Genomic DNA, 72,089 nt, shown 5'->3' on the forward strand with positions numbered 1-72,089 from the left:
CCGCTGCCTCCGGGCGGTGGTACCGCCACCATGCTCTGCAAAAGCTGGGGCGGTGGTTCCGTCCATGCACCGCTCAAGTACCGCTCGCGCTTCTGTGTTGATGCGGTTCTTGGGCGGTAGTGGCCCGGTTGGTCCGGTCGTTCCACGATGACCGGTACCACCGGTGGTCCGAGCGGTTCTTCCGCTCAGGACTTAGCCGCCCAAGAGCTCAAGGCCATGCGGTTGTTCTGGCCAGGCACCGCCCAAGTACCGGTCAAGCTCCTGTTTTGATGCGGTGGTTGTGCGGTGGCCAAACGGTTAGTCCGGTTATTTTTCTTAGCCGGTACTACCGCCCCCTGGTCCAGTTGTACCGCTTGGTAGGGTTTTGCAGATACACCGTGAGTCCTGGTTGTACCAAGACGAGGACCGGTTGTACCGCTGCAGTGCAAAAATCGCAATAACGGTTTGAAATCGAGGGTGACTATATAAGGGAGCTTCTCCCACCTACCACTCTCACCTTTGACCTCTCTCACTCCACCATTAATGCTCTTCAAGCTCTCTTTCCCGATCTCTCTCTAGCCACTCAAACTTGTTGATTTGCTAGGGGTTGAAGGAGGAGACCTAGATCTACACTTCCACCAAAGGATATTTGCTTCCCCCATACTTTCTTGTGTGGATTTTGTTACTCTTGGGTGTTTGAGCACCCTAGACGGTTGAGGTCACCTCGGATCCATATTCCATTGTGGTGAAGCTTCGTGGTTTTTTTGGGAGCCTCCAATTAAGTTGTGGAGAGAGCCCCAACCTTGTTTGTAAAGGTTCGGTCGCCGCCTTCAAGGGCACCAATAGTGGAATCACGGCATCTCGCATTGTGTGAGGGCATGAGGAGAATACGGTGGCCCTAGTGGCTTCTTGGGGAGCATTGTGCCTCCACACCGCTCCAACGGAGACGTACTTCCTCTCAAAGGGAAGGAACTTCGGCAACACATCCTCGTCTCCACCGTCTCCACTCTTGGTTATCTCGTGCCTTTATTTGAGCAAGCTTATTTGTTTCATATCTCTTGCTTGCTTGTGTTCCTATCCTTGTTGCATCATATAGGTTGCTCACCTAGTTGCATATATAGACAATCTACTTTGATGCAAATTTTAAATTGTTAAAGAAAAGCAAAAATTGTTAGTTGCCTATTCACCCCCCCTCTAGTCAACCATATCCATCCTTTCACTAGGCTCGTCAAGTTTAACCTGAGTATTCTGCATGTGCAAAACTGTCTTACACCCATTGTATGCTGATACGTCTCCGTCGTATCTATAATTTTTGATTGTTTCATGTCAATATTATTCAATTTTGCATACTTTTGGAAACTTTTTATATGATTTATTTGGACTAACTTACTTATCCAGTGCCAGTGTCGGTACCTGTTTGTTGCATGTTTTTGTTTCGCAGAAATCCATATCAAGCGAGACGTGATAAAAATTTACAGAGAATTATTTTGGAATATATGTGACTTTTAGGAGGTGGAATCAATGCAAACGGGGGCCCCAGTGCCCACAACTCACCAGGGCACGCCAGGCACCCCCTGGCGTGCCCAGGTGTCTTGTGCCCTCCTCGAAGGTCGGTTGGGGCCCTTCTTCTAGCGCAAGAAAGATAATTTATGGAAAAAATCATGTAAAATTTTTAGTGCAATCAGATTACGGATCTCTAGGAATTTAAGAACCCGTGAAGGGCCAGATCTGGGGAGCGCGAAATAGAAGAGAACGGAGAGGGAGATCCAATCTCGGAGGGGCTCCCGCCCCTCCGCCGTCATGGAGACCAAGGAGTAGAGGGGGGACTCTCCTCCCATCTAGGGGGCAATGAAGAAGAAGAAGGAGGGGGATCTCTCCCCCTCGCTTCCGGTGGCGCCGGAGTGCCGCCGGGGCAACGCTCGGGACATCGATCTACATCAACAATCTTGCTACCGTCAACACCAACTCTCTCTCCCTCTATGTAGCGGTGTAACACCTCTTCTCCCTGCTGTAATCTCTACTTAAACATGGTGCTCAACTCCATATATTATTTCCCAATGATCTATGGTTATCCTATGATGTCTGAGTAGACCCGTTTTTGTCCTATGGGTTAATCATGATCTTGGTTGGTATGATTGCATATTTTATTTATGGTGCTATCCTACGGTGCCCTCCGTTCTCACGCAAATGTGAGGCCACCCGCTGTAGGTTGTTGCAATATGTTCATGGTTCGCTTATGGTGGGTTGCGAGAGTGACAGAAGCTTAAACCCGAGTAGGTGGGCTATGGCGTATAGGATAAAGAGGACTTGATACTTCATGCTATGGTTGGGTTTCATGACCTTAATGATCTTTAGTAGTTGTGGATGCTTGCTAGAGTTCCAATCATAAGTGCATATGATCCAAGTAGAGAAAGTATGTTAGCTCATGCCTCTCCCTCATATAAAATTGCAAGAATGATTACCGGTACTTGTTATCGATTGCCTAGGGACAAATAACTTTCTTGTTGACAAAAACCCTTTTACTAAACACCTAACTTTTATTATCTTGAAAAGTACTTCTCGTTTTATTCTTGCAAAGTAGTTCTAGCATCACACCTACAAAATAGTTTCATACTTGTTTCCGATAAAGCAAACATCAAGTGTGCGTAGAGTTGTATTGGCGGTCGATAGAACTTGAGGGAATATTTGTTCTACCTTTAGCTCCTCGTTGGGTTCGACACTCTTATTTATCAAAAAAGGGTACAAACGATCACCTATACTTGTGGGTTATCAAGACCTTTTTCTGGTGCCGTTGCCGGGGAGCAATTGCGTGGGGTGAATATTCTCGTGTGTGCTTGTTTGCTTTATCACTAATTAGTTTTTATTTCCTGTTCTAAGTTGTTATCTATCTTAGTTATGGATATGGAACATGAAACACCAAAAATATTAGTGGTACTTGCTACTCATGGAGATGGGGAGCCTCCTAAAACCCTCGATGCTCGTTATGTAAAAGATATTATGCACTACTTTGGTAATCCTGAGAAAACCCCATTCAACTTGATAATGGGAGTAACGTTGGATCAATGTGAATACTGTAGGGATTATCGCTTGACACAAAAAGGGAATTTTTAATGGGATCAAATTCACATGTTGCATTGGTATGCTTGGAATTTATGCCAGAGTCATGATTATACTTGTTTCTCTAGGATGAATGCTCCACACCTTCCATTTTCATGTGAATTTAATGATAATGAAACCTTGGCTTCTTATGCTAATGGTATATATATGATTACTATGATGTGGAACGAATAGAAGATTTTGTTGCTTTTAAGGGTGCTTATGAAATTGAATCTTTGTTTGAAAAGTTTGAAGATTTTGATGATTCAGTTTATAGACCTGAAAATTTTGCTATCCATAAATATTGCTATGATAATTATAAATTTGATTCCGATATTGATGAATTTATTGAGAGAGTCTCCGCTATGCAAGAAGAGAATAATATTTTGCAGGAGTCTATGGAAGAAGAAATTGTTGAAACTGCGAGCTCATTGGATGAAAAAGATGATGAGGAGAGCGAAGAACAAACGGAGGAAGAACGAATTAGCTACCCGTGCCCACCTTCTAATGAGTACCTCTTCAACTCATACATTATTTAATTTCCCTTCATGCTTACCGAAGGATGAATGCTATGATAATTGCTATGATCTCGTTGATTCGTTTGAAATATCCCTTTTTGATTAACTTGATGCTTGCTATGCTTGTGGCCAAGATGCCAATGTGAATTATGCTTATGGATATGAACTTGCTATAGTTCCTTATGTTAAGAATGTCATTGTTTCTATTGCACCCACACATGATAGTCTTATTATCTTTTTTAATTCTCCAAACTACACTATATCGGAGAAGTTTGCACTTATTAAGGGTTACATTGATGGGTTGCCTTTTACCGTTGCACATGATGATTTTTATAAATATAATATGCATGTGCTTGCTGCTCCTACTTGCAATTATTATGAGAGAGGAACTATATCTCCATCTCTCTATGTTTCCAACACGATAAAATTGCAAGAAACTGCTTATGCTATGTATTGGCCTTTACTTAATGTGCATGAATTATTCTTATATGACATGCCGATGCATAGGAAGAGAGTTAGACTTCGTCATTGCTTGATATATGTTGCTTTGTGCTCACTACTAAATGCTAAATAATTGCTGATTCTAATTGGCTTTGATATACCTTGGGATCCAGGTGGATCCATTACTTGAGCACTTTACGCCTCGCTTAATGGCTTTAAAGAAAGCGCTGCCAGGGAGACAACCCGGAAGTTTTAGAGAGTCATTTATTTCTGTTGAGTGTTTTTATATAGTTTAAAAAAAATATATAGAGGGGAACTTAAAACTTCACAAAAAGAAAAGCGGAAGTGAGAGAGACGAGCATTGTGAAAGTGGGGGACATCCTTGAACTTTGTTCATGCTCATGGAAACTTTATGAATCTTGAATTGCAGAAACTTTTCAACAAAAAATAATTATCCACTTGTACAGTTTCATTGTATTATAAAAATAATGTGCCAAGATTTTCCTTTAGGATGTTTAAATTGCTTGTTGGTTTGTGCGGTGCAAAATAGAAACTTTGGCTGTAGTGCAAGATTTTACATTTTTTACTGGAATGTCAAACAGTTCTGAAACCTTTTGTATTGTCTTTCTATACAAATTTTTATTTTTCATAAAAAAATTCAGAATTTTTGGAGTACCATAAGTATGATGAATGTTCATATTACTACAGACTGTCCTGTTTAAGACAAATTCTGTTTTAGATGCATTGTTTTGCTTGTTTTGATGAAACTATCGATTCTATCAGTGGATTAAGCCATGAAAAATTTATATTACAGTAGCTACAATGCAAAAACAAAATACGAATTGGTTTGTAACAGTACTTAGAATAGTGATTTGCTTTATTATACTAACGGATCTTACCGAGCTTTCTGTTGTGTTTTGTGTGGATGAAGTGATCAAAGATCGAGGAGGTCTCGATATGAGGAGAAGGAGGAGAGGTAAGAGCTTAAGATTGGGGATGCCCAAGGCATCCCAAGTAAATATTCAAGGAGACTCAAGCGTCTAAGCTTGGGGATGCCCCGGAAGGCATCCCATCTTTCTTCAACAAGTATCGGTATGTTTTCGGATTTGTTTCGTTCATGTGATATGTGCAAATCTTGGAGCATCTTTTGCATTTAGTTTTCATTTTTCTTTTATGCACCATGCTGGTATGAGATAGTCCATGGTTGATTTATAGAATGCTCATTGATCTTCACTTATATCTTTTGAAGTTTGGGTTGCTTGTTTCTCTTCACATGGAAAACCGTTGTTTGTAAAATGCTATTGCTATTTTGCTTCACGTATATTTATTAGAGCATGGTATTTTATAGAAATAATTAAACTCTCATGCTTCATTTATATCTATTTGGAGAGTCAACAGGAATTGGTCAATTGCATGGTTAGTCATAAAATCCTACATAAAACTTATGGATCACTAAATATGATATGTTTGATTCCTTGCAATAGTTTTGCGATATAGAGATGGAATATGTGGGAGGTACTAGTCAACGGTTGTGGTTAGTAAGAATATTGGTGTTAAGGTTTGTGATTCCCGAAGCATGCACGTATAGTCTCTCGTTATGCTATGAAGTTGGAGCATGATTGATTATTGATTGTCTTCCTTATGAGTGGCGGTCGGGGATGAGCGATGGTCTTTTCCTACCAATCTATCCCCCTAGGGGCATGCGTAGTAGTGCTTTTCTTCGAGGGCTAATAAACTTTTGCAATAAGTATATGAGTTCTCTCTGACTAATGTGAGTCCATGTATTATACGCACTCTTACCTTTCCGCAATTTGCTAGCCTCTACGGTACCGTGCATTGCCCTTTCTCATATCGAGACGTGGTGCAAACTTCGCAGGTACATCCAAACCCCATGATATGATACGCTATATCACACATAAGCCTTATTATATCTTCCTCAAAACAGCCACCATACCTACCTGTTATGGCTTTTTCATGGCCATTCCGAGCTATATTGCCATGCAACTTTCACTGCTTCCGTTTGATGACTTGAGCATTCATTGTCATATTGCTTTGCATGATCATATAGCTGACATAGTAGTTGTGGCTCAGCCACCGTTCATCATTTTTCATACATATTATGCTAGATCATTGCACATCCTGGTACATGCTAGAGGCATTCATATAGAGTCATACTTTGTCATAGGTATCGAGTTGTAATTTTTATTTCTTTTGAGTTATAAGTAAATAGAAGTGTGATGATCATTATTATTCATTTTTAGATCAGTGCCCCGGTGAGGAAAGGATGATGGAAACTATGATTCCCCTACAAGTCAGGATGAGACTCCGGACAATGAGAGAGAAAAAAAGGGAAAAGAAAAAAAGAAAAAAAAAGAAAAAAGAAAAAGAAAAAAATAAATAAACAAATAGAGAAGGAGCATTGTTAGTATCCTTTACCACACTTGTGCTTCAAAGTAGCACCATGTTTTTCATATGGAGAGTCTCCTATGTTGTCACTTTCATATACTAGTGGAAATTTTTCATTATAGGATTACATGCACACCCACTTAGTTTCCATATTGAGCTTTCATACACTTATAGCTCTTAGTGTATTCGTTGCATGGCAATCCCTATTCCTCACGTTGATATCAATTGATGGGCATCTCCATAGCTCGTTGGTTAGCCGCGTCGATGTGAGACTTTCTTACTTTTTGTCTTCTCTATCTTTACCCCTATTATTATACTCTATTCCACCCGTAGTGCTATATCAATGGCTTGCGCTCATGTATTGCGTGAGGGTTGAAAAAGCTGAAGCGCGTTAAAAAGTACGAACAAATTGCTCGGCTTGTCATCGGGGTTGTGCATGATAAATACTTTGTGTTAAGAAGACAGAGCATGACAAGACTATATGATTTTGTAGGGATAGCTTTCTTTAGCGTTGATATTTTGAAAGACATGATTGTTTGTTGGGATGCCTGAGTATTGATGTCTTTATGTCAAATTATAGACTATTGCTTTGAATCACTTATGTCTCAATATTCATGCCACGGCTAGACATATGATCAAGTTTATGTTAGGTAGCATTCCACATCAAAAATTATCTTTTTTTTATCATTTACCTACTCCAGAACGAGCAGGAATTAAGCTTGGGGATGCTGATACGCCTCTGTCGTATCTATAATTTTTGATTGTTTCGTGCCAACATTATTCAAATTTTACATACTTTTGGCAACTTTTTATATGATTTATTTGGACTAACTTACTTATCTAGTGCCCAGTGCCGGTTCTTGTTTGTTGCATGTTTTTGTTTCGCAGAAAATTCATATCAAGCGAAGTCCAAATGCGATAAAAATTTATAGAGAATTATTTTGAAATATATGTGATTTTTAGGAGGTGGAATCAATGCAAACGGGGGCCCCAGTGCCCACAACCCACCAGGGCGCGCCAGGCACCCCCTGGCGCGCCCAGGTGTCCTGTGCCCTCTTCGAAGGTCGGTTGGGGCCCTTCTTCTAGCGCAAGAAAGATAATTTATGGAATAAATCGTGTAAAAATTTCAGCGCAATCGGAGTTACTGATCTCTAGGAATTTAAGAAATCATGAAGGGCTAGATCTGGGGAGCGCGAAATAGAAGAGAACAGAGAGGGAGATCCAATCTCGGAGGGGCTCCCACCCCTCCGCCACCATGGAGACCAAGGGCCAAAGGGGGGACTAAATACCCAGTACTAACTGCAAAAATCGAAAGGGCCGTGCTACGCGTCGGCCAAAAAGATCCGCCCGTCTACGATCCGTTCGATACGCAGTCTCCCGGTCAGGCGTCGTTGTCTTTTTTGCAACAGAAGTCTTGTTGTGAGAATCCTTTTGCAACGCATGTCTTGTTGCAGAACTTTTTATAACAAAGGTTGTGTTGCAGGTCTTTTTTGCAACAAATGTCTTGTTGTAGAATATTTTTGATATTTTTCTTGAAACAAATCCCTTATTGTAAAAAAAAATTGCAACCGAGGTCTTGTTGCGGAAAGTCACCGCGTTGCATTGTTGCACCCAGATTGATCTTGTTGGGGAAGGGAGTTGCGTATGCGATGATGGTGGTGGTGGAGGCGATGCAGCACGAGGCCGGAGCGGCATAGCTGGGCGGCGGCGGCCGGAGCTGAGCTCGGTGTGCGCGCTCGAGCGGCCATGGGCACTGGTCGTGAGCGGACACAGGGAGACGGGAAGGGGTGACCTCATCGCCGTGCTTGTCGACGGCCTCGTTCGCGTGCTGTCGCCCGCGTGCTGCCGGCGGCGAGCAGCGGTAGCAGCGCATGGAGGTGTTGGCTTGATGCGGAGCTCGGGAGAGCACGAGAGGATCTAGATCCAGATCCTACAACACATCACTTGTTGCGGTGGGGCGATTGCAACGACGGCTCGGTTGCGAAAATTAGTCTACTCCCTCCTTCCATCTATATAGGGCCTAATCGTTTTTTGAGGCTAACTTTGACCAAGTGTTATAGCAATAATGTATGACATGCAAGTTACACAAAGCATACCGTCAAATTCGTACGTGAAAGGAGCTTACAATGATATAATTTTCACATTATACATCTCATGTATTATTAGTCTTACCAATAGTCAAAGTCGGTCTTGAAAAATACATTAGACCTTATATAGATGGAAGGAGGGAGTATGTAATATGTTGCTCTGAGTCATCTAATTAACACCCGATCCGACGGCCACGGAACCGGCGGACGCGGTGGTTGTTATCGGTCAGGTGATTTAAATCATTTCCCAAATCGAAACCCTATATATTAGACAATATATTTATTTAACCTTGTATGGGTAAAAAAGATAATCCACTTTGCTACACAAGTTACCTTATGGGAAAACTGAATGGCCAAAACTACATGAAAGAAATAAAAACGCCTTTCCTAAGAAAAAGGTAACAAAAACGCCTTGGCAAAGGCAAAGCAATACGTTTGTCTCCGACTTGGTAAAACCACAAAGCCTGAGCACGCAACAAAACAGAGGAAGCTTTGTCTTCATCTACTTCCACTCAAAAGCATCCAGCTTTGCAGGAGAAAAGAAAGGAGCGATTCCGTCTGTATCCTCCGACTCGCCGAGTTCGTGACCCCGCCTCGCCGCCGGACCCTGGAAAGCGGCCAGGCGTTTCCGCGCCAACCGCCAAACGAGCTGCAGAGCTCGCACCTTCTCTTTCTTCCCTTGGTTTGAGTAGCCGTGGCGGCCTGCTCCGGCCGGTGCCGCTCAGATCTACCGCGGCAGAGGGGGAAGCCCCGGGTTCATGATGGAGCACACCGCCGTCGGCGAGGATCAGGCCATGTCCGGTGAGTGGGCCGATGCCGGCCTTGGGTTGTTATCGCGTTGTTACTTTGATCTCGCTCTGTTCCTGGAGACGGCTGTGGTTCTAGGGGGTCTTTGGGCTTTCGAACCTTAGAATTTAGAATCGTGTAAGAGGCGTTCATGGTTGGTTTCTCCAGATTCGTGTGGTTGTCGAAGGCGTTATATTTGTTGTGCGATATGGGGCTGCGAATGCGTATCGTTGAGGTTTTCCTGGAAAATTGGAGCATTTTGTTTTCTTTACGTACAAGTTAGTGGTCATTTTCTATTCTTGTTTGAGGCGAGTATAATGATTCACTGATAAATGAATTAGAACACCAGTTGAGCTGCTTCTTGTATAACTTTGTACTCCTTCATCTTTGTTTCTGTTGGAGGTAGAATAACGATCATGTTCGTCTTAGTTGATCGCCATTTACGCTGGAGATTTACCTTCCAAGTGTTATTGAATTACTATTTATTCCACTTTTGGAAAGTTTACAGTTGAAGAAACTTGATATCTGAGTTGGATTTCGTTTGGTTTTAGGGCAGATGGCGGTTGCCATAAGTACGTTTTACTCCATAACTTTCCATCGATATCTACCCGCAAAGATTGGCTAGGGGTGATTGTTCTATTTTTTGCATTTTTCTTTCAGTCTTATGTCTCTTGTGATGCGCTTTTGAGATATCCAAATATAAATTCAGTTTTTCTGATACGAGTTATTTTGGATATAATAGAAATGCTACTTATTGCGGTCAATCTATGTTAGGGAAGGTAGTTGCAAATTTTTATTTTCATGCACAGCACAATGTTTGGAATCCCGATTGGTAAAATTGTTATAAAAGGCAATATTAGGGGTGTGCATCGTCCATTGGATCCTTCAGTCTATGCCACCTTCATTGTAACATCAGATAAAATTAGAGTTCTCTGAAAGCTTGGTTAACTTAAATGAGATAAAAGTAGGACTACTCTGTGCTGTGTGTCGATGATGTAATAGATTTAACATATATTTCAGACCTTCGCGATAAGCATCGGATGGACCGGGAGAGTTTAACGCTGACATCACAGCCATTCAAAACACTCGCATTATTTGTGCTAGCCATTGGACAGAGTATAAGAAGCACATGTTCATGTGTTCTGAAAGAAGGTTCTCGGTTGAAGTTCCTGGTTCCCTTGCTTGGTGCTACCTGTGTGCTTCTCTTGGTAACTGATGGCCCACATGAGAAGGTATCATCATCTTCTGTTTTAGCACATTTCTGTATTTCAAATTAGACGAATCGAGTGGCGGTATGCTGAATTGAACTGCAAATATTCAAATTAACAGAGCACTACTTTCACAGTCTCTGGATATGCATAAAATAAACTGTTGCTTTTGAATGGTGAAATCACTGAAATGTATTATCTATTTATTCTGAATGAGAAGGCGTAAGATTTATACCCTGCACTTTTTGAAATTAAGGTAGATGTGAGACTTGAACCTAGGTGGGTGGGAGCAGTGAGTCATGTACTCCGTCTGTGGTGCGTGCGCTCTTGCAGCATGGATAAACCATTATATTTTGTCTTCAATGCAGCATATGCAGGAACTGCTTTGGTATGCCAGATTTGGATTATGGTGGGTCATACTAGGGGTGGCTTCATCCATTGGATTAGGTAAAACCCAAAATTCAATTTGTATTTGTGTGAGACTGGTTAATCTGTTGAATAAAATGCTAGCATAGCAAGTATTTATCATTAAGAATACACATGCAGTTCAATTCTCATCGCATCATTTGTTTTGCAGGCTCTGGCTTGCACACGTTTGTATTGTATTTAGGGCCTCATATTGCCCTTTTCACAATGAAAGCGGTTCAGTGTGGCCGGGTGGATTTAAAGAGTGCTCCTTATGACACTATTCTTCTTAAAAGGAGGCCTTCATGGTTGGAGAAAGACTGTCTGGAGTTTGGACCTCCAATATATCAGGAAACAATCCCATTCAGCAAAATACTGCATGAAGTTCATCTTGAAGCTGTTCTTTGGGGCATTGGAACTGCACTTGGAGAGCTTCCTCCATATTTTATCTCTAGAGCAGGTTATGTTTGTACTGCTTTGCTCTTGCCAACTCGAACATAATTTACATAATTCTATGTTTGCTCATACCTTTTTAAGCATCTCACGATTCTTCATTACTCTTCAAATTATTATTCCAGGGCATCATTGTGAATCACTTAAAATTATGTATAATTGCTTCACCGCATCCAAACTTACATAAACACATCACATAGTTACTTTGATGTGTAATTGCGCGTCAGAAAGAACTGCATAGTTCTTAGCAAGAAGCTTCTTGATCAGTTACAAATTAATTGAACATATATAGCACACTTTGATCAGTGATGACTGTTGAATTTTTATTTGATTGTTGCTTATTTGTGTACCATCTTACAGTATAGCCTTCAATCAGAAATATAATTATCCTATGTGCAGAGCAGAGTAGTTATAAAGTTCAGTTTTATGGTCCTGCTCAGATGTTAGATCTTGAATGCATTTAACTTCCATCCATGCTCCCACTTTTTGTGAGTCTTCCTTTGCTACTTTTTTTATGGTTATGCTTAAATGACAATTTTTCTGTTCCCATTTTTTAATGATTATGGCTAACTATATGATAAGCTGACTTATCTGGCCTATGAGTTTGAGTATCTTGACCACAATAAGCAATCATATAAGATTAGCATAAGTTAAGGCTAAACAATCCGTGATCTTAGTGATTTCTTTGGAAGAATAACTGATGCGATCAATCCATGTTTCTAACATTTTATCACGCCAACTTTAGCTTAAGTTAGACTAAAGAAGCTCTAAATTTGTGTAATTAATTAGGAAAAAATACTTGACGCAACTGACTCAGGTAACAAATGAACCACAGCTAGCCTATCAGGCCAAAAAGTAGAAGAGTTGGCAGAGTTGGATGCTTCTATCTCAAAAGAAGGTTTTCTATCATCAACTCTACATCGGGCCAAGCGCTGGCTTATGTCTCACTCACAGTATCTTAATTTCCCGACAATACTGCTACTTGCTTCGGTTAGTCTCTTTCTTGTGGACATTTATTTGCTTGTATACATGCTTGATTAGGTCACCGTACTTAGAGTTGCCTTGTAGCTCCTTAACAGTTTAAGCTGTTAGGTGAACTCCATTTAAATTTCTTGAGAAACTCATTCTCTCCCCACTCAAACTATAGTTTCTATAGAAAAATTGCATGTGGTATGTGACCATGACTTTCCTTGTGATCACTGGAGCTATTGCAAATGTAGAGAAGTTCTCTTTGGCATATTATTGCTTCATTATTAAATATGACAGTTCGAGACTAACGTTTCCTTTCGTTAGGTGCCAAACCCTCTGTTTGATCTTGCTGGCATTTTGTGTGGACAATTTAACGTCCCCTTCTGGAAGTTCTTTCTGGCAACTTTAATTGGGAAGGCTATTATCAAGGTTTATATGCAGGTTTGCTACTTTCTAACTTGGTACAGTTCCTCCTATGTACAGCATTTAACTTTAACTGCAATATTTGCATATTCATATTTCATTTGTTTAATTCATTTATTCTGATGGACCTAGCCGATTTTACAAATTACTTATGTAGACAACGTTGGTAATTACTCTCTGCAACAACCAACTTCTTGAATTGGTGGAGGAAAGGCTTGTGTGGGTGTTTAGCAATTTCCCTGGAGTATCATCCATCCTTCCCTCTTTAGTCACCAAGTTGAAGACAGCCAAGGATAAGTTTTTAATGGCCAGTGCTGCTGCATCAGCTTCTAGTGCTGCGAAGGTACCGCTTTTTGCTAAGTTTGGAAATAGTTTCGAGCATTTAAAATTCAACTGTTTATGTTTTATTTCTTCAAATGATCTCTATCATCTTTTGATGTTCTCATTCTTTAGAAAGTTTGATTAATTTGTTAATGCAATGTTAATAACTTAAATGAGTGTCCTAATTTATCATGGAATAGTATGCTGTAAGTGATAACTGCGGGCTTGCGGCTGATGATCTGGCAGAAATGTTTTATATTCTCGTATATTTTCTAGACAAATATACTGTTTAACCAAGTCATTGGTATTGTTTGCACAATTGATTAGCTTGTAGATGAACTGATGAGAGGCCTTGGATACATGGTTATGATAGTTGACAATTGTAACATAACTTCAGCATTGTAATGGACTGGAACAATGATTATGATAAAGTTGCCTTTTTTTTGTTTCCTCTGCTGTTCTTGCTTAGTTGATGTTATCGTCTGCTTTCCCAGAAAGTTGCCATTCCCCTAAATATGAATTGTCCTTGTGCAGGGGAAGAAGTGGAATCTGTCGTTCTCTTTGATCTGGAATACCGTGGTGTGGCTCATGATCATGAATTTCATCATTCAGATAATCACTTCCACAGCACAGAGTTATCTCAAGAAACAACAAGAGCTTGAGATCAGCATGAAGTCATCAGCTACAATGAGTTCCGCTTCTGAACCTGCTGCCGGAATATTATCAAATTAATGGAGCCAGGGCATTTCATCCAGCCAGATCGTAGAGGAACGCATTCAATTTATATTCATGCCATCACTTCCTGCATGAGACTGATTTGGGAATTCTAAATCTGGTCATTTACTGGGTAGTTGGCTTTATTCTCCAAGAAATCACATTGATACAGTGTATATAACCCATCCCATCAGGCCAGCATGACTGTGAAACTAAGAACCGCTGTCTGTATTATAGTGGAGCACTAGCTTGTTGATCTACTACTTGGTAGAAAGTCAAAAAAAGAGGAGAAAAAGAAAAGGTTTGACTAGTGCGCAAGTGTAATGTTGGCCTTGTACATAGCAACCAAGAAATTGCCATCAATTGGCACAATAAGCATTAAGTTTGTGCCTACCATCTTGATGTTGTCGTTTTTGTCTCGGCACTGGTGATGATCTGTCAAGATCTGCCATTTGTTCCTGATGGCTACGCGTTGAGAAAATTGATGTCCCTGTCAAGTGTCAATGCAGATGCCAGATGGCATGTCAGGAGAAGGAAAAAAAAACTTCTGTCTTTTTATCAGCTACTCCTGTTTTACTTTCTTTACTCTTCAGTGAGGTCGCCGTTGGCTGACGAGGTAAAGAGTGGGAGGAACTGTGCAGTCTTGCTCTGCTTATTTGGACATGGGCTCTTCCAGCGTGAGAGGCAGATTGGGCTGTGCACTCATGGGCCAATCACACTCACATGGCTTGCAGCGTGTGAGGTTTATGTTTGTCTAAAATCCTCATGTTGCTTAATTATCATATATTGAGGTTGTGACTAAACACCTGCTCCTAAGTTTTTATTTGCATTGTTCAGGGAGTAAGTGCGTTTGGTGCAAAAGGTGGCCTTTTTATCATTCTCCATAATATAAGTCTTATGAAAATCCTTTGAATTCTTTATGAAAAATATAGTCCCGAAAGACTTCAATTCTGCGGAATGGGGAAAGCTCCCGGGGAGTATCTTTATAAAAGATACTACAATTCATTAATTAGATCAAACATTAGGTCATCTTCAATTACTTAAAACACAAGCCTGTCTTTTTGCATACTATTTTCTGAAACTGAACTTTTGGCATAATGTAGCATACATGCCTTTTTTTTCTTTTAAACGTTGGGCGCATTATTGCTTAGAAAAAACTGCAGGGCGCATCAAAAATTGAAATTTGAAATATTCAACTGCTAAGATACACCTTTACATTTTGCAGCTGGGAGCGCATAGCTTGCAATAAGTATTACTGTTACGAGTAGAGCCAGTAGATCGCCTCACCTGGGCCAGAGATCCGGAAAGCTACTACTGGCGCGCAGTAACTGATGAATGCACATGCACTGGCCGAACCTATCCTACGCGCATGCTATTTTCCTACACTGCCCTACCACTGGCCCCCCTATGCTTGGCTACAGCAACGTAAACCTACCGCTACGATCCTATCAGCTTTCCAGCTACAGGCGGCTAGGAGGCTACGGACTGCAAAGCCAACGGAATATGGTAGCACTGCTGCTATTCTACTGCAAGCTGGTCAGGCATCATATCAGAACAGTGGTGCTAGGAAATGTACTTTTTTTTTTGGCTTCTCTGTGGGGATCCGAGCCAGAGAAAAATATTCTGATCCATTTTTTGGGAACGGAAAAATAGCAATGTGATCCCGGCGGCTATGAGCAGGGAAAAAAAAATATGTTGCACATCTCAAGAAATGTTGGCGAGAAGTACTCGTTGTGCGTTTCTTGGATATTTTGTAGTACTGTTGATGTCACTTTGTGCTGCTTTCATCAGAGATATTCAAGCTCGGGTATGCATAGTTCTCGTATTACGAATTCGCCGCTTGTCTTATTAGCGCATAATTTGACATACTTTTCACATAAAAAAACAGGTGCGCTCAACTTTTTCTTGAACTCTGGGGCGCAAAAACTTTCACTATTATCTACTTTCTTCGTCCGGAAACACTTGTTGGCGAAATTGATAAAAATTGATGTATCTATAACTAAAATACATTTAGATACATCTATTTTTTCCGACAAGTATTTTCGGACGGAGGGAGTACTATCTTGCTCTTTATATATTTTTTCCATTGGTGCATCATTTTGGTGTGCATATTCTGTAAATTTCAATACTAAACATGAGTTACAACAAAAGACTTTTGATGGTAAATGCCGCACCCTCCGTTATTTTTCAGTCTCTGAAATGTTGGTATTCAGGGGGTAACATGCCAAATCATATTCATTACTCTACTCCACTATTTTTTTAGCTATTAGCTTCATAGACACCAACTTCTCTCTTGAGCTACACTATACTAGTTTTATTGACTTTGTTAGGCACTAATGACAAGCAATTCTAGTCTTCCCCTACTTCCTGCCACGCCACTCCTCTTAATTTTATACACCCTCTATTAGATCCCTTTCAAGCCACTATATTTATATATCCATGAGAATACGTCTAGGATCGGTAGTCATCACCAGGTACTTACTCGTAAAGTAATCGCCATGATGCCGATATAATAACAGATTGGTAACATGAGCATTTGTTTAGTGCTGAGGATAATCTTGTCATACCAAATGGTTGGATTAAAATATGTCTGCATATACTTATATGTGGAACTGGCCATCAGCCGATCATACATTGCCAATATACAATGGTTCAGATGTGTGCTCATAGCTATATCTGTACGTGCCACCAGTCAAACAAAGCATCCCGGCCCATGCACTTGCCATAGATAAATACACAATTAGCCCTACCACCAAATATTGTATCTAGTGGTGAACATGATGATATCCTGCATCGATCGTGCAATTTAAAATACCAGCAGTATTTTTTATGTGCCAGCGAGCCAGCTAGTGTGATCAAGCCTCTGGAGGGATGTGGCAGCATTGGGTTGCTTGTCCAGGTCACATTGGGGCTCAGGAAACTTTCAACCTAGAGACATGATCCCTGGCATATAATATGCCGGGTGGGGCCGATAAAGTGGAAACAAAGAACGCAAAAAAAATATCAAGAGCCATCGTACATTGTTGCCTCCCCTGCCATTAGTTTAGTCCCAAGTATGGTGTAAACAAACTGGACAAGAAAGAAGCTTTCAGGCATTTGGGCATCTCTTTTGATAGACCTCATTATCATGTCTTCAGCCTTTCTGGCTTTATACTAGTACCTTCCCCCTCACTAGCCCTACAGGATGTAGTGGTAGCACATTTCGGAATAACGCAAGTTGCCATATTATAATAGGAACAAATCGTCCAAAAGTAATGGTTTTTATTTTTGACAAGAAAAGTCATGAATGTTTGATGAGTGGCTAATGTGGGCCAGATATCAGTAGATTTGACATCTATATAAATTGTGGTGGGCCAATAAGCCCAAACAGCTAGTAGATCCTAGAAACCAACTCTCATTCACTAGCTCTTTCTATATCGACAAAGCAAGTTCCACCAACTCGAAAAGAAAGTGAAACTCGAAAAAAGAAGCAAGTTCCTTTTGCTAAGTCGGCAAGTCTAGCTGGTTAATTACTAATACAAGACAAAACATTTGTCTGCACTTTGAATTTGAGGTTCCCTGGGTATCATCATCATTACAACTATTAGCCCTTCATTTAATTTTTATAGTACTCCCTCAGGTTCTTTTTACTCCGCACATTAGCTTTGTCTAAAGTCAAAGTTTGCTAAGTTTGACCAAATTTATATTAGAAAATATTGACATCTATAACATTTAATAAATATAGTATGAAAATACATTCCGAGATGGATCTAATAATAAATGTGTTGTTATGTGAATGTTAATAATTTTTTGTATAAACTTGGTCAAAGTTGGATGAGATTGACTTCAGACAAACCTAATATGCAGAGTAAAAAGGACCGGAGGGAGTAATTAGTCTTTCTTTTGGATGCCATCCTACACGTTTTTGCGGTATGCAAGTTTATATAATTGGATGAGTAAAACTCCCCTCTTCGTATACAGTGCATCTATGTTGAGTTTATACCTCCTACTTTGAAAATTGTGTACACTAATTGCCCATTTAGCAATTTTTCATCCAGATTACTCCATTTAGCATAACTTTTGCCTGTTTTACCCCCTTTAATTTTTATATAGAGCAATTTGCTAGGTGGGCTCTCGGCTGTCAAGTACACAATTTGTCACTTCGCGGTTCTCCTCCTAGCATTTTTTCTGTGCCTGAATCGGTAGAATGACTCGATCAGAAACAATTTGATTCTCATGGTTGTCAGCTGCGCATATGCATTACTTCATTTTGGTGGGTTCCTTCTTCATGTCAAAGTTGCTCCTTGTTTATTGCTTTCACCTCATTTCGCTTCACCATATTTGCTTACGGATTTGCATCGCACTAGAAATAATTCTATCGACGCTTTGTCTGCCAACAGAACCATTGGAGGAGCTATCCACAACTTAAAAGAAAGAACAATTTGAGGGGGTAGACTAGGAGAATTCGAGATGATGGCAAGAACAATGGAGCTACGAGGAAGAAATTATATGTACAATAATGAAAGTGCTCCTTGACATTTCTCCTTCCTAGGAGTAGAAGGAGGCCATCGACAATGCCCCCCCCCCCCCCATTCAACTTATTCTTTTGCCAGATGTTTCATCCTCACCGTGTGACTATCCTCTTCCTCCTCTGCGAAGTACCAGAGCCACCACCACCTCGAACCAGCTTTCACACCCACCACTGTTTCTTACGACGCTACGTCGTCATCGTCACCCTGTCGGCACCACCTTTGCCAAAATCCAAACCCAACCACGTGCATATGAGGGGAACCAATGGCACATGAGTCAAGGGTGGTGCGAGGGCTGGCACTGTCTAGGCAGGTCCGACTCAAACATTTCACCGTCAGGTGTACCTGACTGTCAGGACCTACTTTGTGGACCACTCTCACTATTTTAAATGGTGTAAAAGCTAGCAAAACAACTGCTAAATGGGGTAATCGGGACGAAAAACTATTAAATGGGCACGTGTCATAAAATGTCAAAGTAGTGGGTATATAATGAAGAAAAACATGCCATCTAATGCATTGATTCGTTTATAGCTAACAAAATTGCACATATTTAATAAGAGGTTTAACAAAGTAACAACAATTTAGAAATCTGTGTTTATATTTGCTTTAGTTAGTTTGCAGTTAAAATCTTAAAAATCAATATTTAGTCTTTTGATATTTTACACATGTATGCTTCATATATTGACTTCAAGTATAATGCACAGTGCACGTCAGTGAATGCATGTGTAGTTTCATTCACTGTAATTAGTGCTACAATTTTAACTCGTGGAGATTAAACAGATCGGCTAAATTTAGATTTGACATTTCTTTTACTTATCTAAAAAACGAATGTAGCACTTGAAAAAAAAACAAAGTCTAAATGACAGCTATCTGAACTTCATTTGTTCATTCGCTTAGGAAAATGAAAGTTGTAGAGTTCCGAAAAGATCAAATAACTCGCGATGACTGTACAAACAAGTCGAAGGGGCAGCAAGTTGAACTAAACTATTCACCTAGCTATTGTCAAATAATATCAAATCGATACGAACCAATCTATGCACCTAGGTCAACATTATCTAATCCACAACTACTTAGACACGCAAAATACAAGATGGAAAACTAATGTTGTAGTAACCTCACAAGAAAAACTAATGTATTAGTATCTCGTTGTGGTATTCCTGAGATCAAACTAAATGTTTTGTTATTATTATTATCCTTGTTATAGCGAGGTTGTTCTTGATTAGCCTTGTGTGGATTGCAATTTGGGGATCACTTTGATTCAAATGATTTTCATACAAACTTGGAGGATTAGTCCCTGGAAAAATTTCGTCCGTCGATTGAATATATAAGAATTTTTTTCTAAGGATTGTTTTGCAATATATTTCAAAAAAATTACCCATTACAACCTCTTGAAAAGAATCTTTTGTTTTTCATGTGGCGCAATCAAACGAGTGCGGTGATACTACTTTTTCAAAATCCTAAATATCAAAAAAGGGGTACTAGTAACTAAATATATAGTCTGTTTTAATAGTTACTTATTTTAACCTATAAAATTTCAAGAATAACTGAGAAGACATTAACTAAAATCTTTGGGGTTTTTTTGCGGGTGAAAATCTCTCTGGTTTTCAATAAAGGTTTGTTTGAGACAGCAGACTTTCCCAGCAGAGTTTCGTTCAACAATCAACACTTTAAGTGGTCAGCAGATAGCTGGTCAGCGTTATAATCATTTCTTGAACAATCGCTCTCTTATATTTTAAGTTAATATAGGTAGGAATCTGCTTTTCTTCTTCTCGGGTATGCAGATAAAACGACCGAAATCAGCGGTTAGCTAGTGGAATTGGTAAACCATATTCTATGGGGAATCATTGTACCATTAGCTAGGTACGAACAGTACCAAAAAAGAAATCTAGGGTATGAACACTACTAAAAAAAAGCTACTCCGGTACGAACAAGAGACATGGCAAGCAGTAGTAGAATATGATTATGATAGAGAAGCAGCCACGTACGTGACCCTTTACTCCTTTAAGCTTATTTATACGCACTCGCCCTTACATACGTATGCATACACATCTTATTTTTACGAGCATCTCTGAGAGATTGAGCTGTCATATTATCTTGAGATTTACAAAGTCACCATAGGCGTCTCGCAGTCGACGGAAACGTCTTCTTTCACTGAACGTGCATCGTCGGAAATCCGAAAATAAATCCAAAAAAATACGAGCACAGGAACATTAACCTTGGTGGGTGGGAATACCTAAGTTCTCCTTCCATCCAATACAGGTTGGTTTGCTAGTCTTTTAGGCTTTAGCGATATTCTAATCGTGCCGTTTTTTGCGAGAATTTCTAATAGTGTAAATTACTTACAATATTTAGTATGCTTTTTTTTGTCTTTGTCGATGCAATTATTAATTAATCACCGCTATGATAAGCAATACTTTTATCTTAGTGACCACCATTTGGGTTTATAGCATCTTCCAACAAGGCCTCCAAATCGTCCTCATATGTTAGTGTGGACAGCCAGACACTTCTTAGAAAAAGAGTGAGAAAAGGAAAGCATCCACAACACTACAATGGTATTAGTAGATCCATCATGAAATAAAATTTGATACTTCCTCCCATCCGTTTTAACAATAACTATAGGAGGGAATATTATATTTATTTGGTATTGCATATTATCAATGTTAGTGTAATCTTTGGATAGGATCTTCCTCATGGTAGACTGCGCTGATTTATTATTGCTGTAATACAATGTTTTTTTAGGACTTGTTTGCTGTGTGCATCATGCTATGCAGAGACCGGGTATTCTTTGAATGCGGTTGTATCACCTTGATATATCAATTCAATGAAATGTTCTTTACCAAAAAAATCAATATTAGTAGGACATCACTGGATGGTGGCTAGTCTCGTCTAGAATGGCACCTAGCCTCCGGAGAAGGAAAAACGAAAGGGGGGAATCGCGGAGCGATCAAAGACAATCACAATGAAAAGGGCAAGCAAGCAAGCTAGTGACTGATTTAAGAAGGGACAAAGTGCAGGGCGCACAAATACAAGCCATCATCATCATCTTTGGTCATTGCTTAGGCGATGCGATGTGGTCAAATAATCAAGAGCCTGTCGATAAACCAATCCTCTGCTGTGAGAGGGTGGAAAGGTCATCAGCCTACCCAAATGATATGTTATCTATCTATCAGGGTTAGGGCGTTGGACCAGCTGATGAATGCGATTGTGAATGGACTGCAATATGTTAGACAAGTTTCCCTTTTCTGTTGCGACGTGGACTGGTATATGTCCTTGTCATGTGAGCTGGACATGTGGCGAGAGTGTGGACCAGGAAGTTTTCCAGATCCTACTCATGTGGATGAGAATACAAAATACCATTATTATTAGTAGCATTATAGAAAGAGAAGGACTTCGGTACAACCCCCAATAAACGTATAAGGGGTAGTATTGTCCATACTAAATTACACGTACACTATACCCGCCGTCCGTCGTAGGGCCGGCCGCCCGTGTACGTCGCGCCCCGTACTCCCGCGCGTCGTACGCGTGCGGTTCGGTAGTGCGATCGGGAAAGGAAAAAAAAGTACGCCCCACCCCGACACCCCAACTCCACGTACGAAACCCTAGCGGCATGAACGCCGCCGTGGTCCACCGCCGTCACGACGTCGGGCGGCGTCCGTAGTCACCCACGCGCCGTGAAACCGACACCCCATCCCCGCCTAGGAAACCCTAGCGGCATCAACGCCGCCGTGGTCCACCGCCGTCACGACGTCGACCCCGACGTGCCCGTCTAGTCGCGAGCACCGACGGCGTCCGTAGTGACCACACGCCGTGTCGCCGGTGAAACGCCCAGCGCTCGCTCGCCGTTCTGTCCTGGTACGCGCCCTCCACAACGTCGGTGGCAGCAACGCATCGGCGTCGACCCCAGGCGAGGACCCCTCGACGGCGCAGAGTAGGTTAGGATGGCTCTTTTTGTTCTTTTTTTGATGATTTTGATTTGTCCATTGCATTTTTGTGCATTTTTGTAATGCAAAATGATTCCCTACTTAGTTAAATAAGAGAGGAGAGTAGTGACTTCTTAATGACCTCATAATGATTTTGTATGTTCAAATTTGTATGCATGCCACATAGTCATGTCACTGTTGACGAATTTACTGTATTCGCGATGATTTTTTGTGGAATATGATATAGATGAACAATTTTATGCAGATAGTGTGAGCCAGGTATGTTGAAAAAATTGTAGAGAAATGATTGACATTAAAATTGTATGACCACTTATGTTACTTTACATGTGCACAGATAAATGCTAATGGTGACAATGAGCGTAATAATATAGATGATGACAATGCCGAGAGCGAGGTCCATGCATCTCGTAGTGTGAGCGGTAGTCAAGTAAGTTCTTTACATTAATTTTGGTTAGTAAGAATATAAGAAGAGATTGACATGCAAGGTTATATGTCATATTTTGCAGGGAGGTGTTGATGGTCCTAGCGGGAATGATGAGCACAGCGATGATGATCAGTTTGACCTTGACATGTGCTATGATGAATATCAGCAAGAGTCACTTGGTAGGCATTGGGCAGTGATGGTAAAGACATTCAGGTCATTAGACGAGGTTTACACGTTCTACAACAAGCACGCGAGAGAACGTGGGTTCAGTATCAGGAAGGACTCGCTAAAATTTTCGAAGGATCACGCAAGGACTCCGCGCTTGAGGAGGTATCTCTGTTCCGCCGCAGGAAAACGACAGGCCAAGTTCTGTATCATGGAAGGCCGGACCCGCAGGCTTAGACCGGAGAGTCGATTCTTATGCGAAGCCCATTTGACAGTTAAGCTTGATAAAAAGCTCAATCTTTGGTATGTCAGCAGTTTCTCCGATGATCACAGCCACACTCTTGCACGACCGGACGAAGTCCCTTTCCTTCGATCTCATAATCAGATGAAAGCATTTGAGAGAGCTGAGATCTTAGCTATGTCTGGAGCTGGGATAAGAAAACATATCATTTTTGACAACATCGTTAGCAGGTATGGGTCGTATGCAAAGTCACCATTTCAGAGGACAAAGTTGTACAACATGTGCTATAGGGAGAAGATGAAATTGCTTGCACAAGGTGATGCTGATACTGCCGTAGGAATCATGTTGACCAGAAAGGACAGAGATCCAGACTTCTTCTTTGAGCACACGGTTGACGCTGAAGGCAGGCTCCAAAACCTCTTCTGGTGTGATTCGCAGTCACGCCGGGATTATCTAGACTATGGTGATGTTGTTGTCTTCGATAGCACATACAAGATGAACAGGTATGGAATGCCGTTCATCCCTTTTGTGGGTCTGAACAACCACCGTTGCACTACTGTATTCGCCTGCGCCATTGTTTCAGACGAGACTGAGGCTACATATGTCTGGTTGCTTAACACGTTCTTGAAAGCTAACTGTCAGAAGAGGCCCAAATCAGTTATTACAGATGGAGATGCAGCGATGATAAGGGCTATTAGGAAGGTGCTTTCTGACGTGTGGCATCGTCTATGTTCATGGCATATTGAAAAGAATATGCAGAAACACCTCAACCACAAGTCATTGAAGGAGTTTAGGGCATTATTGTACTATGCCACTACACATAAGGTTTTTGAGGAGAGATGGGCCGCGTTTGTGCGCAAATGGCAGACGGAGAAAATGAAAACATGGCTCCATAGGATGTACAGGAAGAGGACGCTTTGGGCTGCATCATATTTGTCTGGTGGGTTTTTCCTTGATATGCGCAGTAATCAGAGGAGTGAGATCTGAACTCCAGCCTGCACCTTCATCTTGACTATGGTATGACGATTGTTGACATGATTGTACACTACGAGAATTGTATTGTTCGCCTCCGTGAGAATGAAGCTTATGATGACTACACGGCCTCACAGACTCTTCCAGTAACAGTGACTGAGTGTCAGGCCATTGAGTCGTATGCTGCGAAAGCATTCACGCAGGCAAACTTTTATATGTTGCAACAAGATATGAAGAAGGTACAAGAGCTTGAGGTAATTGATAGACTGACAGGGACCGATAGTCAGAGATTTGTGGTTGTGTGGAAGAATAACAGGGATTACAGATTTAATGTGGACTATACGCCAGGTAACTCGGCAGAAACTATAAAGTGCAGTTGCCGAAGTATGACTCGCAAAGGGCTTCCTTGCAAGCATATTATTCATGTTTTGAATGCACTGAACTTACCTGTGATACCCAAGTGTTGTGTCCTGCGAAGATTCTCAAAAAAAGCACGAGCTGGACTGCCAGTGAAGCGCACCAGTGATTTGTTTGCGTGGGGTTGGTCGAGTGATGAGGACAGAGCTAGATATAGTGAGTTGACCATCAAATCTTAAGAAGCCTGTCATGTCGCATGCAGTAATCCTTTCTTATTCGACAAGTTGATGGTAGCTCTGGATAATATTATAGTGAATAAGGATATTCAGGGAAATGAAGATGATATTCAGCGAAGCTTCGTGAACAGTAATCCATTTGAGCCTAACCGAGATCATATTCTGGTTCGTGATCCAGTAAAGGTTTCCACCAAGGGCGCACCTAAGCAGAACAGTAGAGGTCGCGGTAAGGGTGGCCCAGATGTGACAAAAAATGAGAGGCCTAAAGCATTTAACGAGAAATCTGGACGAAAATGTAGCATATGCAGCGGCTCAGGTCATAACAGGAGCACATGCAGCAAAAATGAAGAGTATGTCTATTATTTGTTTATGTCAGTTTTGTTGTTTCATTAACGGTGCATTGATTCTCATATTTTTTTGTATGCAGCAACTGGGCTTGAAGACTCAAGTGTAGACGATGGGAGTGTTTTACCTCTTCCATTTATATGAAGAACATTTGTAAAATTTATGTTCGTGTTGAGTATTTTATATGTGTGAAACATGATTATTGCGTATGGACCGTTGTCATTTCAGACTTGTTATTTTCTGTCAACTACAATAAAATTACTGTGGTGACAATTGTTATGTTGAGACAACATTGTTGTTGATATAAATATTCACTATTCATTGTTTATTTTATGAATTCTGCATGTATTTACTACAGTCCCGTCGGCTGTCAAATATATCAAAATAGAAGAAGTACTCTGTGAACTGTTGTTGAAAAAAAAAAGAAAAAAAATGCCCGCCCGTCTCCACAGCGTGACTTAGTAAGCCCGTCGTTATCAAGCCCAACGGGCGACTACAACAAGCGTTTCGGAGCACACCGTGGAAACCAGGCCCAACAGGGCAGCATCGACGCGGCACATCGACGGGGTAGTAATCAGAGGAGTTCAATACAACGACGGGAGCTGAGTATATAAACTAGTCGTCGTCGCCTTCGGCCGTCGAGGTGGGACTAAACTTGTGCCGGTTTCACTGGCGCGGCGTCTCAGCGGTGGTAACTGGGCCGGCCCACGGCGCGTCGAGCCGTCGAGAAGACCGCGCCGTCAATTGCCTTTTTGGGCCGGCCCACGTCGCGTCGAGCAGTCGAGAAGACCGCGCCGTCCAGTGCCTTTTTGGGCCGGCCCACGTCGCGTCTGGCTGTGTCCAGGTCGCCCCGCGGCCGACGCAAGTTTAGTCCCACCTCGCCGGCCGAAGGGGACGACGACCTGCTTATATACTCAGCTCCCGTCGTTGCATTGAACTCCTCTGATTACTACCCCGTCGATGTGTCGCGTCGATTCTGCCTTGTTGGGCCTGGTTTCCACGGCGTGCTCCGAAACGCCTGTTGTAGTCGCCCGTTGGGCTTGATAACGACGGGCTTACTAAGAAACGCCGTGGAGACGGGCGGGCATTTTTTTAATGTAAAATAATTTTTAAGTAAAACGCAGTGTGCTGCCATAGTTTAGTGCACAAAAATTTAACGACGACATGATTACATATAACTATTCGGCAACAAAAAAACATGTAAACAAAAAAAATCATTATATAATATTTATGAAACGAAATATCATGTGGACATAAAAAAACATTTGGAAAAGTGCCGAGTCTATTACATATAACTATTTAGAAGCAGAGTCTATTACATAAAATTTATAAGCAAGTGCGCAAAGCGTTTGGAAAATAAAGTCCTCCAGTACCACCCAATCACATGCAAAACTCCTCCGTGCCGCATCTATTTCTTCTTCTTTGATATCCGAATAACTTTGTTTTTCACTTCATCAAGCTTGTTTCTTTCCGAAAATATAAGTTGCGCAATCATTAACTCTCTCGAATCATCAATTGAGGTCTGAAAAGAAATGGTGTTAGCACAGCGTTCATTGTACATCGTAGTCCAAACATGACTTGCGTACCTGTGAAAATAAGCCTGTCCATTTGTCACCACCCAATTTTGAAAGCATCGAAGGAGAAATATTCCACACGAATTCCTAGTGCATACAATTTACGAAGATTAAATATCTACTGTACATACAAGACCAACATTCTGTCGAAGTAAAAACTCACCCATCATGTTGTTTTGGCATGTCATACGTTTGAATAGGCCACTTGGAAACATCCGGATAATTCACAATTCCGGTTGCATTTGCTTCTTGGATATCTTCTGCTAGTTGTTTTCTCTAAAGATATAATAAACATGGTGGAAAGCATGTCATTCAGTGTACTAAAGAAAACGAATGTTACCAAATGCACATTTGCAAGTTAAACCTACCAGGTCCTCAACGAGTTCTCTAGTAACAGTGTCAAGTTTTCCGGTCATCAACGAGTCAAGAACCTGAAACTCTCTTTTTCCGCTATGCATGACGACAGTAATCCAGTGATTATTTTGCTTGTTTAGAGGAATGTAAGTCTGCATCACAAGGACCATAAAACACAATCATCACATAATATCGTATGTATGTACCGTGTTAACAATCAAACTTACCTTTGATTTTTTGAAATACTCGTCCTCACATCTGTTCACGGGTCCATTACTATGCGACTCTGCTTCATAATCATTACCGGCGGTCTTCTTTCCGGGTCTAACGTGAAGCAACCAATGTATCCTCCAAGTTGTTAACATGAAATGATCATCATTAACTTTGTCGACCAAAAATGATGAGTATGCATCAATTACCTATAAATAATGTGTTAGATTTAACAATGGCATTTTCGAATGAATTGTAAAACAATATATGAAATTAACTTACGTCGCCACTTAGCCACTCATGGTTAATAATTTGACAAGCTCTCCTCACAGTGAGACCTTCTTCCATGCCATCATTGAAAATTTCTGTTTTGGCATGTTTTTGTAAATGCTCATGCGCACGCACGTACTTGATGGATGCTTTCACCACATCATACTCATCACCAGATTTGTTAACATCACCATTTTGGAACAATTCTGTAACGCACCACTCAAATACTTACAAACGCAAATACATAAATAATTATTACGCAATAACAATTAGAAACACAGAAAACTTACTTCCTTTGGCAGAACGTTTTGCATGTTTGTTTGGTTTAGGGACCGCATAAGGAGACTTGACATGTTGTGATCCTCTGCGCTTGCGCCTGCCAGTAACCTCCTCCACTTCCTCTTGTACTCCTTGAGAACCAACCGACGCATGCGATGCGATTTCGTCCGTCTCTAAAGATGTGGCAGCTTTTTCATCTGATACTTCTGGTACTTGGACAGGATCATCCATATCACCCTTGAAACTATCCCAGTACTCAGGTGTGCAGTAAAAAGGTGTGTTTTCACGAGAAGTTACATCAACGCCGTTATCATCCTTTTGCAAATTCATTTTGGAAGGTGTGCGGAACCGGTCTGAATCATCTTTTTGATATACAAACTCTTTTTGCGGACGTCTAACATCGTTTGAAGACTCATTAATGCCTCCGTACAGATTCTCTTCATCCTCTTCCAGGTTACTGGGTTTGTAGGAGACGCCGGTTTTGTTCAGTTTCTCAATCATCCTCTGCAAGAAAATATTTCATCTTAGTTCTTCAATTCAGTGATGGACATTAAAGAGACGTGCTCAAGTGTTACCTGTGCGCATAACTCTGGCAAACGAAGCATTTCCTTCCGAAGCTCATTCATCTCACTCAAAATCCGGTCCATAGTAGGCTTCTGGCTCGAAGCCTCCGAGGTACTGCCCTCTTTCCTCGTTCCAGTAACGTTAGATTTTTTGCTACTAGCTTTCTTGGTTTTTTGAGCTTCTTCTTCCGCAATTTTTTTCAACCTATACTCCTCTGTAATGTTGTCATCGATCTACAAGTGCAACAAGATAATTACACATAAAAACCATATGCACACTTTACTTTATTTCATAAATGTAAAAAAATGATTACTAGGATTACCATCCCAACACCACGACCATATTCGTAGTCGTATTTGTCTCTTTTCACAGCCATATCTTCCGTCCAGTTCCTCATCAGCGGGCTCAACAATGCCAACGGATCATATTTTGGACCGGTGATTGGTTGCACCTTCTCCCAGTATAGGTACTGCAAAACACATAAACTAATTAAATTACATGTTCTTCCGTGCCATTTTATAACAAAAGTGTTGAAATTAATAAATAGAACGTACTTGCAAAAGGGCGAGGTTCCCCTGGGGCCACTGCCTAACATGGCCGTCCTGCAGAAGCTTACCAATCTCCGATAAACAGAATCGTGAAGTGAATGCATTCCAGTTGAACTTCCTTATCAACTTAATATTTTGCACTAAGGCATAGTACTTTTTCGGAACGTATTCATGAGACACTGGTGCAATTATAGTTCCTAAGAGAACTAGAAATGTCATCCGAATAAAGTCATCATCAGTGCTCTTATCCTTCACAATCTTTTCTATGAGATCATCAATCATGATCTTACCATTTTTCTTGCTAACAAAACTAACTGGTATTTTTTTGGTTGCTTTTTCTCCTTCAGTACTAAGAAACCCAAAAACATCCACTCCATTGTTTTTCCAACCAAATATGGAGTACACATCATCAGGCCTTAATGAAATAAGACCTTTACATCCAGCAGTACTTCCAGAACTCTCTTGAACCATGAATTTTTTGCTACTCGGATTGTAACTTTGGAGTAAAAAGTGAAGCAAAAAATCACGCATCCTTATCGATGGTATTCTAAACATGCCCTGCATATCCGTTTCATAAAACCTGAATTTCTGACTTGGTGACAGTTTGTCAACTAGGCTAACCCACTTTTGAACAGAACATGGAATCACACCGTCGATATTCATACTGCATCAAATAGATTTCTGTCACATACCATCATATTGTTATGAGCCTCGTTGTATAAAAGAACTGGAAAAAAAACTTACACGACGGCGACGGTGGGAGAGGCACCGGCGGCGTATAGTGGCGACGGGTGAGAGGACGCAAGCCGGCGCGGGTGCACCGACGGAGTTTGTACGGTGGGGCGACGGTGGGAGAGGCAGCGGCAATGTAAACAAGGCGACGGGTCAGGTCAGGGCAGGCCGGCGCGGCCGCACCGGCGCCGTTTTGGAGTGTGGGGCGACGGGCGGCGTACGGTGGCAGCACGTGCAGATCGCGGCGGCGGCGAGACGGGGTGACGTAGAAGGAAATTTTGCATGCACGTCGGCTAACGACGTCGCCCGAGCGCTGATTGCGGTGTCGTTTGTTAGTGGGACGGCCCCATGCACGCATGCGCGTCGGTTAGCGAGACGGCCGGCGTTTTTTTTTGCAGGGCCTTATTTTTTTTTACTAAATGAAATAGGCATATTTTTTTTAACTGTATCAAATTTTTTTATCTTAACCAATTTTTTAAAGTTAATCAAATATGCTCTTTTTTTAACTTAGCCAAACGTGCCTAATTTTTTTCCACGTGCTACTGTGGCCTAGCAGGGCACGCACGCAAAAAATTGTCCTGTTTCGAGTCCGTATGCATTTTCTACCATTTTCCAGGCAGAAAACCCAGAAAATACTGCCCGGACGTGATGCAACGTGCGTTCGTTGTCGGATTTCGTTCATTTTGGCCGTGGGGTGCCCGGGTGGGGCCCCACACGCGCTCCCAGAAGTTGGATGCAATCCGTCAAACCGCTCAGGTACTTGCTGTGGAAGGGGGTGGTTTTGATATGGCCGGGGGGGACCCTGGGTCACACCTCTCCGCTTCACATCCGCCAAATGTGCCCAATTTTTTCCACGTGCTACTGTGGCCTAGCAGGGCACGCACGCAAAAAATTATCCCGTTTCGAGTCCGTATGCATTTTCTACCATTTTCCAGGCAGAAAACCCAGAAAATACTGCCCGGACGTGACGCAACGTGCGTTCGTTGTCGGATTTCGTTTATTTTGGCCGTGGGGTGCCCGGATGGGGCCCCACACGCGCTCCCAGAAATTGGGTGCAATCCGTCAAACCGCTCAGGTACTTGCTGTGGAAGGGGGTGGTTTCGGTATGGCCGGACGGGACCCTGGGTCACACCTCTCCGCTTCGCATCCGCCAAACGTGCCCAATTTCTTTCCACGTGCTACTGTGGCCTAGCAGGGCACGCACGCAAAAAATTATCCCGTTTCGAGTCCGTATGCATTTTCTACCATTTTCCAGGCAGAAAACCCAGAAAATACTGCCCGGACGTGACGCAACGTGCGTTCGTTGTCGGATTTCGTTCATTTTGGCCGTGGGGTGCTCGGGTGGGGCCCCACACATGCTCTCAGAAGTTGGGTGCAATCCGTCAAACCGCTCAGGTACTTGCTGTGGAAGGGGGTGGTTTCGGTATGGCCGGAGGGGACCCTGGGTCACACCTCTCCGCTTCGCATCTGCCAAACGTGCCCAATTTTTTTCCACGTGCTATTGTGGCCTAGCAGGGCACGCACGCAAAAAATTATCCCGTTTCGAGTCCGTATGCATTTTCTACCATTTTCCAGGCAGAAAACCCAGAAAATACTGCCCGGACGTGACACAACGTGCGTTCGTTGTCGGATTTCGTTCATTTTGGCCGTGGGGTGCCCGGGTGGGGCCCCACACGCGCTCCCAGAAGTTGGGTGCAATCCGTCAAACCGCTCAGGTACTTGTTGTGGAAGGGGGTGGTTTCGGTATGGCCGGAGGGGACCCTCGGTCACACCTCTACGCTTTGCATCCGCCAAACGTGCCCAATTAACGCTTCAGAAAATGTTAATGAATTCAAAAATTCTCGGATTCATAAATATTACTGAATTATAAATATTCTCTGGTTCATAAATTTAAATAATTTAAAAACATTTCGGAAAATGTAAATGAATTTAAAAATTCTTGTATTCATTCATATATTTTAATGAATTTAAAACTATTTCAGAAAATGTTAATGAATTCAAAAATTCTCGGATTCATAAATATTAATGAATTATAAATTTTCTCTGGTTCATAAATTTAAATAATTTAAAAATATTTCAGAAAATGTAAATGAATTTAAAAATTCTTGTACTCATTCATATATGTTAATGAATTTAAAAATATTCTCTGATTCATAAATGTTAATGAATTAAATAATATTTCAGAAAATGTTAATGAATTAAAATATCTCAACTTTTTAATTTTTTTTCTTTATTTGTTATATTTTTTATTTCAAAATTTCAATTTTTTCATCCACCGGCTATACTATATGGACATATTTAAACAAAATCTGAACATTTCTAAAACACTTTATAAACATTTACATACACTTTTTATTTTTTATTTTATGTGTTTCCGATAATTGCATACCTTATTCTGTGCTATGTATATTCGATGCAAATTTTTTAAATATATTACAAACATTTTTATGCATTTTGAGGAAAATTTTCAATTTTTCTCAAAATAAGCGTTCAATATTTAGCTAATTTTTTGAACAAACTTTGAAGACAAATTTCAAACTAGATTGAACATAAATATATTTTACATAGTCCATTCAACATTACCGAAACCAGACGAGTTTTTTCGAACATAAGCGATACATAGTTCATACTTAGAACATTTAAAAAAAATAACTACTCCTCGTCGTCGCTACCCAACAGATCGATGACCTCCCCGGCGTCACCGCCGTCACCCTCGCCCTCGTCGTCGTCGTCGCTGTCCTGGGCCAGCCGCTCCCAGTCGATGACGTCGTCGTCCGACGACTCCGGCGGCTCCGCCTCCGCCTGCGGGACCACTGGCGGAATCGCCACCGCCGCCTAGATCGCTGCCGCCTGCTCGGCGGCCTCCCTTGCAGCCGCCGCTGCAGCCGCCGACGCGCGTAGGGCGACGAGGTAACCCGGCGTATCGTCAGGATCACCGTCCTCCCGAAGAACCAACGGCTCCGGCGGCAGTTCCACCTCCGGCGGGGCGGGGGGATCGGCGGGCGCCGGCGCAGGTGCGGGAGGAGCCCGACGGCCGCGCGCTGCTGGACGGGGGCGCGGGACAAGAAGGCGGCGACGGTCGCCGACGAGGTCAGGCGTGACGCCGGACTCCGCCAGTCGGTACGCGCCGATGACGGCGGCGTAGTCTTTGCCGTCCCAGAACACGTGACGGCCGGCGATGTTGTTGCGGCCGCCGGTCCGCTTCTCCTCGGTGGTGGCGCCGGGCCCGCGCGTCGGGTAGCCGTCCTTGTCGAGCTTCCAGTCGTGCGGAAGACGGCAACCCGGCGGCACGAGGAGCCCGAACCGGTGCAGCTCCTCCGTCTCCGGCGTACTCAGGCTCGACGGCCACGCGCTGGGTCCGTCATCGCCGCCGGTGCCGGAGCTGCTGCCGCGGTGGAACGACATGTCGCCGGCGGGATTTTGGGAGGTGGAGACGGGAGAGGAGCGGTCTTTGCGTCGTCGGGCGGGGAGCGGTGTTTGCGGCGACGGGCGGACGGGGGGTGAGATTTATAGGCAGACGGCGGGGGCAGCGGGCGGTCGGGGCGTCGGGCTATCAATGCGACGGCAGTCGAGGGCGGCGGCGCGGCAAACGAGGGGACGGGGCGGCGGGGCGGCAGGCGAGGGGACAGACGGGACGGGGCGGCGGGGCGGCAGACGAGGCGACGGGACGGGGCGGCGGGCGGTCGGGCCGTCGGGCTATCAATGCGACAGCAGTCGAGGGCGGCGGCGCGGCAGACGAGGGGACGGGGCGGCAGGCGAGGGACGGACGGGACGGGACGGGGCGGCGGGCCGCAGTTCACGCGCCACGACGCGCTTTCAGCGAGCGACGCGTGGTTTGACCACCGACGCGGTAAAAAAACGTACGTCGCCACAGTAAAAAGAAAATGCGTAGACGTACGTACGTCGACGGGCCGCGCGGGTACGTCGCGGGGCCGGGACTGGGGAGGGGCAGGGGCAAAGACCATCCTACCCTTTTTTAAGTTTTCAGGCGAAGGGGTATAGGACGATCTGGACCGTTGATGTTTTCGGGGGTTGTACCGAAGAAGAAGTGTTATAGAAATATTTTAACAAACTTATTTTCGCGTGCTTCCTCCACACACACACACTCTCAAAATCAGGGTATTGACACGTTGATAGGAAAAGTAATAAATGATCCCAATGGATGCAACTTTGACAATACAGGTGATGGTGATTTGACATAAAGTTTACATGGATAGTTATATTAGCAAATTTGCAAGTGCTTCCCATGAGCCAAATGAAATAGAAAGTATGTGTATTCTGGAAAGATAGATGTTTTTATACCGTTGGACAGGAAATTAACAATATTTTGCAGAGGGCTAGTGACTAGCTCCTACAACTAATCACCATCATCGTGCATATGCATCCAATTCTACCAAGATAGAAAATTCATGCTTAGGTAGTACTCGCTCCAAAATTAGATTAATCGATTGAAAAGGTCCAAGCACCTTTGGTGGCGTTCAAAGGTCGTCACTGGAGAAAGTCCAGCGGGTGGTGGTGCGCCCACACGATCCGCAAGCCTTAAAATACTCCGCCACACCACGGAGTATACAATTGACCTGGCTGTGCGAGCCCATCGACCCCTTTAAATAGTACTCCTACTGTACGCGCACAGTGCAGAGATCGTTTTTTATACGGAAAGATCGGTGGGAGCTGATAGCAACAGGAGCGGCATTATAAAACCCACCGCGGTGGCGAGCGCAAAGGCGCGCGCGCGCCCCTCTCGATCTCCATGGAGCCCAGGTAGGTCCTCTGCTCCTCGCCGCCCGGCTGGTCGTCTCGTCTCCCGGATTGGAAGGCTGCTGCCGGTGTGGAACAAGGTGGCGACACGCGAGATTTCGCCGGCGAGCCGAGTCGGAGACGGTGGCCGCGAGAGGAGGCGGGCTGGCGGGGTGCCTTGGTGCTCGCTGTTCGAGTGTGAGGTATACGTTGGTGTCGCTCGCCTCGCGGTTCATTCGGTGCTTGGCCTTGGGGCTCTGCGACTGCCCTGGCGTCATGCCTGAGCTCTGGCGAGAGCCTCCCGCGGGTCAACGGGGAGAGGGGGCCAGCGTGCCAGGGCCTGAGCCGGAGCGCGACGCAATGCAATGCGGCGACCGTCTGGATTTCCCCCTACCTCTCTCTCTTTGTGTGTTGGGATTTTGCTGCTGGGCAAGTACTCTGATTCGATATTTTGCTGCTGCTGGCAGGGCAGGGCGGGGTACCCACTGCTGCTTCGTCGGCCTCGGCGGAGTACTAGCATGATGACGCGAGGACTTTGATGAGATGTGAACCGGCGCGGCGTCTGGCTGGCCGGCATGGAGCGGGATTGGTCGTCGCAGAGTTCGAGCCAGGGCGCGCCGTTCGAGGTCGACCGTGACGCAGGGTCTGTATCTGTATATGCTTGGACAGAGCCTGCGTGGTGCGGTTCCGTCCATGTCATTCATGCTCGGAATCGTTCAACAAGGACGGACGGGAACACATCATGCTTATCTATCTATCTATCCGTGCCGGCCGTACTATTGTACATTGCTTGCTTGCGTTCGTCTCCTTTCTATGCCGACTGTTTTGGCTTTTCCAGGCTGCCGCTGCTTGCTGCATTGTGAAGTTTTGGATCTTGACCTGCTGCTTAAATAACTCTTCCTGGTTGATTTTTTTATAATTTATTAGTAATAAATTAAATAAAGAGGGCTGCTGAGCCCGGGATAATTCCGTGTCATCTATGCATTATTGGTACGAAAAGCACGGTGACCATGACATTGACACATACTCCATACAAGTGGTTTTCCACCGTGAAGTGACAAGCGACCTGCCATGCCATTGCCAACCTCGGCAAAAGTGAGATCGACGCGGCATGCTTACCTATGAACAGCGTACTGTTCATAGGTGTACCATTCTCCATACAAGTGGATTTACATACGTCTCTCAGCCCACTGCTCGGCTCGGCGACAGTCATTTCCATGTTCGTACAGAAGTACTCCTGCGTACTACCCCGTGGTATATATCTCATCGCCTACGCGATTCACACGTAGTCGACGTAGACTTCTCGCGGGAATCTGGAAGGGGCATCGCACGGGCGTCCGGTCCGGGCGGGCCCCACCACGCAGGTCACTGGCCGGGGGCCGTGGACCAGGTGCGGTGCAGTTGGACGGACCAGCCTAGCGGCGGCAGCAGCATCAACAACCCTACGCGGCGCTGCCGCAGAGGATCCGGCGGCCACGTGCTCGGCCCGGCTCGGCTTGCCCAGCAAGATCCGGGGCTCACGTGAGCGGCGTGTGGTCCCCGCCGCCCACACGCTTTTCCCGCCCCCGAACCGCACCAGGCCCCACCGCGGACGGAAAGCCCGAGAGAGAAGGGAGGAAACTGACGCGCGGGGCCCGCGCCAGCACGGTTGCCGGGCCCGCATGTCACTGGCAAAAGTACGCGCCGCGGGCCCCCGTGCTCTTTCTCTATCCCTCGCTCGTTGTTCGTGCTTGTCATCACGGAAAAAAAGGGTGCTTATCCTCGGCGCGGGCCCCGCCACATCCGCACCGCGCGCCCTTTTTCTCTCGCCCGTGGCTGTGGTGCACGACAGCCCATGGTGCACCGCGACCACGCGTGCTTCGTGCTCGTGGAGAATCTCCTGGCTTTTTTTTTTACTTGGGGAAGAAGAATCTCCTGGTTATACGCGCGGTTATGCCGCATGATCTGACGCGGTTAACCTGCCGCTTTGTGGTAGTAACTGCTTTTACTGTGTGACTTCGGAACCGAGTATCGTCCAGCTTGTCCGGTGGTCAACAGTACTCCCGTCAATGGCCAATTTCGACTCGTGTACAGAAAATGTGCTGATTTTTCTGTGCAGATCTCCGGTGAACTTTGTGTTTTATCACCATTTAGCGTTTATATTAGTTTGGCTTCAATAAATCTTTATTGTCTCTACTATTAAAGGAGAGTTAGTGGATGATGGTCCGTCATTAACACCCATACACATCTCAATCATGCGGTTGGACTTACTAAATATAGTGCATCCACACATACCAAATATACCAAATCAACCGCACTTACCAAAACACGCACAATCATATACCAAAAATACCAAATTAAAACTACAATGGTCTACTTAATAAAAATACCACGGTCTAAATGTCAAAAATGCCATGCTCTATAGAAATAAAAATGCCATGCTACCTAAGTTGAATATGTCGTGGTCTACTTAATAAAGATGTCATTGTCTAATTACTAAAATTGCCATGTAATCCCTCAATACCCCAATATAAAAGCGTTTTTCAAGCTAACATAGCTTGGAAAAAGTTCTTATATTATGGGACGGATGGAGTAATTTTTTTATCACAAAAACATCTAACGGTGACATCCCGCAAAAAAAACTAATGGAGACATGCTAGCTCTAGGAATAGACATAAAAATACCATTGGGACAAATGTCAAGAACAATGCTACAAAATTGACATAGGAAAAAAGGACTTGTTGGAAAAAAGTTAATCACAAGTCCAAAAAATTGCCACATATATAAAAAATGGCCATGATGTCATGCTAACTAAATTAAAACTACCATGGTCTACTTAATAAAAAGCCATGGTCTAATTATTAAAAATGCCATGCTCTATAGAAATAAAATTGTCATGCTACGTAAGTTGAATAAACCATGATCTACTTATAAAAATGCTATTGTATAATTACTAAAAATTGCCATGTAGCTATTTTTCTTTACCAGAGTCTAATTATAAAAAATTGCCATGGACTAAATAATAAAAAATGCCATGCTACCTACTTTGAAGCTGTCATGTTCTAATTAGTATAAATGTCATGACATAAAAACTAAAAATGCTAAGGTACCTATATTAAAATTGCACTTGGCAAGATTAGCGGAAAAAATATTCTCTACGAAATGCCATGCTCTAAAGAATACAATAAAAAAGTTATGAATTTGCATGTCATGAAAGTAGAAAATTTACATTTTCCCTTAAATGCAAACAAAAAATACCATGGAGTTCAATCATGAATGTCATGCATCATACAAAAAAATTGCCATGATACAATCTTACCAAAAATACCAGTGTTTTGATGGGTATTTTTATATCACCTTACGTGGCAACTATTAGTAGTATAGCATGGCTGTTTTACGAAAATACTATTAGTAGTATAGCATGGCTGTTTTACGAAAATACTATTAGTAGTATAGCATGGCTGTTTTACGAAAATGCCTTTTCGTTGGACGGGTGCATTGGTGGACTTTAGGGAAAGCATATTTCCACAGCGCACAAGAAATCAAAGAAAATTGTACGTACACACATAGACATATAAAACGTTCAAGAAAATTTTGATGACAATATACTTTCATACATGGCGTAGACAAAAAAAGCAAATACGTAAATGAAAATTGGCCATTTTTTTATTGTTGGGTCGGGATATTTTGTGCGTGCAGCTTGCAACTCATAATATTTTTGAACAAAATTTCACAGATCCGCCGTGAATATGTATTTCACAGTTAAAAAAAATAAACTTGGAAATATGACTTTTGAATCATTTGAAAAGACAGGAGCCAGTGCCCCTGTCCACCAAAAGGTCGCTCCCCGCTATTTTAGTACTACCAGTATTAATAGTATAGCATGGTAACTATGTCATTTTTATTTGTTTTCCAGATGGCATTTTTATTATGCCATGGCAAAAAGTGTTGTATATTGCATGGTATTTTTATTGATGTCATCTTATGTTCAATAAAAATGTCATGCATCATATACCAAAAATGTCCTGATATAATTTTACAAAAATGTTCAGACATGTGGAAAATGCACGTGAAAATGCTATTAATGCAAAATAAACTACTTTGCCATGATGCTCGAAGAACACATCATGGCGACACCCTAATTTAGGACGATGCTCAAAACACGGCAAATTAAGAAATATGTGCTATGTTCATATGGCAAAATCAGAAAAAAAAAAGAAGACTCATATAAGACATGGAAAAGGAACCTGAAAGTAACACCCCCTAGCTTAGTCGTTATAGTTGCCACACACCCATAGCTTGTCACACGATGCTCAAACACATGGCAGTTTCAGAAAATTATGCGCTATGTCCATAGGGCAAATTCGGACAAAATTGATACAAAGTTCATGACAAAATGAACCTGAAAAGTTACGCGAAAAAAAAATGAACCTGAAAAGTAACCATGGCATTTCATCGGATGGGCTAGACATCCACATAGATGTGGAATGAAGAAATAATCTCCCCCAAAACGAAGTACTGAAACAAACACAGGGATTGGATCCTCACGACGCGCACCGGCACCACCCCAACAAACACAGGGACAACAACGACGGCGATGAAGACACGCCGGTGCTCCTCCTCGCACGTCCGACGCGAGCCGCTAGTTCTCCACCACGCGCGCTGAAGGAGCGGCAACCACTGTGCTCCTCATGTGCAGACGCGGCGGGCCACCCCGGTGCTCTTCTTGGCGCAACCGACGCGAGTCGCGGGTGCTCCTCCCACGCGCACCGACTGACCGGAGCCGCCAAGAGGCGCGCGGCCCTGATGGCGATCGGGAGGCCCCCGCCTCCCCCTCCGTAATCGCCCTGTCCGTCGACGCCCTCTTTGTCACGGATCCTGGTCGGCGGCCCGCTCGGAGAGGTCGCCGAGGTGGTGGCTTGCTCGTCGTGTGGCACCGCCGCGTCGCGCCAATCATGCCGGACTGGCCCAACGGCTCATCGCATACGCGAGCCACCGCTGCGGCAGTGCCTCCTCCGTGGACGGCAGCTGCTCCGCCTCTCCGGCTAAGGAGGGGGCGGGGTTAGATTCCTCGGCGACCGCCGCACCACCGGGATCGCCAGCTCGGCCCGCGGTGAGTGGATTTGATGGGGAATGATAGCATTGGGGTAGAGACGGAGAGCAGTGGGGGAGATACCCAAATTGTCCGCGGGGGTCCATTTGGATACAAACGGACACAAATATGGCACAACGTGCCGACCCAAACGCACAGATTCATTTCAGATCTAAATTTAGGCCGTGTTTGCGTTGGCGTGGACATGTAGCAGACGCGCGCGACGTCCACCCTTATCCTCCCCTGGCCCGCGAGTCGGTGGCACAGTGCCCATTTCCCCTTTCTCCCTCGACCGCCAGCCGCCACCGCCAGCACCCAATTCTGGTGTCGGGCCAGCCACCCGCACCCAGATACCTCCACCAGCAGCACACCACCCTTCGATAAACCCATTACTACGGCGTCGGTGCACTGTTTTCGCCGCCGTCGCAACACTCCAACATCGACGGCACCCCCTCGCCTCCACCACTCGCCGCAATGCCTTGCGCGTACCTCGCTCGCCAGACGCCGCCATGTTCGCCTCCACGCTGACATTCCTGCTACCTGGTCTCGGAGAGGTGCGAGGCTCTTCACCAGCCAGCTTCTTCCACCACGTCCGCAAGGTGTTCGACGGTTCGCCCGCAAGGTACAAATGGACTCTAGTGACGATTACTTTTTCAATAATTTCATTTGCAATTCGGATGATTCGTCATCCGATGATGAGGATATTGTGGTTGTTGCTTTGGTCGTACATGGCCACATTAGTTGGCAGTGGCCGATGTATAGGGGCTAGATCCCGGGGCATACTCTGGCGTTGAATCGCAACAGAGAGAGCGGCCATTGCCTACTCCGGCAGGACTATTTCGAGTCTCCTAAACGGCTCTTCAAACACAACCTATTTCGACGCCACTTTTGGATGGCTAGACATGTGTTCAACCATATCCGGGAGGGGCTGGCGTACGATAACTATTTCAAGAGCAAGAAGGATGCCCTGAAAAAAATTGGCTTCTCCTCTTATCGTAGATGCACTACAGCTATGCGGATGGTTGCATACGGGGCACCCGGTGATCTCATTCATGAGTATATGTGAATGAGCGAGTCCACGTGCCTAGACTCCATGTATAAGTTCTGCAAGGCTATTGTGACGCCCCCGATTCAATCGTACACTAATCATGCACGCAAATGTGTACGATCAAGATCAGGGACTCACGGGAAGATATCACAACACAACTCTAAAACATAAATAAGTCATACAAGCATCATAATACAAGCCAGGGGCCTCGAGGGCTCGAATACAAGTGCTCGATCATAGACGAGTCAGCGGAAGCAACAATATCTGAGTACAGACATAAGTTAAACAAGTTTGCCTTAAGAAGGCTAGCACAAACTGGGATACAGATCGAAAGAGGCGCAGGCCTCCTGCCTGGGATCCTCCTAACTACTCCTGGCCGTCGTCAGCAGGCTGCACGTAGTAGTAGGCACCTCCGGTGTAGTAGTCGTCGTCGACGGTGGCGTCTGGCTCCTGGACTCCAGCATCTGGTTGCGACAACCAGAAAGAAAGGAAAGGGGGGAAAAGGGGGGAGAAAGCAACCGTGAGTACTCATCCAAAGTACTCGCAAGCAAGGAACTACACTACATATGCATGGGTATATGTGTAAGGAGGCCATATCGGTGGACTGAACTGCGGAATGCCAGAATAAGAGGGGGGATAGCTAGTCCTATCAAAGACTACGCTTCTGGCAGCCTCCGTCTCGCAGCATGTAGAAGAGAGTAGATTGAAGTCCTCCAAGTAGCATCTCCAAGTAGCAACTCCAAGTAGCAACTCCAAGTAGCAACTCCAAGAAGCATCGCATAGCATAATCCTACCCGGCGATCCTCCCCTCGTATCCCTGAGGGAGAGCGACCACCGGTTGTATCTGGCACTTGGAAGGGTGTGTTTTATTAAGTATCCGGTTCTAGTTGTCATAAGGTCAAGGTACAACTCCAAGTCGTCCTGTTACCGAAGATCACGGCTATTCGAATAGATTAACTTCCCTGCAGGGGTGCACCAACTTACCCAACACGCTTGATCCCATTTGGCCAGACACACTTTCCTGGGTCATGCCCGACCTCGGAAGATCAACACGTCGCAGCCCCACCTAGGCAAAACAGAGAGGCCAGCACGCCGGTCTAAACCTAAGCGCACAGGGGTCTGGGCCCATCGCCCATAGCACACCTGCACGTTGCGAGGGCGGCCGGAAGCAGACCTAGCCTAGTAGGCGTTCCAGTCCAATCCGGCGCGCGTCGCTCCGTCGCTGACGTCTGAAGTGCTTCGGCTGATACCACGACGTCGGGATACCCATAACTACTCCCGCGTAGATGGTTAGTGCGTATAGGCTCGTAGCCAACTCAGATCAAATACCAAGATCTCGTTAAGTGTGTTAAGTATCCGCGAATGCCGAACAGGGCCAGGCCCACCTCTCTCCTAGGCGGTCTCAACCTGCCCTGTCGCTCCGCCACAAAGATCCACACAGAGGGCCGTCGGGACAAAGGTCCTTTCAGCCCCCCAATCCGTGAATCACTCGCGGGTACTCTTCGAGCTGACCCGACTTTAGTCACCATCTGTATAGTATGTATGTATAGTATATACCCGTGATCACCTCCCGAGTGATCACGGCCCAATAGTATAGCAAGGCAGACTGACAAGAATGTAGAGCCAATGATGATAAATTAGCATCCTATACTAAGTATTTAGGATTGCAGGTAAGGTATCAATGACTGTAGCAACAATGACAGGCTATGCAACAGAATAGGAGTAACCGAACAGTAACATGCTACACTACTCTAATGCAAGCAGTATAGAGAGAATAGGCGATATCTGGTGATCAAAGGGGGGGCTTGCCTGGTTGCTCTGGCAAGAAGGACGAGTCACCAACACCGTAGTCGAACTGGGGGTCGCCGGCAGTCTCGGGGTCTATCGGAAAGAAGTAACGGAGAGGGAACACAATAAATAACAGAGCAAATCAAGGCATCACAAAGCGTAACAAGACAATACGTGGTGTTCGGTGTGCCCTAACGCGGTAGTAGGTGATACCGGTGAAGGGGGGAAAACATCCGGGAAAATATCCCCGGTGTTTCATGTTTTCGGGCAGAGGAGCCGGAGGGGGAAAGTTGCGGGTTCGATAGGTTAGGGGTGTGCGGCGGACGAACGGACTGCTTATCCGGATACGTCTCGTCGTTCTGAGCAACTTTCATGTTGAAAATATAATCCGAGTTACGGATTAAAAGATATGATTTTCTAAAGATTTTATTAATTTCTGGAATTTAATTAGTTATTTAAATTAATTCGAAAATGGAATAATGACATCAGCATGATGTCATGCTGATGTCAGCAGTCAACAGAGTTGACTGGTCAACTCGACCAGTGGGTCCCACTGGTCAGTGACACATATTTAATTAAACATTTTAATTAACCTAATTAGTAATAATAGGGGGTGGGCCCCACTGTCATACTCTGTTAGCTAATTAACAGTAGTTAATTAGGTTGATTAGTCATTAGATTAATTAATCTTAATTAGCTAAGTTAATCAGAATTAATTAAGTTAATTAATTAATTATTTTTATTATTTAATATTGATTTTTTATCTTATTATTTCTTTAACTCCCTTTTTTAACAGACACGTTCTCTGGGGACGTGGGGCCCCTTGTCATTGACTTAGAGGCCATAGTGGCCCGGGTAAACGGGCAGCGGTGCGGGCGCTCGGGCGTGTGCGCCCGAAGGGAGACCCAGGGCGCGGCGAGCGTTCGCCGGACCGTGACCAAGGGGCGGAGGTGGGACGGCAAGCGGCGGCAGCCACTGTGGGAACCGCAAGCGGGGCAGGGGCGAAAGCGGACGGGGCGGTGGAGGCGTCCGGGGGTAGCAGCGGGGGAAGGCGGCCACGGTGGGCGCGCATGGGGAAGGGCGCGTGCTAGGCGCGGCCACGGTGTAGCCTCGGGCGGACGACGGGTGCGGGGAGAGGACGAGAGGGGGCGCGGGGGCGCGGCCATGGGCGCGGCCGGAGCCGGTCGGAGCACGGCCAGGGGGCGCAAGGGCCACATTGAGGGCGGGGCGGACACGGGACAGAGGGGTGGCGCGCTCGGCACAGGAGGTCACCGTGGGATGGTGGGGTCTAGGCAGCGGGGGGTTGAGGAGGAAGACGGCGACGACGCGCGACGGGGAGGCAGGCCGGTGGGGAAGTCCGGCGGGGCTACGTGGTGGTCTTCGGGCGGCGCCGGCGAGCGGTCGATCCAGGCGGCGGGGTCATGGTCGCCGCCAGCGCGGCGAGGGGCGCCGTCGAGGGAGAGGGCACGGGGTGCGATGCCGAGGGCGGGGGCCGGCGAGCAGGCTCCGGCGTCGGGGTTCGGCCCGATCCAGTTCTGGATCGCGGGGGATCGGGAGCGAGAGGGGGAGTGGGGTTTCATCCCCGATCCAGATCGGATCGGGAGGGGGAGAGGGAGTGGCGATGTGGGGAGGGAGTGGGAGCGAGTGGGTTAGGGTTTTGGTCGCCACGGGGTTATGGGGAGTGGGGTGGCCGGCTGGGCCGGCTAGGCGGCCTGCTGGGCCGAAGCCCAGTGAGGGGGGGGTCCTTTTGTTTTTGTCTGTCTTATCTTTTATCTTTTTATTTATTTTCTTTTCTATTTTAAATCGTTTTAAATTACTTACGCATTTTATAAAAATGGGTTTGTTGCACCATAATTACCTTTGTAATATTTAGTACAATCCAAACATTTTTGTTTTAATTTTTGAAAACTTTTATTGTTATCGTTAATTTGAATTTTGAATTTTGGACCGGATTTGTCCTAACGATAGCTTAGCAGCAGTAATCGTGGTGACGTGGCACCATTAGCGTGGGATCACTGTAGCCTAATTATCCGGGCGTCACAATTCTCCTCCACTACAAGAAATCTCGTCCCGAGATTTAAGAGGGGGAGTAAGCGGGAACGGATTTGGTTTCGAAATTCTAACGAGTCTTCTCGGACTTTGTTGCTCTTCTCAAAGAGGTCGATCCATAACGTTGATGTCTTCAGAGCTCGGCTTCAGGTCATCATGATGAAGTCATCCTCTTTTTCTCTTTGGGGAACTCCAACGTACTAACGAATAGGTAAGGGGCAGCTCGGCTACATCAGAATGCTTATGAGGGAAACATTCTGGGGTTAACCCATGAATGAGCATAAGATTATCTCTCATTTTGAACAAATAAAATACATCGAGAGTAAGGTACGAAGGTACAATGAGAGGGTCCAAGCGGATAGATAGCTGCTCAAAGTCTGAACCAGAGCGAGAAGGGATTCAGAGCAGCGAGAGTAAGTATAGCGCCTTATACGAGAATAGAGCACTAGGAAGGTGGCTCATGAATTACACACAAGGTCACGTGCGAGGAACAACCTTGAGAGCAGGTGGTGTACAGGAGAGTCAGGTTTCGATCATGTGGAACTGTGGGTTATGGGCCCACCATGTGGGTTAAACGTTGAAAGAGCGGTGACATCTTGCACGGCTATGATAGCAAGGCATGCCAGAGAATGACCTGTCAGTTATGTCGGTAACAACGTCGGTACCAAGGGCGAGGGACGAAGAGAACCATCTTCCTGCTCATTGAACGAGGCGGACCAATAGGCAAAGTTCTCGTCCATCGGTGGTTACCGGAATGTCATCACCAAAATAACAGGGTCTTTCTGACAGAATTGTACACCGAGGTGTTTACAAAAGCAGGAGAATATTACTGCTTAGATCTCATAGATCACAAGAAAGGTTAAACCAAACAATGGAAAGGAAGATATGATTATCAGATTTAACCAGAACAATGAAAAGGAAAATGTGTTTAAACACATATTTCAGGGGTATATCCTTCCCAAGGATTAGCAGAGCATGATATCCATGACAGGATATAATGTAGAAAACTCTTTAGGTAGGGGAGAGAATTTTCATGACATTACCCATACATCGGTGTTTGGATAATTGAGCAGGAAACATTTAGCATTGGGCTTCAAATGTTCTTATTGAAAATCGGAGTACCACAGACATGCTTCGAGATAGCATTGACATGGTCTTCATGTAAAGGTCATACTTCGGATACACAAAGGATTCATCAGGAATAACTTATAGAATAAGTCTTACAATTTCCTCAAGGAAGAATGGTTATCCTTGCAAAAGAATTTATAATGATCGGTCCTCCACCCGGGGGGGGGGGGGTGCTAGGCATGACATCAAGTTACCGGTTCATCAAAGGACCAATATCATAACTCTTGGAAAGTTGTCCCAACCATCATATCTGACTGAGATTCAGATCCGATTGGTGTCATGATACCTCAGACTCAGGATGTCCGAGAAGAAAAGGTGCCACTCAAATAGACGAAGTGACATTTCAAGATTCTCAGGAAATGAACTACGGGAGCGGGTTCTTGAAGCAACAATCCATCCTTAAACCAAAGAGGGGATGAGAAGGTGGCTGATGGGCTCAGCGACAACTCATCGAGAATTCCAAATGGATGGCTTTCCACAATAAGGTGAACAAGAAGATGACACTTGTCAATTCAAATGATATAATGTTGTATGCCCGAGGAAAGACATACACCATTAAACGTTGCTTGAAAGGTGCGCCCGAGATATGGGCCGGGTTTGCACGATCAATGTTAGAATGGTGATTTGACGAACAAAAGAATTGGAATGAAACTCAACCATTCACTCCAAAGCAATAGGGTTGCTAGAAGTTTTGAATTCACACATCATAGTTCAATTGTCGGTATTCTGGTTAGAATCAATACGGGGACCAAGAAAGGATGGTGATGGTGAGAAGTATTTCTATGTCAAGAATTCTCAAGAGGTGGAACAAATCTCAGAATATTCTTGACATAAAGGATGGTAAAACTCCAAGGTAAAGAAGAACAATTGCTGGATAGCAAGGAACTCAAGGTATAACACCAAACATGAACAAGCTTGTGTTGGTGGGAAGGCAATAAAGTGGTCGATGATAATACAATTCATCAAGGGCAAGGATGGTATTTCTCATCATGAATTCAATTGATATCCTGGATGAGCTCAGAATGTTGATGATCACGACACCTTTGTCGCGAGAGTTCATGAAGATGTAATCGATCGGTGACGTCAACAAGTCAAAGTAATGATGAAGTGAAAGGTTATTGGAACCAAGGGTACGACACAAACTCGAAACCAAGCTTGTTGTTCAAGGCGAAATGATATGACGATGAGGATCGACGTAAGGTTAGTTCATCGTCGAAAATTGTGCTCCGTGAAGAAGGACCGGGTAGCACAGTTAAAATCATCACGACAATGATATAGCCAAACAGGCTAGGAATGGCGTGATCGGGTACAAACTCGTACTTATAGAAGCTTACTGAAGAGTTGTTGAACCGTAGTGCGGACTCGGTTCAGTTATCGGTGTCTTTGAGTGTTTAATAACTCAAAGCCCGCGAAAAATTGGAATCAGTGGGAAGGTAGCACTTGATGAAGAACTCATAAAAAGTTATGCAGTTCCATGATAATCTCGAGATACCAGGGGGGTAATACTCGACACAAGATCAAAGTAAAGGTTGGACTGGTGTATTGATCCATAGAAGACAATTGTTTTAACTTGTCCGAGAAATGAGATCAAAGAAGAACAATCATGGTCGGGACCACGATTGCAAAAGGCCAGATCCTAGATATAAGATGAACTTATACCAAAGGAATAATTCATTTAAGAGAAGCTTTAATGATAAGATCTACATCGTGTCCATGGGCATGAACACAAGTTCAAGGTCGACTCCCACTTCTCCAATGCATAACCTTTCATTCACTTCTCACGTTCGATGAAGTTGCAGTGTTGAAATTTTATCTGGTGAAGCACCAGAAGAGTATGACTCGTGAAAACTTTCGAGTTCACACATACTAAGGAAGGCATAGGTTCAATCCATCGGGGCATCTTAGAATCATATACCAGAATCTTTAGAAATAATTAACTCAAGCTCGAAGGCAGAGCATGGTTGAGAAGCAGAGGATACAATTTACCAAAGGCATTATGTATCAGAGGAAAGGCTCACAAGGTTATTGAATATGAAGGGCGTTGTCAGATAAAATCCAACAAAGGATCTGGTGGTCCACAAGGGATCTGACGTGAGCATCGGTACTCAACTAGAGGAAGAAGAATGCAAGGAGATCAAATTATAGAAACAACTGGCTAACTCAATTGTCAAATGCAAAGGAATTATGATTTCCAAATCAAGGGATCAGAAGCAATGCTCTGATTAGGGATGGATAAGTTGAATAGCCTTAGGGTACAATCAACGACAATTGGATTGGTCGAGAACCAATTCCAGTTAGAAGAATGGAAGCTCAGCCGGAAAGGTAATTTGTAAGGAGCAATGATGATTGCGTGTATTCGCAACATATTGAGTCAACAGACTCAAAATGATAATGACAAGGAATGTCAATAAGATTTCTATACTTATGGGATTAATCATAATGAAAGCAAACAAGAAATTCCAGAGCAATAGGTTGCTGAGGATTTTCGGAATATCGGGTGGTATTTCGAAGACTTTTGTGTAACACATGAACAACTTTGGATGAACGGATACTCGGCAAGTGCGAGGAATTATCCGTTTGGGCATTCAGTTGACATAGAACAGCAAGGCAGTAAGCTCAAGGATTGTCGAAAGAACGACGAGTGTTTCGGAGTATCTTGTCATAACAAGACAAACTGGGGATGAATGAAAGAATAACAACTGCAAGTAGTTATCCATAAGGGTTGATGGTGGAAGGGAATTGCAAACGCGATGAACACAAGTTCTCGGGTTAATAGCGGAGAGTATCTTCAGGGGGTCTTCACGTGCAGCAGACGATCGTCCGTAATAAGGGGCTCTCCGGGAGGAAGTAATTACGAGAACCTAGAGTCGGAGTTAGTAAAATCAATTAACCCGAATAGAAGAGAGTTCAGAATCCCAGAGTAAAGGTCGAGGAGTAAAAGATCCTAGTACCACCCAATGGCGACGTGGGCATGTAAGGCACACAGCCATGTTAGTAAAAGTTTTGTAATGTCTAGACTCGACTTCGGCCAATGAGTTGGGAAGGGGGGATTCCTACAGGCAGTCGGCTCTGATACCAACTTGTGACACCCCCGATTCAATCGTACACTAATCATGCACGCAAATGTGTACGATCAAGATCAGGGACTCACGGGAAGATATCACAACACAACTCTAAAACATAAATAAGTCATACAAGCATCATAATACAAGTCAGGGGCCTCGAGGGCTCGAATACAAGTGCTCGATCATAGACGAGTCAGCGGAAGCAACAATATCTGAGTACAGACATAAGTTAAACAAGTTTGCCTTAAGAAGGCTAGCACAAACTGGGATACAGATCGAAAGAGGCGCAGGCCTCCTGCCTGGGATCCTCCTAACTACTCCTGACCGTCGTCAGCGGGCTGCACGTAGTAGTAGGCACCTCCGGTGTAGTAGTCGTCGTCGACGGTGGCGTCTGGCTCCTGGACTCCAGCATCTGGTTGCGACAACCAGAAAGAAAGGAAAGGGGGGAAAAGGGGGGAGAAAGCAACCGTGAGTACTCATCCAAAGTACTCGCAAGCAAGGAACTACACTACATATGCATGGGTATATGTGTAAGGAGGCCATATCGGTGGACTGAACTGCGGAATGCCAGAATAAGAGGGGGGATAGCTAGTCCTATCGAAGACTACGCTTCTGGCAGCCTCCGTCTCGCAGCATGTAGAAGAGAGTAGATTGAAGTCCTCCAAGTAGCATCTCCAAGTAGCAACTCCAAGTAGCAACTCCAAGTAGCAACTCCAAGAAGCATCGCATAGCATAATCCTACCCGGCGATCCTTCCCTCGTATCCCTAAGGGAGAGCGACCACCGGTTGTATCTGGCACTTGGAAGGGTGTGTTTTATTAAGTATCTGGTTCTAGTTGTCATAAGGTCAAGGTACAACTCCAAGTCGTCCTGTTACCGAAGATCACGGCTATTTTAATAGATTAACTTCCCTGCAGGGGTGCACCAACTTATCCAACACGCTTGATCCCATTTGGCCGGACACACTTTCCTGGGTCATGCCCGGCCTCGGAAGATCAACACGTCGCAGCCCCACCTAGGCAAAACAGAGAGGCCAGCACGCCGGTCTAAACCTAAGCGCACAGGGGTCTGGGCCCATCGCCCATGAGCACACCTGCACGTTGCGAGGGCGGCCGGAAGCAGACCTAGCCTAGTAGGCGTTCCAGTCCAATCCGGCGCGCGCCGCTCCATCGCTGACGTCTGAAGTGCTTCGGCTGATACCACGACGTCGGGATACCCATAACTACTCCCGCGTAGATGGTTAGTGCGTATAGGATCGTAGCCAACTCAGATCAAATACCAAGATCTCGTTAAGTGTGTTAAGTATCCGCGAACGCCGAACAGGGCCAGGCCCACCTCTCTCCTAGGCGGTCTCAACCTGCCCTGTCGCTCCGCCACAAAGATCCACACAGAGGGCCGTCGGGACAAAGGTCCTTTCAGCCCCCCAATCCGTGAATCACTCGCGGGTACTCTTCGAGCTGACCCGACTTTAGTCACCATCTGTATAGTATATATGTATAGTATATACCCGTCATCACCTCCCGAGTGATCACGGCCCAATAGTATAGCAAGGCAGACTGACAAGAATGTAGGGCCAATGATGATAAACTAGCATCCTATACTAAGTATTTAGGATTGCAGGTAAGGTATCAATGACTGTAGCAACAATGACAGGCTATGCAACAGAATAGGAGTAACCGAACAGTAACATGCTACACTACTCTAATGCAAGCAGTATAGAGAGAATAGGCGATATCTGGTGATCAAAGGGGGGGCTTGCCTGGTTGCTCTGGCAAGAAGGACGAGTCACCAACACCGTAGTCGAACTGGGGGTCGCCGGCAGTCTCGGGGTCTATCGGAAAGAAGTAACGGAGAGGGAACACAATAAATAACAGAGCAAATCAAGGCATCACAAAGCGTAACAAGACAATACGCGGTGTTCGGTGTGCCCTAACGCGGTAGTAGGTGATACCGGTGAAGGGGGGAAAACATCCGGGAAAATATCCCCGGTGTTTCATGTTTTCGGGCAGAGGAGCCGGAGGGGGAAAGTTGCGGGTTCGATAGGTTAGGGGTGTGCGGCGGACGAACGAACTGCTTATCCGGATACGTCTCGTCGTTCTGAGCAACTTTCATGTTGAAAATATTTTAATCCGAGTTACGGATTAAAAGATATGATTTTCTAAAGATTTTATTAATTTCTAGAATTTAATTAGTTATTTAAATTAATTCGAAAATGGAATAATGACATCAGCATGATGTCATGCTGATGTCAGCAGTCAACAGAGTTGACTGGTCAACTCGACCAGTGGGTCCCACTGGTCAGTGACACATATTTAATTAAACATTTTAATTAACCTAATTAGTAATAATAGGGGGTGGGCCCCACTGTCATACTCTGTTAGCTAATTAACAGTAGTTAATTAGGTTAATTAGTCATTAGATTAATTAATCTTAATTAGCTAAGTTAATCAGAATTAATTAATTAATTAATTATTTTTATTATTTAATATTGATTTTTTTATATTATTATTTTTTAACTCCCTTTTTTTAACAGACACGTTCTCTGGGGACGTGGGGCCCCTTGTCATTGACTTAGAGGCCATAGTGGCCCGGGTAAACGGGCAGCGGTGCGGGCGCTCGGGCGTGGGCGCCCAAAGGGAGACCCAGGGCGCGGCGAGCGTTCGCCGGACCGTGACCAAGGGGCGGAGGTGGGACGGCGAGCGGCGGCAGCCACTGCGGGAACCGCAAGCGGGGCAGGGGCGAAAGCGGACGGGGCGGTGGAGGCGTCCGGGGGTAGCAGCGGGGGAAGGCGGCCACGGTGGGCGCGCATGGGGAGGGGCGCGTGCTAGGCGCGGCCACGGTGTAGCCTCGGGCGGACGACGGGTGCGGGGAGAGGACGAGAGGGGGCGCGGGGGCGCGACCATGGGCGCGACCGGAGCCGGTCGGAGCACGCCCAGGGGGCGCGAGGGCCACATTGAGGGCGGGGCGGACACGGGACAGAGGGGTGGCGCGCTCGGCACAGGAGCTCACCGTGGGATGGTGGGGTCTAGGCAGCGGGGGGTTGAGGAGGAAGACGGCGACGACGCGCGACGGGGAGGCAGGCCGGTGGGGAAGTCCGGCGGGGCTACGTGGTGGTCTTCGGGCGGCGCCGGCGAGCGGTCGATCCAGGCGGCGGGGTCATGGTCGCCGCCAGCGCGGCGAGGGGCGCCGTCGAGGGAGAGGGCACGGGGTGCGATGCCGAGGGCGGGGGCCGGCGAGCAGGCTCCGGCGTCGGGGTTCGGCCCGATCCAGTTCTGGATCGCGGGGGATGGGGAGCGAGAGGGGGAGTGGGGTTTCATCCCCGATCCAGATCGGATCGGGAGGGGGAGAGGGAGTGGCGATGTGGGGAGGGAGTGGGAGCGAGTGGGTTAGGGTTTCGGTCGCCACGGGGTTATGGGGAGTGGGGTGGCCGGCTGGGCCGGCTAGGCGGCCTGCTGGGCCGAAGCCCAGTGAGGGGGGGGGTCCTTTTGTTTTTGTCTGTCTTATCTTTTATCTTTTTATTTATTTTCTTTTCTATTTTAAATCGTTTTAAATTACTTACGCATTTTATAAAAATGGGTTTGTTGCACCATAATTACCTTTGTAATATTTAGTACAATCCAAACATTTTTGTTTTAATTTTTAAAAACTTTTATTGTTATCATTAATTTGAATTTTGAATTTTGGACCGGATTTGTCCTAACGATAGCTTAGCAGCAGTAATCGTGGTGACGTGGCACCATTAGCGTGGGATCACTGTAGCCTAATTATTCGGGCGTCACAGCTATATAGAGCTAACTGTTGCGGATATAGCCCGGTTGTCGGTGACCAATGCCAGTAGAGGCTTTTCAGGGATGCTTGGTAGCATAGGTCGTATGCACTTGGAAAGGAAGAACTGTCCTTCTGCTTGGCAGGGGCACGGGCCATGTGAAAGCTTACACTGTCATACTTGAGGCCGTGGCTTCACAAGATCTCTGGATTTGACACTATTTCTTCGGCATAGCCGACTCTCACAATGACTCCAACGCGCTTCATCGCTCTCTGGTGTTTGCAAGGCTTGTTGAAGGCAACAACCCATAGATCAATGTTGAGATCAATAGCCACCACTACAACAAATGGTACTATCTAGCTGACGGTATCTGTCCTCATTGGACTGCTCTTGTGAATACAATCTCCAACACTGTAAGAGAGAAAAGGAAGAGATTTGCCCAAGCACAAGAGAGTTCTAGGAAGGATGTGGAGCGTGCCTTTGGTGTTCTTCAATCTTGACGGGGTATCATTCGATATCCTGCTGGAACTTGGAGCACCAAGAAGTTGTGGGAGATGATGACTGATTGTGTGATCATGCATATCATGATCGTAGAGGATGAACTCCGGATCAAATCTACGACCAAGGGTTTCAATGTCAGGGTGAAAATGTTATGCCTGAACATGACGGAGTGGCAACGTTTGCACAGTTTACTGAATTTCATCATCAAATGTATGATTGAGAAACTCATATTCAACTGTACAATGATTTGTTTGAGCATACGTGGGCTCATGTTGGCAACCAATAGATGTATCGGCTATTTTTTTTTCTTTTAAATTTATTTGTGAAAATTTAAATTTATCTGGCTTGTAAATTATGAGATATTATTTGGTTGTGAAACTATGGGATATTTGAATTTGGTTGAATTACGTGAACTTGGGGGAGTTTTTTTATGTGTACGCAAAAAGAGCAAAAATAGACCGCATTCCGGCCTTGCAGACAAAAACGCATCCGCACGTTAGGCTCATTGTTAACCCAGGCGCGAAAGAAGGCGGACATACCGACCCAAATGAATAAATCCGCGTCCATTTGGATGGGGGTGTTGGAGTTTGCTTAAAGAGAGTGGTGCTCTCCCTTCGATGGGTTCGAGCATACAACGAACGACTTCAGAAAAATGACGTGGCACCTTACTATGCATCAAGATTCGTAGTAGACATCTAACGGTGTACATGGCTTTCGCTCACAACTCCCTTATATCTGACGTGCGCCATATAACATTTCCTGAAGAAAAGTCTATACGACACCCAACTAGCTCTACCGTGGTATGTCTTCCCTCAAGTGCATGGTACCCGCCTCTCTTTTTTTGCGAAAGAAATTTCTAATTTATTTATCAATCATGTCAGTACAAAGAATAGTACATGTAATGAAAATTACAATCAATTTCATGGACCACTTAGCGACAACTATAAACACTGAAGCGAGTCAAAGGCGAGCCGCTATCACCGCTCCTCCCTCACCGAAGCTGGGCAAACCTTGTCGTAAACAGTCGAGAAGTCATCGTGCTAAGGCCCCAAAGGACCAGCGCACTACAGCAGTAACCATCGCCGATGAAGTGAGTTGCAGGTCGGAAAGATCAAACCTGTAACCACACAAACAAAGATGAACTGGGTCCAAATAGATCCACCAAAGACCAGCACCGACCGAATCCCACAAGATCTGACGAAGACACACCTGCACACATCCTCCAACGACGCTATTCGCCTCAACGGAATGGAGATAGGACGTGGGAGACATTATTAATAATAAAGGACATGGCCACATAGGAAATATGTCTTAGAGGCAATAATATAGTATTATTATATTCCCATTTTCACAATTAAGAGTTTATATTTCATGCTATAACTACTATAATCATGGAATATGTGATTACGTGGAAAACTCATATATACGTGTGAAATAATAAACAGTAAAGAATAGGTTCTTAGTCTCGTCTTTGAGACTGACTCAAGTGTTGTTGGTGATCATGTTTTCTGGATCTTATGATACGTTAAGTGTAATGATAGTCCTAAAACAACATTGAGAGTATGGCGTTAGAAAAATGATCATATTGTATCAACCCAAACCTGTTTGTTATACTTTGAGATAATATCGTCTGAAATCAATTATTGTAACATAGAGTGTTAGCATGTGATTTTAGCTCCTCAGACCATGAGAATATCATAGTCACTTCCTACCGTATGGTGGACTTTGGGGTTTCTCAAACATCGTCTACAACACGGTGATCATGACGACAACTTACAAGTCATTGGAAAGTTTGACAAGGGACTAGATAGCTCGAGAGTGGGATTTACTCCTCTGACGATGAAGAGATATTCTTAGGGACCTCTTGATGTGACGACATCAATCATCGTCTAGCCAGACACAGGTGACTATGTCATGCGGATGCCGAGACACTTCAACGAGAAAGAAGAACAAAATCGGTAACAAGAAGAACGGTATGGTGAGCATGTGCATGACTCAAGAGGATACCAACACACCTCGGGTTTGTAAAGTATCACATAGTAAAGGGAACATCACATGATAACCAAAGGTTCACTCGAATATCATTCGTGTAATCATAAGGATCCATGGACGTCCACGGTTCCACTATCGGTCATTGAGCGAAAGAGTTTCATTCGTGTCTATGATTCATCGAACCTACGGGGTCACAAGTTTAAGGTAATCACGATCTGCTAAATGTTTGTTGGACCAGAATATCGAGGATTTATTTATGAAATTGTTTCATTAATATTCAGAATAGTTTCAAGAGGAATCGGAAGCGTTTTGGAGTCACGGGCAGGGTTTCAGTGTTTATCGAGCTATACCCGGTATTACGGATAAATAATATATAGGTGGAAAATGTTTGTGGAGGTGTTAAATTAATAATAATATTCTCTAGTAATTGTTAGAGGGCATTTATATTTAATTTAATATCAACCAGCCTTAAAAGGCCAAGTGGTCGAAGGAATAATGGGCTACGATGGCCCAATAGGAAAGGCTCCCCACTTGCCCCACTTTTCCAAGTGGGGAGGTCGAATTGGACTGTGTGTGTGTGTGGGGGGGGGGGGGGATTCCTCCGGAATTTCCTATTGGATGCATATTGTGTCAAAATGTCGACCCTTCGCACAGAGGTGACATCGAGCGATGACCTAGGCCGGGCCAGAAACACATTGTAGAGTTTTTCGTTTTTGGGAACCTTCTAGATTCCAGCCGTTTTTTCTGGTTCTCGAAACCTTCTAGAATTTCCTAGCTGTTTTTTCTGGTTTTGGGAACCGGTTTTCCTGTTTATTTTTCTTCTTTCTTTCCCTTTTTTGTTTCTTTCTTTTTTTCTTTCCTTTTTATCTTTCAAGTTTATTTTTCTTTATTAAAGAGCTCATGTTTTGAAAATTGTTTGAAAACTTAAAGAAATGTTCGTGCTTTTAAAAAAGTTCAAATTTTATGAAAATGGTCTTTTTTTTAAAATATGTTCATATATTAAAAAATGTTTGCATTTTTATAAAATTGTTCAGGAATTTCAAGAAATGTTCCCATTTTTCAGAAATTGTTTGGAATGTTTTTGTTCAAATTTATCAGAACTTTTCAAATAATGACCGGCATTTCAAAAAACGTTCTTATATTCAAAACTTGGCCACAAATTCAAACAAAATCTGGTTTCCAAATTTTTGGTCAAGTATTCAAAATTGTTCGCGTTTCAATTTTGTTGGAATTTTCAGAATTATTCTACATTTCGAAATTTGTTCTAAAAATTCAAGATGTGTTCGTGATTTAAAAAATAGTTCCCGTTTTAAAATATTTGCCCATAAATTCAAAAAATGTTCATGTTTACAAAAAAGTTCAGAATATAAAAAATTGTCCCTCTTTTCAAATGATGTTCGTGTTTTCAAAAAACGTTCAACAACTCAAAAATAATTCCCATTATCAAAAAGAGTCTCAAAATTCAATAAATATTCGAGTTTTTAAAAAATGTTCGGGAATTTTGAAAAATGTTTGCACTTTTCAAAAATTGTTCCCATTTTTAAATTTTTGTTCTCAAAATTCAATAAATGTTCATGTTTTCGTCAAATGTTCTAGAATTTCAAAATGCTTTCTGTTGAAAAATGTTCACGCTTTTATTTTATTTCTTGAAAATTTGAAAATTTGTCCAAGTTGTTCAATTAATTATCAAATTTTCAAACATTGTTTGTTTTAAAAAGAATCAAAATTTCCAAATTAAGTTCGAAGAAATTCAAAACAACTGTTCGGAATCTGCTTTGGAACTACTCCCTCCGTCCCAAAATGTAAGATGTTTTTGAGACTTAGTCTAAGCCTAAAAAACGTCTTACATCTCAGGACAGAGGGAGTAGTTCTTATACTAGCATGCTCCCATTTTTATTGTAACATTTGTTAGCTCCTGTGGTTAGCTGCTCTCTCACACAAGATGGAGGTCCGAAGTTTGAATCCTAGACATGACTTTGTGTGCTTCTTCTTTTTTCAAGTTACCTGTGTTACTGTAGGATAAACAGGAGCGCTCGCTACAACGCCCACTATTGGTCGGCCCAGTCGCGCGGTCTGTGCATGCGCCGCATGGCTGTTTGACGCAAAATTCATTGAATAGGAGCTCCTGATTCCTCCTCCCCTTCCTTCGCACCTAGGAGAGGCTTTCCCTCCTTGATGTCAGCCCCTCCTCGCCCCTCTAACCTATATATACTAGAGGATTTTATCCTTTGAGATAAACAAGTTTTGGAGCCTCCTCTACTTCTAGTTCTAGTTGATCCTAGTTGTTCTAATTAGAGCGAGACCTAGTTCCTCTAATCCTATAATTAGAAACCCACTGTGGTTCTAATCTTTTCCTCTAATTCTCCGGCGGTGACTAGCTCTGGATGGTGACACCCTGCCGGATCATGAAGACTGTACGCTTGCAACTAAGTAGAGAGGTCGTGCTTTCGATCTTCCGTTCGAGGGATCATTCGAGGGTGGTTCGCGGGATCGTCATCAACAGTTCGAGGACTCCAAGTACGATCTACACCAATTCATCCACTTCAGCTGCACTCTGGAATTGGCAACGATCGTGCTCCAAACCATTTATGCATCTTCATATTGTTCATGGGTGATCATGGGGTGAATTTTTTGTTTGAAATATGCTCTAGAGTCAATGATATTATATTATTATATTTCCATATTCATAATTAAGAGTTTATATTGCATGCTATAACTACTATGATCCTGAAATATGTGATTCAGTGGAAAACTCATATGCACATGTGGAATGATAAATGGTAAACAATAGGTTCCCAGTCTCGCCTCTAAGACCGGCTCAGGTGTAGTTGGTGATCACGTTTTCTGGATCTTAAGATATCGTTAAGTGTAACAATAGTCCTAAGACAACATTGAGGGTATGACGTTAGAAGAATGATCATATTGAATCGACCCAATACTTATCTGTTATACTATGTGATTATATCGCCTGAAATCATCTATTATAACACGGAGTGTTAGCATGTGTTTTAGTTCCTTAGACCATGAGAGTGTCTTGTTCACTTGCTACAGGACAGTGGGCTTTGGGGTTGCTCAAACGTCATCTGCAACAAGGTGATCATAACGACAACTTTCAGGCACACCGGAAAGTTTGACAAGTGACCGGATAGCTCGAGAGTGGGATTTGCTCCTCCGACAATGGAGAGATATTCTTAGGGCTCTCTCGGTGTGAGGGCATCCATCATCGTCTGGCCAGACGCAGGTGACTACATAACGGGGACGCCGATGTCGGTGTCAAAACCAGCAGATCTCGGGTAGGGGGGCCCAAGCTGTGAGTCTAAGGATAAATGGTAATAAGGGACAATGGGGAGACGATGTTTACCCCAGGTTTGGGCCCTCTTTAAGGAGGTAAAACCCTACGTCATGCTTTATTGTATTCGATGAGTATAGGGGTTACAAGAGTTGATCTACCTCGAGATTGTAAGGGCAAAACCCTAGCTGTCTAGCCTATGATTGTTCCGATAGCCTCTATGGACTAAACCCCATGGTTTATATATACACCGGAGGGGCCTAGGGTTGTACAAAGTCGGTTTACAAGGGAAGGAAATAATACACTCGGACACCAAACTTGCCGTCCACGCATATAGGAGTCCTATCCGGACACGGGGGATAGTCTTCTGCTTTATCTTCACGACCCACTAGTCCGGCCCATATCGAACAGACCGAACACCCGAGGATCCCAATCCAAGACTCCCTCAGTAGCCCCAACTTGCCTTCAATGACGATGTAGTATCCGTCTTATGTCTTCGGCTTTGTAAGGCGGGGTCTTCATCATACTCTGGATCGATGACAATCCGGTCTTAACTTCCATGTTATGCCTTTATGATTCCTTCCTGTCGTCACCTCGATTTCCACGTGTCGGTCGAATGCGAATGGTCCATATTTTTTTTTACAAATAAGCCCCTTACCATGCGAGGGCGACATCTATATAAGGAGGTTAGATCCCAAATACCATCCACATCTCGCAAAGGTCATCAGAGCCAGCCACACAAAACAAATTCAAAACATGGCCAGCGCCCCTAGCTCTTCTTCGCGCCCTCATGGCCCTCAAGCGGGCGACTGGTGAAGCTGCTCCGTATCTCACCTCCAACTGAATTGACTTCATACGCAGGGATATCTCCCTCCCATAGATCTAGTCTTCGTGCAGGCGGGATTGGCCTCATTTGGCAACGACGTGCTAGCAGAGAATTTCCCCAACCCCAACAAGGAGGAGAGGGTGTGCTTCATCTTGTTTCTTCTGAGGGGCTTAGGATTCCCGATCCACCCCTTCCTCAGAGGTCTATTGGAATTCTACGGGATCCAACTGCACAACCTTACATCAAGTTCCATTCTGCACACACACCAGGTTTTGTCGCTCTCTGCGAACTGTTTTTGGGTTATGAGGCTCATTTTGAACTATGGAGAAAGTTCTTTTGCCTCGTCCCTTGTCATCAAGGGGTTCCATATTTGAAGTGGGCGGCGCCGAAGTATGTCGCATAGCCGGATCAGGCTACCTCATCGGAACTCCAAAAAAGGGATCCGAAGAATGGACTTCGGAATGGTTTTATATTGAAGATGTTCCCCTCCCGGACCCAGTTCGACGTGGACTTCTCGAATTATCCAGTGCTCCTTTCAAGAAACGACTCAACTGGCGCCCCCAGAGCCCCAAGCAAGAGGACAATGCGGAAGTAATGAGGTTGGTCAGCAAGGTCAGGTTACTTGCCCATTCCAAATTCTCGATAGTCGAAGTCATGGCCATCGCGATAAAGCGATGCATCCAGCCCCTTTAGTCTAGAGTAACCCCTTTATGGTGTTATAATGGAGAGGACGACACATCTCATTATAGGCGCGAGGGCCTGGATACCCCAACCGCTCTGGCTGCCATCCTGGCAGATCTTTATAAGGGGGAGAAGGAAGAATTCATTCATTTAAATTGTTGGGAAGGTTTCTCCATGTATAACCCCATTGAATGGGTAAGTTTTCGATTATCAACATTGCATCGCTTCATCATCGAGGTATGCTAACCGAATTGCTCTGGTTGTCTTAAAACAAACTTGGAGGAAGGTCGTCGAAAACATTCATTGCCCCTCCCCACAGCCAGAGGACTATGGTCGCAACGAGGACCCCGGCTCCCGCGAGGATTCAGATATATTTATAAAGTTTGATATGGAGTATTTTATCAAGCAAGCCTTGTTGGCTCGGAAGTGACTATTATGGCCGACTACCCCGACCTCCTCTCTTTCTCCAATGTAAGTATTCGGAGATTATCTTCAAAAAGTAACCCCCCACTTGCGAGACGCACCCCAAGGGCAGCCCCTAGGAAGGTAGCTTCTACGCAGGGCGAGCCTTCAAAACGGAAGGAAACCGGGAGTGCCGTTGAGCCCCCTCCTTCATCAAAGAGGTATATCCTCTAATATGTGCCTAGGCATAAGACCAAATTGTCATATATCTCCTCCCGTCTTATTCTAGGAGGAGCACACAACGAACCATGTCAAAAGTCCCAGTTAGCCGATTATCAGCTAATCCGGCGCCGGACTCATCAACCAGGACAAGAGCCAATACAGATGAGGCGCCAGCTCATCCACTTCATGAGGATTCGGATAAAGTATCTGTCACAGATTCCGAAGTGGAGAGCGTGATGAATCACCGTCGACTGAAAGAGACTATGCGCACTCCAACTTTTACTGAGTAGGAATTTACCGCCCTCAACACCGTGGATGCCTATATCTGAGCCGCCCGGGACGGACTTGCTGGAGCTGCTCACCTATTTTCAAAAGACATGCAGGTAATGGTTTGTGTAATTTTTAATAGATATATGCTAGTAGCCCCCAAGACTTGAAGCGGTTCAGGCCCACCGATTTAAGGATCGTGATGACCGTAGGTTCTCAAAGAGAAGAACAACGCATTGTCCCAGGAGCTTGAGACGAGACGAACAAAGCTAAATGCCGCCACCACAGAGCTGGAGGAGATGAAGAAAGCCATGATGACCATTGAGCAAAAGAACAAACTGGATGAGGAAAATGATAAGAAAGCCGAAGAGATTGAGAACTTAAAGGCTCAGTTATTGGACGCACAAAAAGAGAATAAAAAACTGAAAGGCGGCATATTCAGTATGACTTTTGAACCATCCAAGGGACTCATATTATCCCATAATTCGGGGTGTTATAATGCTTGTTCTTGCAGGTCTGTTAACCGGGCATCCTGAAGAGGAGGTATCCGGGTTCCAAGGCGACGTGCTAAAAGAGCTGTCCGTAGTGCATGAGCGGGCCCGAAAAGCCATGAAGAGTATGGTCAAAGTCTTATGGCCATCTGATGCCCCTCCAGAAAGTATGGAGGGGTTGGCGAACCTGTTCAAAGGTGCCCGGCGCCGTTTTGAGCTATGGAAGGCCTCAGCATGCCGGGAAGGTGCACGAGAGGCATGGGCGATGGTGAAAACACGCTACACCAAGCTCCATCCGAATCATATGGCCTGAGTTGGACCTCAGGGAACAGACGGGAAAGAGATTCCCATGAACTTGGTGGATGACCAAGTGATGATAGCTGCGAAATATTCACAAGAAGACTGTAGTTTAGATAGTCTTATAGATTGTCAGATTTCGGGTTTCGCAGGCCCTTGAGAGGTTCGAACTCTAGGGTGCGTGCGAAGAACTCGTCCTCCCTGGTCTGCCTACTCTCTAAAATCATGGACTAGCTCGACGAACAGAATCGAAAAGAGACACAACAGTTTATCTAGGTCCGGGCCACCTTGCGGTGTAAAACCCTACTCCTGCTTTGTGGTGGATTGGCCTCGAGGGGCTGAGGATGAATTAGTATAGTGGGAGAACAACCTCGGGAGGAGGAGTGTTCTTATGCTCGATGAGCTGGTGGGTGTGAGGATGGTCTGAATGATCCGTCCCCCCTGTGGTGGTGGCTAAGTCCTATTTATAGTGGCCTTGGTCCTCGTCCCAAATGAAGGCGAGAAGGGATCCCATAACGACCAAATTCAAAGGGAGACAACTAGTACATGCTATCCCGGCAAAAGTAGTCTTCGCCTGCAAAAGCCTCTGGTCATGACACCGCGGTGGGCTCGGTGATGACCTCCGTCCTGCTGTCCTGGCGGTCTTAGTCTTGTTGCACTAGAACGGAAATCTTCGCCTGATTCCTTGGGACTCGGTGCCTGCGCTTGCCTCCTTAGAACCAAAGAGGAAACTGGTACACTGGGCCCATTGGTGCCCACCTGGCCTTGGTCGTCATGGCTCACGTCATCCGAACCTCGCGAGGTGAGCCTTGCATAGAAATCTCCGCTCCTCGGGAGCCAGCCTGAGGAGGCCGCTCCTCGTGGAGCTTGGCCCCTCGCGAGGGTCTTGAGTTGCTGATCATGAAGCTGGGCCATACTAGGCCGTCCATGGAGCCACGCCGTGGGCCGCAGGCAGGCAAGTCTAGGTACCCCCATTCCCAGAACCCTGACAATAGGCCCCGGGCCCACAACATGCTCGAACTTTGCTTCAAGGCGAAGCCAAAGGGCAAGTGCGCAGCGCCGCGGGCCCTAACGGCCTGCGGCCTTTGTCGACGCATGGCGAGTGATGGGACATGGGCATCTCTAAAGGAAATATGCCCTAGAGGCAATAATAAAGTTGTTATCTATATTTGCTTATATCATGATAAATGTTTATTATTCATGCTAGAATTGTATTAACCGGAAACTTAGTACATGTGTGAATACATAGACAAACAGAGTGTCCCTAGTATGCCTCTACTTGACTAGCTCGTTAATCAAAGATGGTTATGTTTCCTGACCATAGGCATGTGTTGTCATTTGATAAATGGGATCACATCATTAGAGAATGATGTGATGGACAAGACTCATCCGTTAGCTTAGCATAATGGTCGTATAGTTTTATTGATATTGCTTTCTTCATGACTTATACATATTCCTCTGACTATGAGATTATGCAACTCCCGAATACCGGAGGAACACCTTGTGTGCTATCAAACGTCACAACGTAACTGGGTGATTATAAAGATGCTCTACAGGTGTATCCGAAGGTGTTTGTTGAGTTTGCATAGATCAAGATTGGGATTTGTCACTTCAAGTATCGGAGAGGTGTCTCTGGGCCCTCTCGGTAATGCACATCACTGTAAGCCTTGCAAGCAATGTAACTAATGAGTTAGTTGTGGGATGATGCATTACAGAACAAGTAAAGAGACTTGCCGGTAACGAGATTGAACTAGGTATGATGATACCGACGATCGAATCTCGGGCAAGTAACATACCGATGACAAAGGGAATAACGTATGTTGTTATGCGGTTTGACCAATAGAGATCTTCGTAGAATATGTAGGAGCCAAAATGAGCATCCAGGTTCCGCTATTGGTTATTGACCGGAGATATGTCTCGGTCATGTCTACATAGTTCTCGAACCCGTAGGGTCCGCACGCTTAACGTTCGATGATGATTTGTATTATGAGTTATGTGTTTTGGTGACTGAAGTTTGTTTGGAGTCCAGGATGAGATCACGGGCATGATGAGGAGTCTCGAAATGGTCGAGAGGTAAAGATTGATATATTGGAAGGTTATATATGGACACCGAAATGGTTCCGATAAGGTTCGGGGATTTTTCGAAGTACTGGGAGGCTACCGGAACCCCCCGAGAAAGTTAATGGGCCTAATGGGCCATGTGGAGGAGAGGAGGCAGGCCACAGGAGGTGGCGCGCGCCATCCCTTGCCCAATCCGAATTGGACAAGGGGAGGGGGCGCGGTTCCCCCTCTTTCCTTCTCCTTCTCCCTCCTTTCCCCTTCCCCCTGTTCGTTGGAAGGAAAGGGGGGGGGGCGAATCGTACTAGGAACGGAGTCCTAGTAGGACTCCCCCTTCTTGGCGCGCCCCCTTGGGCCGGCCTCCTCCTCCCCCCTCCTTCATATACATGGGCAGGGGGCACCCCAAAGGAACATCAGTTGTTTCTTAGCTATGTGTGGTGCCCCACTCCACAGTTTACTCCTTCGGTCATAGCGTCGTAGTGCTTAGGCGAAGCCCTGCACGGATCACATCACCATCACCATCACCACGCCATCGTGCTGACTAAACTCTCCCTCGACCATCTACTAGATCAAGAGCTCAAGGGACGTCATCGAGCTGAACGTGTGCTAAACACGGAGGTGCCGTACGTTCGGTACTTGGATCGGTTGGATCGTGAAGACGTTCGACTACATCAACTGCGTTAACATAACACTTACGATTTTGGTCTATGAGGGTACGTGGACACACTCTCCCCCTCTCATTGCTATGCATCTCCTAGATAGATCTTGCGTGATCATAGGAATTTTTTTGAAATTGCATGCTACATTCCCCAACAGTGGCATCCGAGCTAGATCTATGCATAGATGATATGCACGAGTAGAACACAAAGAGTCGTGGGCGATAATAGTAATACTGCTTACCACCAACGTCTTACTTTGATTTGGCGGTATTGTTGGATGAAGCGGCCCAGACCGACATTACACGACCGCGTTCATGAGACTGGTTCTACCGACGTGCTTTGCACACAGGTGGCTAGCGGGTGTCTGTTTCTCCAACTTTAGTTGAATCGAGTTTGACTACGGCCAGTCCTTGTTGAAGGTTAAAACATCACACTTGACGAAAAATCGTTGTGGTTTTGATGCGTAGGTAAGAACAGTTCTTGCTAGAAGCCCGTAGCAGCGATGTAAAACTTGCAACAACAAAGTAGAGGGCGTCTAACTTGTTTTTGCAGGGCATGTTGTGATGTGATATGGTCAAAATGTAATGAGATATAAATTGTTGTATGAGACGATCATGTTTTGTAAAAGTTATCGGCAACTGGCAGGAGCCTTATGGTTGTCACTTTATTGTGTGAAATGCAATCGCCATGTAATTGCTTTACTTTATCACTAAGCGGTAGCGACAGTCGTAGAAGCAATAGTTGGCGAGACAACAACGATGCTACAATGGAGATCAAGGTGTCAAGCCGGTGACAATGGAGATCAAGACGGTGCTTTGGAGATGGAGATCAAAGGCACAAGATGATGGTGGCCATATCATGTCACATATTTTGATTTCATGTGATGTTTATCCTTTATGTATCTTATTTTTCTTAGTACAACGGTAGCATTATAAGATGATCCCTCACTAAATTTCAAGGTACAAGTGTTCTCCCTGAGTATGCACCGTTGCTATAGTTCGTCGTGCCGAGACACCACGTGATGATCGGGTGTGATAAGATCTATGTTCACACACAACAGGTGCAAGACAGTTTTGCACATGCAGAATACTCGGGTTAAACTTGACGATCCTAGCATATGCAGATATGGCCCCAGAACACTGAGACCGAAAGGTCAAACGTGAATCATATAGTAGATATGATCAACGTAGTGATGTTCACCATTGAAAACTACTCCATCTCACGTGATGATCGGACATGGTTTAGTTGATATGGATCACATGATCATTTAGATAACTAGAGGGATGTCTATCTAAGTGGGAATCCTTTAGTAGTATGATTAATTGAACTTTAATTTATCATGAACTTAGGACCTGATAGTTTTTGCATATCTATGTTGTTGTAGATCAATGGCCCATACTACCGTTCCCTTGAATTTTAATGCATTCCTAGAGAAAGCTAAGTTGAAATATGACGGTAGCAACTACACGGTCTGAGTCTGTAACTTGAGGATTATCCTCATTGCTGCATAGAAGAATTACATCCTGGAAGCACCTCTAGGTGCAAGACCCACTGCAGGAGCAACTCCAGACGTTCATAGTTCAGTGTACCATGCTTTACGGCTTAGTATCGGGACTTAAAAGACGTTTTGAACGTCATGGAGCATATGAGATGTTCCAGGACTTGAAGTTAATATTTCAAGCAAATGCCCGAGTTGAGAGATATGAAGTCTCCAACAAGTTCTATAGCTGCAAGATGGAGGAGAATAGTTCTGTCAGTGAACACATACTCAGAATGTCTGGGTACCATAACCACTTGACTCAGCTGGGAGTTAATCTTCCTGATGATAGTGTCATTGACAAAGTTGTTCAATCACTTCCACCAAGCTATAAAGGCTTTGTGATGAAGTATAATATGCAAGGGATGGAAAAGACAATTCCCGAGATCTTTGCGATGCTAAAGGCTGCGGAGGTAGAAATCAAGAAGGAGCATCAAGTGTTGATGGTTAACAAGACCACTAGTTTCAAGAAAAAAGGCAAAGGGAAGAATGGGAACTTCAAGAATAATAGCAAGCAAGTGGCTACTCTAGGGAAGAAGCCCAAGTCTGGACCTAAGCCTGAAACTGAGTGCTTCTACTACAAAGGGACTGGTCACTTGAAGCAGAACTGCCCCAAGTATTTGGCGGATAAGAAGGATGGCAAAGTGAAAGGTATATTTGGTATACATGTTATTGATGTGCACCTTACTAATGCTCGTAGTAGCGCCTGGGTATTTGACACTGGTTCTATTTCTCATATTTGCACTCGAAACAGGGGCTACAGATTAAACAAAGATTGGCTAAGGACGAGGTGATGATGCATGTGGGAAATGGTTCCAAAGTCAATGTGATCGCCGTCGGCATGCTACCTCTACATCCATCGTTGGGATTAGTTTTAGACCTAAATAATTGTTATTTGGTGCCAGCATTGAGCATGAACATTATATCTGGATCTTGTTTGATGTGAGACTGTTATTCATTTAAATGAGAGAATAATGGTTGTTCTATTTACATGAGTAATATCTTTTATGGTCATGCACCCTTGATGAGTGGTCTATTTTTGTTGAATCTCGATTATAGTGATACACATATTCATAATATTGAAGCCAAAAGATGCAAAGTTAATAATGATAGTGCAACTTATTTGTGGCCCTGTTGTTTAAGTCATATTGGTGTAAAGCGCATGAAGAAACTCCATGCTGATGGGTTTTTGGAATCACTTGATTATGAATCACTTGATGCTTGCGAACCATGCCTCATGGGAAAGATGACTAAGACCCCGTTCTCCAAAAAAATGGAGCGACCAACTGACTTATTGGAAATGATACATACTGATGTATGCGGTCCGATGAGTGTTGAGGCTCGCGGCGGGTATCGTTATTTTCTAACCTTCACAGATGATTTGAGCAGATATGGGTATATCTACTTAATGAAACATAAGTCTAAAACATTTGAAAAGTTCAAATAATTTCAGAGTGAAGTGGAAAATCATCGTAACAAGACATGAAGTTTCTATGATCTGATCGAGGAGGAGAATATTTGAGTTATGAGTTTGGTCTTCATTTGAAACAATGTGAAATAGTTTCGCAACTCACGCCACCTAGAACACCATAGCTTAATGGTGTGTCCGAATGTCGTAACCGTACTTTATTAGATATGGTGAGATCTATGATGTCTCTTACCGATTTACCACTATCGTTTTGGGATTATGCTTTAGAGACGACTGTTTCACATTAAATAGGGCACCATCTAAATATGTTGAGACGACACCATATGAACTGTGGTTTGGCAATAAACCTAAGCTGTCGTTTCTTAAAGTTTGGGGCTGCGATGCTTATGTGAAAAAGCTTCAACCTGATAACCTCGAACCCAAATCGGAGAAATATGTCTTCATAGGATACCCAAAGGAGACTGTTAGGTACACCTTCTATCACAGATCCAAAGGCAAGATATTTGTTGCTAAGAATGGATCCTTTCTAGAGAAGGAGTTTCTCTCGAAAGAAGTGAGTGGGAGGAAAGTAGAACTTGATGTGGTAATTGTACATTCTCCCGAAATGGAAAGTAGTTCATCACATAAATCAGTTCCAGTGATTACTACACCAATTAGTGAGGAAGCTAATGATGATGATCAGGAAACTTCAGATCAAGTTACTACCGAACCTCGTAGGTCAACCAGAGTACGATCCGCACCAGAGTGGTACGGTAATCATGTTCTGGAGGTCATGTTACTTGACCATGACGAACCTACGAACTATGAGGAAGCGACGATGAGCCTAGATTCCATGAAATAGCTTGAGGCCATGAAATCTGAGATGGGATCCATGTATGAGAACAAAGTGTGGACTTTGGTTGACTTGCCCGATGATCGGCAAGCCATAGAGACTGAATGGATCTTCAAGAAGAAGACTGAAGCTGACGATAATGTTACTGTCTACAAAGCTCGACTTGTTGCGAAAGGTTTTCGACAAGTTCAAGGAGTTGACTATGATGAGACCTTCTCACCCGTAGCGATGCTTAAGTCTGTCCGAATCATGTTAGCAATTGCCAAATTTTATGATTATGAAATTTGGCAAATGGATGTCAAAACTGCATTCCTTAATGGAAATCTTAAAGAACAGTTGTATATGATACAACCAGAAGGTTTTGTCGATCCCAAAGGTGCTAACGAAGTGTGCAAGCTCCAGTGATCCATTTATGGCCCGGTGCAAGCCTCTCGGAGTTGGAATATACGCTTTGATAGTGTGATCAAAGCATGTGGTCTTATACAGACTTTTGGAGAAGCCTGTATTTACAAGAAAGTGAGTGGGAGCTCTGTACCATTTCTAATATTATATGTGGATGACATATTGTTGATTGAAAATAATACAAAATTTCTGGATAGCATAAAAGGATACTTGAATAAGAATTTTTCAATGAAAGACCTCGGTGAAGCTGCTTATATATTGGGCATCAAGATCTATAGAGATAGATCAAGACGCTTAATTGGACTTTCACAAAGCACATACCTTGATAAAGTTTTGAGAGTTCAAAATGGATCAGTCAAAGAAAGGGTTCTTGCCTGTGTTACAAGGTGTGAAATTGAGTTAGAGTCAATGCCCAACCACTGCAGAAGATAGAGAGGAAATGAATGTCATTCCCTATGCCTCAGCCATAGGTTCTATCATGTATGCAATGATGTGTACCATTCCTGATGTGTGCCTTGCTATAAGTTTATCAGGGAGGCACCAAAGTAATCCAAGAGTGGATCCCTAGACAACGGTCAAGAACATCCTGACATACCTCAAAAGGACTAAGGATATGTTTTTCATTTATGGAGGTGACAAAGAGCTTGTCGTAAATGATTACGTCGATGCAAGCTTTGACACTGATCTGGATGACTCTAAGTCACAAACCGGATACATATTTATATTGAATGGTGGAGCTGTCAGTTGGTGCAGTTCCAAGCAAAGCGTCGTGGCGGGATCTACGTGTGAAGGGGAGTACATAGCTGCTTCGGAAGTAGCAAATGAAGGAGTCTGGATGAAGGAGTTCATATGCGATCTAGGTGTAATACCTAGTGCATCGGGTCCAATAAAAAAATCTTTTGTGACAATACTGCAACAATTGCCTTGGCGAAGGAATCCAGATTCACAAGAGAACCAAACACATCAAGAGACGCTTCAATTCCATCTGCGATCAAGTCAAGGAGGAAGACATAGAGATTTGCAAGATACATATGGATCTGAATGTTGCAGACCCGTTGACTAAGCCTCTCTCATGAGCAAAACATGATCAACACCAAGACTCCATGGGTGTTATAGCATCTCCAGCCGCACCCCAACGCCCCCAGGCGATTTTTCCCTGCCGGCGCCCAAAAATCGGCCCAGTCGCGCCCCCAGGAGCCCGTTTTTCACCAATTTGGGCCGAAACTGGCGCCGGCAGACCCAGGCCGAACCAGGATGGGCCTGCCGAGTCAGCGAGACGCTGCTTCATCGTCCTTATCGCCTCGGTTCCTGCGGGAATCAATGCGAAGGCTGCCGCGCTACCGCGCCAGTCAACCTCCATTGATGCCTCATGGGCGGCGCAGTGAAGGCTCCGCGACGCGCGTCCCGCCCCTCTCCCGACACGCGTCACCCGACATGCAGCCTCTCGCCGCCCCGCTATGGCTATAAAAGGTGACCTCCCCGTTGGTGGACGCCACAGTTCACATTTCCCCCCTCTCCGGCGCACAAAGCAACCCTCTCCCCCCTTCCCGCTGATGAACAAATGGCCGAGAGGTTTCCATGTGACGACACGACGGTGAACGGCTTTGGCTGCCGCGACCTCCAAGAGCCGGAGGCATGCCTCCTCTACGAGGCCAAGTATCCGGCGCCCCCGAACATGCGTGTGCCGGGGGCGTGGAGGCTGAGCGCCGGCGGCGTCCCGGTGCCGCCTGTGCTCGAAGGGGCGGCTTGGCGGGCCGAGATCGCCCGCATTCGCTCGGCCCTGACGGAGGAGCAGTGAAACGAGCCGAGGTACGCCGCTGACAGTGAAATGCTGTGGACGATGTACTCCGAGCACCGCCACCAGGAGCAAATCACCTCTATCAACGGTGTCATCCCCCGCGGCCGCCTCAACACCGACGGGTGGCGCGAGTGGTGGGGCGTGCCAGTCCGCACCCTCAAGGCCGTCCTCGACCACATCGAGACCGGCAATGTGCCACACCTCGAGTACCTGATGCAGCCGTCCTTCTCTCGCCAGCGTGGCAGCTCCTGGACGCCACGCCGAATGGAGCCGGGGACGTCATTATCATCGGGCTCCGGCTCGCCGGCTCTCCGCCCCGTCAAGCCCTCCTTCGGCTCGCCGGCTCTCCGCCTCATCAAGCCACAGCCGGAGGAGACACCGCTCTGGCATTGCACCCGCGGCGGTGCCCTCGTCATCAACGAGGGTTCCCGCCCCTCCCCGCGGTCCCTCCACCTGGTCCGACCGAAGACCGAGCCGGGGCTTCTCCTGGTGAAGCCGGAGCACGCGGACATGGTGTCCCCCGACGATGAGGCCACCCTCAAGTGGGCGAAGGAGGACTACGTTCGCGAGCAGGTGCTCCGCCAACGTCGGGCATAAGCGGAGCTCCAGGCCCGGCGCCGCGGGCGCGAGGAGGGCGGCGTCATCATCCTCGACAGTGATGAGGAGGATGAGGCCAGGCCGTCCAGCGCCCCACTGCGCGGCGGTGACCTTGACCAGGGGTGCAGCAGGGATGGTGGCAGCTCCGGCGGGGCGCACGACGACGACGATGATGACAACTACACCCACTTCTACAGGCTTCTCGGCATGTAGATGGCGTGCGGTGGACGCCGGCGTAGTGCCTAGGCGTAGTTAGGTGTAGTTTGCATTTTTTAATGTTTTTTGTACAAATTTCAATGAAATTTCGCCAAGTTCGTGAAAGATCACCGAGTTTGCAAAAAAATGTATGAAATATGGCCAAGCCTGCGGGGACCTGTGGGCCGGCGACTGGGAGCAGAGTCACCCCACGCGCCAATATAGCACCGGTTCACCCCTAGGCGGCTCTTTTTCGGCGCCCTGGGGGGCCGAACGGCTGGAGATGCTCTTAGAATCATTACTATGTAATCTAGATTATTGACTCTAGTGCAAGTGGGAGACTGAAGGAAATATGCCCTAGAGGCAATAAAAAGTTGTTATTTATATTTCCTTATATCATGATAAATGTTTATTATTCATGCTAGAATTGAATTAACCGGAAACTTAGTACATGTGTGAATACATAGACAAATAGAGTGTCCCTAGTATGCCTCTACTTGACTAGCTCGTTAATTAAAGATGGTTATGTTTCCTGACCATAGACATGTGTTGTCATTTGATAAACGGGATTGCATCATTAGAGAAAGATGTGATGGACAAGACCCATCCGTTAGCTTAGCATTATGATCGTTTAGTTTTATTGCTATTGCTTTCTTCATGACTTATACATATTCCTCTGACTATGAGATTATGCAACTCCCGAGTACCGGAGGAACATCTTGTGTGCTATCAAACGTCACAACATAACTGGGTGATTACAAAGATGCTCTACAGGTGTCTCCAAAGGTGTTTGTTGAGTTGGCATAGATCAAGATTGGGATTTGCCACTCCGAGTATCGGAGAGGTATTTCTCGGCCCTCTCGGCAATGCACGTCACTATAAGCCTTGCAAGCAATGTAACTAATGAGTTAGTTGCGGGATGATGCATTACGGAATGAGTAAAGAGACTTGCCGGTAACGAGATTGAACTAGGTATGATGATACCGACGATCGAATCTCGGGCAAGTAACATACCGATGACAAAGGGAATAAAATATGTTGTTATGCGGTTTGACCAATAAAGATCTTCGTAGAATATGTAGGAGCCAAAATGAGCATCCAGGTTCCGCTATTGGTTATTGACCGGAGATATGTCTCGGTCATGTCGACATAGTTCTCAAACCCATAGGGTCCGCACGCTTAACGTTCGATGATGATTTGTATTATGAGTTATGTGTTTTGGTGACCGAAGTTTGTTTAGAGTTCCGAATGAGATCACGGACATGACGAGGAGTCTCAAAATGGTCGAGAGGTAAATATTGATATATTGGAAGGTTATATACGGACACCGGAATGGTTCTGATAAGGTTCGGGGATTTTTCGGAGTACCGGGAGGCTACCGGAACCCCCCCCCCCCGGAATTTAATGGGCCTAATGGGCCATAGTGGAGGAGAGGAT

At 44.9% G+C, this 72,089-nt stretch overlaps 2 protein-coding genes, 1 long non-coding RNA gene and 1 pseudogene across 3 annotated transcripts; 2 read left to right on the forward strand and 2 right to left on the reverse strand.

The window, feature by feature from the left end:
- The first annotated feature begins 8,994 nt into the window (after window positions 1-8,994).
- Window positions 8,995-14,202, forward strand: LOC123188193 (vacuole membrane protein KMS2). Its single transcript, XM_044600230.1, has 8 exons — window positions 8,995-9,328; window positions 10,334-10,545; window positions 10,890-10,968; window positions 11,099-11,386; window positions 12,215-12,369; window positions 12,673-12,789; window positions 12,929-13,114; window positions 13,627-14,202. Exons 1-8 carry the CDS (start codon window positions 9,286-9,288, stop codon window positions 13,822-13,824), a joined length of 1,278 nt encoding a protein of 425 aa, XP_044456165.1. The 5' UTR covers window positions 8,995-9,285; the 3' UTR covers window positions 13,825-14,202.
- A 12,180-nt stretch (window positions 14,203-26,382) lies between these two features.
- On the reverse strand, window positions 26,383-28,012 carry LOC123191611 (uncharacterized; annotated as a pseudogene).
- Window positions 28,013-28,445: 433 nt separating this feature from the next.
- LOC123191612 (uncharacterized) lies at window positions 28,446-29,581 on the reverse strand. The gene is made up of 3 exons (XM_044604278.1): window positions 28,801-29,581; window positions 28,569-28,715; window positions 28,446-28,460 (listed from the first exon to the last, which is right to left on the reverse strand). Exons 1-3 carry the CDS (start codon window positions 29,455-29,457, stop codon window positions 28,446-28,448), a joined length of 819 nt encoding a protein of 272 aa, XP_044460213.1. The 5' UTR covers window positions 29,458-29,581.
- Window positions 29,582-34,025: 4,444 nt separating this feature from the next.
- On the forward strand, window positions 34,026-35,239 carry LOC123185095 (uncharacterized). The gene is made up of 2 exons (XR_006493173.1): window positions 34,026-34,639; window positions 34,731-35,239. It is a non-coding gene; the product is annotated as an uncharacterized lncRNA (long non-coding RNA).
- Window positions 35,240-72,089: the final 36,850 nt, after the last annotated feature.

The sequence above is a fragment of the Triticum aestivum genome, chromosome 2A, assembly GCF_018294505.1.
Source record: "Triticum aestivum cultivar Chinese Spring chromosome 2A, IWGSC CS RefSeq v2.1, whole genome shotgun sequence".
Lineage (NCBI taxonomy): Eukaryota > Viridiplantae > Streptophyta > Magnoliopsida > Poales > Poaceae > Triticum > Triticum aestivum.

What these genes read in the sequence shown, in the direction of transcription:
- LOC123188193 (XM_044600230.1), top strand. Translation starts at nt 9,286, where the DNA reads ATGATGGAGCACACCGCCGTCGGCGAGGATCAGGCCATGTCCG. An exon ending in ATATTTTATCTCTAGAGCAG is followed by an intron (nt 11,387 to 12,214) that starts GTTATGTTTGTA and finishes AATGAACCACAG; the next exon opens with CTAGCCTATCAGGCCAAAAA. An exon ending in CAGCTTCTAGTGCTGCGAAG is followed by an intron (nt 13,115 to 13,626) that starts GTACCGCTTTTT and finishes GTCCTTGTGCAG; the next exon opens with GGGAAGAAGTGGAATCTGTC.
- LOC123191612 (XM_044604278.1), bottom strand. Translation starts at nt 29,457, where the DNA reads ATGAATATCGACGGTGTGATTCCATGTTCTGTTCAAAAGTGGGTTAGC. An exon ending in GGAACCTCGCCCTTTTGCAA is followed by an intron (nt 28,716 to 28,800) that starts GTACGTTCTATT and finishes TGTGTTTTGCAG; the next exon opens with TACCTATACTGGGAGAAGGT.